Source organism: Micromys minutus, assembly GCF_963924665.1.
Source record: "Micromys minutus genome assembly, chromosome: 2".
NCBI lineage: Eukaryota > Metazoa > Chordata > Mammalia > Rodentia > Muridae > Micromys > Micromys minutus.
Window position 1 is genome coordinate 46,794,148 of NC_137971.1, and position 72,089 is coordinate 46,866,236.

The following is a 72,089-nucleotide window of genomic DNA, read 5'->3' on the forward strand; positions in this document are numbered from 1 at the left end:
GTTTAGATTTCACAGACTCTATGTAGAGAAGGATCACAAGGAAGAAGAAGGTGCAGGAAGAAGGAAAGAGAAGCTCCCATGGGTTAAGGGGTAAGAGAGCATGGTCTTGAGAGCTGTCCAATTGGGGCTAAGAACAGCCCTGATGAAACATAATAAATAGTAAGTAATAACTCAGGGTTATCAATAGGAAAGTAGATTCTAATAACATGGAAGGTATGCAGCTGCCCGGCTCTTGTGCTGTTTAGGGCTTATTGTAAGTATAAAGGCTGTGAGTGATCTTTCATCTGGGAACTCGATAACCAAAGGTGGGTTAAAAACCCTATGTTGGGATTTAAATATTTTCTACAAGTGTGCACAGGCTTACATCATGTGTTTAGAATGATGATCTGAGCTAACAAGTAACATTCAAGCTGAACGTTGCCAACCACTGACCTAAGGAACCCTTTCTCGTTCCTGATGCTTTTCTCTGTGAAAATCCTAGCATTTGGTGCTTCTGGGGTTTTCTCCTCCTCTATCAAGGATCCTTGTCCACAGCCCTTCCATTCTATAAGCTGTGATGCTGAAATTGGTCAAATTCAAACTTTCATCTTTTATAGGTCCTGAGAAGCCACACTCAGGTCCCCTTGTATGGCGAACATCTTACTGGTGGAGTCATCTCAATAGCCATATCTTTTTTATTTTAGACAAAGTCCTATTTGTCACATGTGGGCTTTCAACTAACAAGATAGTCAAGAATCACATTGAATCTCTAATTCACCTTGGCATCTATGTGCCAACATATTCATTTAATGTGGTGCTGGGAATCAAACTCAGGCCTTTGGGTATGCCAGTTAAGCAGTATCCAACTTAGTTACATCTCCAGCCCTAAGTATTTCTTCTTCAAGGTTAAAACACCAGCTCTCTAACCTCAGGACTTTGTCTTCTTTTGTGCAGGAAGCTTGTGTATGGCTGGAGGAAGAAACAGCACAGCTGTGACCAGATTCATCCTCCTTGGATTTTCAGATCAGCCTCAGATGAAGGTCTTTCTTTTCGTGATCTTTCTGGGGATTTATCTTCTGACCTTAGCCTGGAACCTGAGCCTCATCACCCTCATCAGGATGGACAGTCACCTCCACACACCCATGTACTTCTTCCTCAGTAATCTTTCCTTCCTGGACATCTGTTATTCATCCTCCACTGCCCCCAAGATGCTTTCTGACATTGTCACAGATCAGAACACCATTTCATTTCTTGGCTGTGCCACACAATACTTTGTCTTCTGTGGAATGGGGCTGACTGAATGCTTGCTCCTGGCAGCTATGGCCTATGACCGGTACACTGCCGTCTGCAACCCACTGCTCTACATGGCTCTCATGTCCCATACTCTGTGTTTAAAGTTGGTGGCTGGTGCCTATATGGGTGGTTTCCTTAGTTCTTTGATTGAAACATGCTCTATCTATCAGCATGATTTCTGTGGGCCCAACATAATCAACCACTTCTTCTGTGACCTTCCTCCAGTCCTGGCTCTGGCCTGCTCTGATATCTTCACCAGCCAAGTGGTGACCTTTATTTTAGGTGTCATTGTGGGGGTGATGTCTGTCCTAGTAGTCCTCATTTCTTATGGATACATTGTTGCTGCTGTCCTTAGGATCAACTCAGCTAAAGGTAGGACCAAGGCCTTTAGCACCAGTGCTTCCCACCTGACAGCTGTGACCCTCTTCTATGGCTCTGGTCTCTTCATGTACATGAGACCCAGTTCAAGCTATTCCCTCAGTCACAACAAGGTGGTATCTGTATTCTATGCTGTGGTGATCCCCCTGATGAACCCCATCATCTACAGCCTCAGAAATAAGGACATTAAAAATGCCATGAGGAAAGTTGTGGAAAGGGACTATATGCTTTCTCATGGTCATTCAGTCTTTTAACACCGGGTGGTGTTTGCATGACAGTCTGGGTGGCCAAACAGTGCAGAAATTCGTGTACGTTTGACAACTTGAACTTCAAGACAATTTGAATGGACCAAGCATATTCTTCCCTCTGTTATACTAAGTTTATTAGAGATGGTTTGGCCGTTACTTGTTCCTAAAATATTTAGCATGAATACATGTCAGTTTCAATGCTCTCTTTGGTGAAAAAAAACCTCACCATGACAAAATAACACTCTGCAATATCAAATTACCTCTTTTCTGTACTTGGAATATGGAGCACAGAGAAACTAAACTGGAGCTCGGAGGCTTCCTTCCTGCTTGCTAACATTAATAGCACCACTAGGCTGTTAGAAGAGAAGTCATCAACAATATCACATAGCTGTGGACCTTGCCAATTACAATACCAAACTGACTGATAGTGAAGAACCACAGGTAACCTGCCCTGTCTCTGCATGTCAGATCCTGCGCTCTCCTGTCCCTGTGCTGAGCCAGAACAGAAAGTATCAGCTTCCCCCAGCACAGATGTCTCTGGTCTTTGAAGAGGGCAGACAAAAGGGGGTCCAACCTGGCTGAACACTGCAATCCCTTATTTTGTGCCAGCACTCTCCTGGTCCACATTGTTCCAACCTTTGAAGAAGGCAGGAGTTAGTAACCTTGAAGTGATAATGACCACTCTTGTGCTATGGAAAGAAGCAATTATGTATTCCCAGGGGGCTGTAACCATGTTATAAAAACATACTGGTTTCCAATAGTGGAATAAATTATTTCTTCCCATGTCAAAAAGGACTTTCTCCAGCTGAGTGATTCTGCCTCCCTGTCTGAACTAATGCTATTGGGTTTGAAGGAAGGCACTCTCCCCTGCCCAATTATGTAACATCAGGGGTGGAAAGCCCCAGCTTATGCATCTTCCTATATCTATCTCAAATCCCTAGAATTGAGGGTCACTCTCCTAACCTGCACAGTAGGAGGGACAGTAATACAGGTCCTGGCTTTCTTTGTTTATTAAATCTGTATTGCAATTTCTGGTGGACTCCTCAGGTTCCCTGGAACTTGGCATAACACTATTGTATGCTCATTGGACTGGTAGTGACATGAACATTCATGACCAGTCACTTTGTGATTGGATCTGAAGCCTGTTCTATTAGAGGGAATTCATGTACCTGGTGCTATAAACATGATCTAAAGCCTGTGACTAAAGAGACCACAGCCACTTTCTGGGAGCCTACTGATAACTTACTGTTGATAAATGAATATGTTTCTGGGCATGGTGGTTTATGCCTTTAATCCCAACATTGGACACAGAAGCTGACATCTTATGGTGAATTCAAAACCATCCTACTCTATAAAACGGGTTCCAGGACAGCCAGGGCTACAAAGTAAGAACCATTTTTAATAAAACAAACAAATAAATTGATGTGTATGAAAACGTATAAGTAATTATGTTTATATCTTTAAGTAATACAACTCTCAGCCTTGGTCAAGAAGACTCTTGTCAGTGGGACATGGTCAAACAGATTTATGACTGGTCAAGGAGCTGAGAAAAAGTGACTTTCAAGTACTCAATTTTAAATGGATTTTACATATAAACATATAACCTTCTTTATCCCCAAGGGTAAGGTAATAACATGGACAAGGAGGGGAGATAATATAAGGGCATGAGGGTGGGATTTATATTATGATGTTTTCTCTTCTAGGAATGGCATGAATATTGAACCCCTGAACTCACAGAATCTTTGTTTACCAGCACAAAACTTGTAGAAGACCAAGTTCTTCAGTGATCCACCCACCCCTATCTGGGAACCTATTGAAAGTTAAGGTTCCTGAGAGAGTGGGGGTCACAGTGCTTCATTTCATCATTTTTTAAATGTTCCTCTGGTAAGCGTCAATGATCCAGCAACAGACTTTACAGTCATCCACATGCAATAACCCCAGTTAAACTCAGTGGGTTTTTACAAGGGGATAGGAAAATAGCAGCAAGAGGTGCTGGGAAGAATGATAGGTCCAAAAGAAATACAAGGGATGAGAGGAAAATGAGAATTGAATATGATCAAGGCACATTATATACACATAGGAAATCTTAAAGAATGCATTTTAAGTTCTTTTTTAAAAGAAAAGTAGTATCTTATCTAAAGCATGCATATTTATGATCCTTCATAATTCATATTTCGCCTAAGAACAATGAAAAGTTCCTGTGATGGTTAGGGTTTGATTTTTTCTAAAGTTCTATTATTTTACTATTTTAAAAAGAATTTTTAAATTATTTTTATTTCTTAATCTGTGTATGTGTGTGTGTTGATTAGTATTAAATATTCATTTGTTACAGCCTAGAATCATGTAGTAAGAGAGGCTGAAGGAAGAATTGCCTAGATCTAGATATCATCTGGGCATGTGTCTTGCTTCCCTGAAGTGAGGTCGAATGTGGAGAGCAACATTACATCCCCTGTTCTCTGTATGTGAGTGAAGAAAGCAGGAAGCCAGCAAGCAGATACGCAGAATTTAATCTTTCTGTGCTCCTGATTGTGGATGTGGTGTGAGTACCTGCTTGCTTGCCTGTATTAAATTCCCCTCAAGGATGTAATCAAATAAACCTTTCCATCCCTGTTTTTTTTTTTGTTTTTTTTTTTTTTGTTTTTTTTTGTTTTTGTTTTTTTTTTTTCTGGCATCTTTTATCCCAAGAACAGAAGAACAGAACCTAAATTCACACACAAACTGGCACTGAGGAAATGGGACTGTTCCTGTGATAACCCTGACCCTGTTTCAGGGGCCATAGGAATTAAAGACTTTGACACTTTGGATTGGAAAAGCTATTGAATGCTGCTGGAAAGATTAAGCTGTTTAAGTGAAATCTCGGAAGATAGTAATATTGAAAGAAATAAGGACAGTGGAGACTTTTTTGATTATTCAGGTGCTGTAGACTTTACTATAAACTGGCCAGAAGACACTTTTGAGAAATTTTAGTTAAGAATATGTGTATGCTGGTCAGACTGGGGCTGAAGAATCTGCTGTGATTAATAAGAAATCTGCACCACTGTAGTAAAACTTGTGCTTCATGAGAACAACAGAAAAGTATTTCATCAGGATTAGAACATAGAAACTCACACAACTGTGGCTCAAATGGGCCAGGTGACATGTGGACCTTACTGCAAAACTTGGCAATAAAGGAAAAAAATTGTCTACATGTTACTGGAGCCAAAGGATAAAAGAGCTTGTGGAGAGAAGTTGAGGCCCAGCACTATGCTGAAGGTCTGAAGACCCTATGGAGAGATAGTTGGTGAAAGTAGACACTCAGTCCTGTGGACACTAGGACACTGAGATGCCATTACCATTGGACATCTCCCAAGGACAGCTGTGGGTATACACTAGAGCTCGAATGGAAAATCTGTGTGCTGGGAGGACAGAGTTGGAAAATAGTCCTACCAAAGCCCTTTTGATGGCAAACAATCACAAAGCACAGATAGTCAGACAGTGGGCAACTGGCCTTGATATTTACACCACTGGATTTTGGTTTTCCTTAAGTGTTATTGTTCACTTACTGTGAAATAAGAATGTTTAAGTGGTATCTTTTTAAATAAGAACTCATAGAGACTTTCAGTTTTTTAATATTTTGAACTCTTGAAGTAGTAAAAGTGCTTAAGACATTGAGAGCTCATTAGAATGAGATTTTTCTTTGTATGATATTAACATGAGTCAGTGGGAACAAGGAGTTAAAAAGTAATGTGTTAAAGTGATATGTTTATGTGTCAAGTTAACAAAGGATAAGTTATGAGGAATATTTTTAAATCTCAACTTGCTACAAACTATCATCATCTGGGAAGAAAGCCCGAGTGAAGGGTTGCCTAGATGAAGTGGATCCATGCAGGGATTCCTTTGCTGCCTTCCTTGGGATGAAAAGGAAGGCATTTCATACACTGGGCCTCAGTATATGTAACAGGAAGGAACACAGGGAGAGAGAAGACAAGGAAATCTTAGTTCCCTTTCTCACTCTTGAATGCAGACATGACATGACTTAACCCAACTGTCGCTCTCTGGATTTCTCTTCAGTTATAGACAGAACTTGAGACTGTATCTAAATAAACCCTTTCTTCCCCTTTATTTTTGCTGTCAGGATATTTTCCTAAAACAGCAATAGTGAAACTAGAAAAGTACATGTTTTATATCATTCTAATGAACTGTCTCTCTGTGAACAGAAAGCCATGAAAGCAAACAATACAGACACAAAATAGAAATTTTTAATCATTAATTAATAATGAAAATTTTTACACTTGAAAAAATTTCAACATATTCCAGGTTCTGTGCAATACTCAATGCACTACACTGAATTATATTTAAAATTTCCATTTTGACATGATATTTGATAGACTATTTTATTGTACTAATACAGTAAAGGGGTCATAGACATAAAGACTTGTGTTATAAATTACCTCCATAGAAAAACTGTATTATTCTCAGTTATATACTTATTTGTCTTCATATTTTCTTGCTGTAAGAGTACAGAATTTTTACAAATTGCAGAATATATATATATATATATATATATATATATATATATATGTATATTTACACTTTTGAAACTTATTTGGAGATGCATAGATAAAGTTTATTTGGAAATTTGCCTGATATGTAAATGAGAGTCTGAGTTTAAGCTCCAGAACTCAAATAAAAATCCAGGATTATACAGCATTCTAAATGGTGAAAAACAAAACATCGCCTTAAAAGGCAATAACAAGACAAGGTGCCTATTCTCTCTTACTAGATGTATTCCTAGCATCCTAGACAGAGCAATAAGGGAACAAAAGGAAATTAAAGGGAAACATATAGAAAAGAGAAAAGTCAGAGTATCCCTCTTTGTACATGACATGACCATATACCTAGAGACCCTAAAACACCACCAAAATATTTATACCTGATAAACACTTGCAGCAAAATGACAGGATACAAAATTATTCTACAAAAATCACTGGTCATCCTATATATCAATTATTAAAACACACTGAGAAAGAAATCAGGGAAGCAATCCCATTTACAATAACCACCCCAACACACAAAAGCCCACCTTGGTTCTTGGTTACCATTAGAATAAAATAATAAGGCCCTATTTTTAAAGATACCCATACATCTGGATCACAGCATATGGAGAGATACTGCCCTGGAAGCTTTCTCCTACTCGCAAGCTTTCATAATGCCAAATGGTGCTGTACAGGCAGCTGAGTGATAAATGTTATCAATGGTTTTATTCAAATGTGAACCTTGTGAGTAACAATGACAGAAAAATATGTCCTCTTCACAAATGTAGCATAAATAACCACATTTCTGGTTTAACCAATTTCTGCTTAGATTTAAGGCACTCAAGGGTGGTACTCAAGCTTGTTACTGTAAAGCTGGCCAAGAATGAAAAGGTAGAGGAGTCTTTTCCCTAGGGAAGAATCTACTGCTGGTATCTTGCTATAAGGACAGTATCATGCTACCTTCTACATACTTACCTGTTTACCTATAGATTAGTACCACAATCAGCCCTCATCAAACAACCTTAATTTTTTTCAGTTGTCAGCAGTCAATACAGAGACTCACTGCTGGTTAGAGTGCAGAGAATATGTAACTGTTGAGTGATAACCCCTAAATGGTATATCTACATCACACACACACACACACACACACACACACACACACATACACCATTGAAAAAGGAAGAGCAGAAAGACTGTAAAAAGCAGCAGTTGTGAAGGACTGCTACAAAACAGTCTTTTCTGGACATGACAGTTCATGCCTTTATGAACTCATAATAGTTGTGGTTGACTACACAGACCAACTGGTCTCATTTAAGCATTGATGGAGAGGCTCAAAAGATCCCACCACCAGTTAAAGGTCTTTGTTTTCTGAAGGCTGATTGGGTAGCAAGATTTGATTTTTCTCAAGGAAGTTTCCCCCAAGAGGTTGCCCACACTCTAGTGAATAGCCTACCCTGCAGGCATGTGTCTGCCTCTCTCTTGGCCTAGTCAAGACTATTGCACATTGGGCTAAACTAGAGGGAGGAAAGCATAGCTGGGCAGGTAGGTGTAGACATATTTTGGACGGCAGTGAGCTCTTGGGGGAATAAATACATACTTGGAAACAGCTTCAGAGAACTGGTTCATTTATTGAGGAGGGGGATTAAAGGGATATACATGTCACTGAGCAGGTGGCCTGGGTCCTTGAGGTACTGCACACATATGCACATACATACACGTACACACACACATATACATATATATATATACATATATATACATATACAGACACATACACCCAGATACACACTACAAATACATACAAGAAAAAAAACTTCCTTAGTGGCTGTACCAAGTCAGACAGACTCTGTGAGATCTAATTCTCCTGTCATACAATTTACACTGCTATAGAAAACTGCTATCAACAACTATGAAAATTCCAACTTTGAAAAATAAGAAAGAAATGAAAAACTTTCATTTCCTCCAAGGAAAAAAGAGCTATAAAGCACTGCATAATAACCATTATAAAAGGAAGCTATCAATTTGAGAGTAGGAGGACATGGGAGGGCTTAAGGGAGGATAGCTTGGCAGTGCATGGGGGAGATAAGAGGGAAAATGATAAAAATTCTTAAATTTATAATAAATGAGTAAACTTATTTATTTATTTATTCATTCATCATGAAAACAAGGGTCTCTAAATCAATAGGACTGATGTTCATATGAACTCTTGGGGACTAAGGTATTATGAACAGGGCCTGAATGTGTCTGCACCAATTAGAGTTCTAGAGCTGACAAATTAGACACGTGCCCCATCTTTAACCAAGAAGCTATCTCCAACTGATAACCATTAGCAATTGAAAATTTCATCTTCTCCAAGGACAAACTACGCTTACGGGTTGGCTGCATGCCCAGCAGTAACTGGTCAACAAAAGAGAATCAGTGGCATCATTGGAGGTTTTTTTTTGTCTCATAGTGTTGTATCAGACCTTTCTTAATCTTATTTTTTAAATTTTACCCTTTATATATTTGTTCTATTTTTCTCTGTTTTTACCCTATAGATTCATTGTATATTCATTATAGATTCCAGTATACTATTTTTATGAGATTCCTCAGTGTGCAGACAAGTGTGTTTCTGTTCTTTGTACTATCTCTTGGGCTCTTTTCCTTGTTCGTTTGTTTGGTCTTATTCTCATGTGTCTTATTCTCATTCATGACCTCTTTTTTCTTATGTTACATGTATATACATGTGTGAATGCACAAGAGTCTGTGGAGTGCCCAACCCTAATGAATACATCAGCAATGCAAACCACAAACCTAAGGCTTCAAGAAAAATTAAAGAAAACAGGGCAGAAAAGATTGTAAGAACCAGACACCAAGGACACATGTTAGTAGATTCTATTCCCAAAACATGACAGGGGAAGATAGACTGATGAACTCTCAACAATTTGCTTACGAAAGCAAGGCCAGCAATTTGCCAATACAATTAGATATACCAATGTGTACAGAGTAAATTCCAATGCCTAGATGAAGAAGAAGACATTTATAATGGATGGACTGTTTTTTATGAAGAATTAGAAGTGCAGAATAATATATTGGAAAGAGTTGTGAAACAGAATGTATAACCTTCATGCTACATAGAAAATGATGTGGTTCCTACAAACTGCTTATGTGGCTTTAGACTCTGTGAGAGCGCGCTTATGAACTAGACACTAGTGTGCAACAGGAGGGAGGCATGAGGAGCCTAATTTACACAAAGTTGCACAAGCTGTAATCTAAAAAGCCATAACTCTATCAGAGTTTTGTGGAAGCAACATTCAAAGTCATAATCATATTTAAGTCCCCAATGTGATGACAGAAAGCTAGTGAATGTCTCCCATCTGGAATTTCCTCTCATGTGCATGGAAATAATATTACTGTCAGGATGATTGGTTTAGGTTAGGAGTTAGTAGGGAAAAAAAATGTCTGTACCTTTAAAAGTGTGTTATTAATAGGGTAGCGTATGTAACTGAAGCAGACTGTTATTAAGCTATGTAAATAACCAACTAGAGGTAAATTCTTTAACATTTTTCATCTCATGATTGCACCCTAAAAGTTGAGAGTTTGAGGACCAGAAGATTTTCTATGTCATTTCTATAAATAGCTCTTAGGTCCGTAGAGTAATAACCCTGAGATCATTATAGGACCAGTGGAAAGTTGAGAATTGATACACATGGCAAAGTGGGCCCAAAATCATTAGGGAAATCTCCACAGCAACCATTACACTTGAGAACTAATGTCTGTAGTGCATTTGCTTTAATTGGTTTCTCCTTCCACCAGAGCTCTCAACAGGATACCAAGTGTGGCTGGTTCACTCCTTGTAAGTGCACAGCCATGTCACTGGCCAAAACCATCCACTTATGAGAGCAATAATGTGCAACTACAAAATACAGAAGGATAAATGGGCTGTTTGTATTGTCCACAAGAACCAAACCTCCTTCCTGGATTGAGGTTAGGGCTAAAGGTAAAGACTTTGAAGCTGGAATCTGTTATCTGAAGACCCATGCAACATTCACAATAGAACATATGAGACAAGGGTTTTAAAAATTGAACTCCATCCATCTCACACACACCTCTCCTTCATTTCCTTAATCTGAGTGTCATTTTTCTCATTTTTTACCTAGTTGTATGACCTTTAGGGAGTGTATTTATCTCAAATATAAAAATCTGTCGTTAACCTGGGGCATGAACTGAGTATTGGACTTTTAAGTGTCTGAGAGTAGAATCCATTACCTTGTTTTGGTCGCTTGTGTATTGAGGGGATAAGGAGATCTTCAACCTAAAGAAACAGTGCATATAAATCCAGAGTTGTGTAAGGCTGCCAGAGAGACCAGACTCAAAACAAACTTAACTTTGTTTCAGAAAGAAAAATGGCTGAGATAAAAATATGCTTGTTTATGCAGTATTTTTCATCAATGTGATAATAACATTTGTTTTTTTCTTCAGAATTCTGCTTTAAAAGTAATAATGATATTTGTAGAAATACACAGCTTGATCAATAATTTTCGCTTAGCTAATGTTAAGGTAAGTATTAAAGAAATGACACAGCACTCATGGCATTTCCTCTGCCCTTTTGGAAGGCTTAAAACAGCTTTTTGTTCTGTTTAGTTGTGCTGGCAAGTCTGATGACAAAGCAGATATCTGAACTCACACAACAGGGGCAGATAGCATGGGTCTGAACATCAGACTTCTGGATTCTTTAACTTGAATCATTTGCTACTCAGCAACATTCTCTGCTTCGCCTGGTTTTGTGCCTCACACACCACAAAGTGATCACATCTTTGTCAGGTCAGCACTGGGAAACATCTCCATTAGCTACCTGTGCATAATGAAGTTCCCACTTAAGGTTTACATCAGAAAAATTCTTTTTCTCTACCTGTCCAGAGAGATGCTGAACACAAGGAACATGCTTACCAAAGACAGTGAGGATGTTCTAAATTATTACTTTACCAAAATTACTTTACTTTGAAAAGTAATCAAAATATTTATTATTGGGAATAAAAATAAAAATCTATATTTCCACAGTGTCTTCTGGAAGTGATGAGTAACTTATGATACCAGAGTGCAATTTGAAACAGTGATGAAGTCTATTGCATATGGTGGATCAAGAGCTTCCCTGAACTAAAGACTTTAAGTCAATGTCTCTGGGATTCTCATAATCCTCCCAGGAAACGTGCAGTTCAATATCACTGGTGCTCAGTTTGTTAGGAAAAGAGAAACTTTAGTTATCTTAAGCAGCTTAAACAAATTCATAGTGTACGGAGCATCACACCTAAACCATTTGTTCTGAACCTTTGACCATATTACTGCTATTTTGTTGTCCAACTAACAAAAATGCCCTGAAATGGAGATAAGCTTTTCTTCAAGACAAATATGGACTACCCCCTTCCACATTCGATGTTTCATAGGAAGAATTCCCAAGATTTCTTCCATGACTTTATTGGGCACATATAAATAATTCTATCACAAATTATATAAAGCAAATCATACTCCAGGCTATTTTCAAAATGCTGTTTAAATATTATTAGCAAAGGATTTGAGGAATTGTGGTGAATGAGTAACTTTTTCTAAATGAAAAAGATAATAAAGATTACTAAGATAATAATCTTGGATACAAAGTTATTTTAAATTAATTTTGAAAGAACAATACAGTCATGAATCTAAAGCAGGAATTACACTAAAAACTGTTACTAAAGCATGAAAGTTACTTACTTCAACCAATCACACATGCCTTCTAGCTCATAAACTCGACAATTTCATAAGTACATTAATAAATATTTCCAGTCAATTTTTTAAATATCTCTTTAAGTCTTCATGACATTTTATTAATCAGATACAATCTAAAAAATGATCAAATTTTTTTTCATACAGAAGAAACACTTTTTCTCCCCACCCCATGGAAACAGAATGGAGTGTTTCTCCCTCTCCATGTTCAGAATAAGAGACAGAAAATGTTAGCATTCCACTTGAGTCAATGGTGTGTTCTTTTTCTCCTCCCCAATACTAACTAGAACCACAGAGACAATGATCAGAGGAAGAAACATTACTGAGATCACACAGTTCATCCTCCTGGGATTCTCCGATTTCCCCCAAGTCACAGCATTGCTCTTCATCACATTCCTCACCCTCTACATTACAGCACTGACCTGGAACCTGTCCCTTGTTGTCTTAATAAGGATGGACTCCTGCCTCCACACACCTATGTACTTCTTCCTCAGCAATCTGTCCTTTATAGACTTCTGCTACATCACCTCTACAGTCCCAAAGATGCTTTCCAACTTCTTCCAGGAAAAGCAAACTATCAGCTTTGTGGGCTGCATAGTTCAATACTTTATCTTTTCCACTATGGGACTGACTGAATCTTGCCTCATGACAGCCATGGCCTATGACAGGTATGCTGCCATTTGTAACCCTCTTCTCTACTCATCCATCATGTCTCCCAGCCTCTGTGCTCGGATGGTGATGGGAAGCTATACAGCAGGACTTATAGGTTCTGTATCTCAGGTATGTGCCTTACTGCAGCTCCATTTCTGTGGCTCTAATGTCATCAGACATTTCTTCTGTGACATGCCCCAGCTGTTAAATCTATCCTGCACAGATACTTTCTTTGCACAGGTCCTACTTGCTATATTAACAATGTTGTTTGGTTTTTCAAATGCCTTAGCCATCATGGTATCCTACGGCTATATTATCTTGTCCATCATGAAGATTGCTTCAGCGAAGGGCAGGTCCAAGGCTTTCAACACTTGTGCATCTCATGTGACAGCTGTTTCCCTATTCTACACCTCTGGTGCTTTTGTCTATTTGAGTTCCAGTTCTGGTGGCTCCTCCAGCTTTGACAGATTTGCATCTGTCTTCTACACTGTGATGATTCCAATGTTGAATCCTTTGGTTTACAGTCTGAGGAACAAGGACATCAGAGATGCTTTAAAGAGGATACAGAAGAAGATGAGTTGATGCTAATAAAAGATTCTGAAACTTCTGGTAGATTTGCCCTACAAAATACACAATTACAATTAACAATTGTATTTTTCCATTAATTAACAAGGATGGGGTTTGCCTAATAAAAATAACAATTACAATTGCTATAGACTATGTATCAATATGGACCATAACTGATTCAATGCTACTCAACTGTGATCATTGTAAGTCCTGCAAGTTTTTTATCTTTATCTTATATCAAAAATAGCCTCTTCTTTTATTATTAATGTACAGTATTTGTGAAACTTCCAAATTTATAAGTTTTTGCTTCTACAGCTGGAGGCTTTTTATTCCTGGACCTTTTTCCTAAGAAGATACATAGCTGAGTCTCTGAAACTTGTCTCACAAATGGCCCTGTATGAGTAAAGAACTATTGAAGAGCAGAGTTATTCTTTGTTTCTGAACAAAGAACTTATGTTTGAAGGAATAAAATGGTTATTGGCTTGGCTGTGCCTCCTGGAAAAGAAATACTTCTGATAGTTAAAGTGTTTCTAAGGCAAATCGGTGCTAACCATCTATCAAGTTTTAGGTCATGCTCCTGTGTCCGCCAGCTATTAGTAGGTGAAAACATGTGGACTAAGACTTCAGTAATGATTAGTTAAATGGTTCGTCTAGAGCTGTTTACCATGAGTGTGATTATTTATTTGATTCTTAAAACCAGAGTCCTGATAAGATTTCATATTTAAATTCCAAATGACAAAAAGCAGAATCTGATACTGTGGTACTTCCTCTCTGCATCCCGTTATATTATGGTTATCTATCCATGTTACATAGATAATGAGATATTACAATCAAATTTCTTCTATTATTACAAATATCAGTGCTATATCTTACAGCAGTACACATATGAATTTGCTGTAGTAAGTTACTGAACACTCAATTTTCTAAAGACTAACAGAAAATGTGGGAAATACTATAAAGATCTCTAAAATTAAAGGACAATCTAATCAAGAGCCTACTAAGTATCCCTCAAAGATCCTGAACACATTTACTGAGAGGGGCTTTCATGGCCTCATTTTTAAAGTCTGGCTGCTTCTTTGTTTTGGCAGGTGAAAACAAGTTTGTGATTAGGACACAGTGGCATCAGCTTGTTCCAAATTTACTTTCCTCTAATTTCTTTGTCACTTAGGATTATACAAGACAATGCCCCAAATCACCTTAACTATGATGGTGTTTGCCTAATAAAAGAGAAACAGAGGTGATTCAAAGATTTGTGGGCAGAAATCTTCAGGGATACTTCACCCTTTGTGCTTTCTCTCTTTGCCACCGAGATGGGCAGTGCTGTGGACTTTGCTCTATCAGTAGATATGGGATACAGATCAAGTTGGCTGACCTTAGCTGATTGTGAAATAGTAAATGAAGTAAAGCTTTGCTATTAAGCTCTTGAGTTTTTTGGTTCTGTTCAACAGAACAGAACCTTGTGCTGTTAACATCTAACTTAGTATGATCAGAAGCTCCAGACACTCAACAAGGCCCAAATTTCCGACTGTAGTCATTCACATCATTTCACCCTCTACAAATGATTTTGTGTCCTCTCACTTGTTTTTACTATAAACATGCTTATAGGGGACTTACAGACAACTAGAACTTCATAGACTCTCCAATATCTCCAAGCCTGAATTTATCAAAGAATGAAAGATAAATATATTCCAAAAAAATTAAGGGAGCTGTATCACCAATAAAACTAGTTATCTGGAATATAGTTAACTATGTATTATGTATTCTCACTTGAAATCATTCAAATTCTTAAGTTCAAAAAGTATTTACTGCATTTCTGGCCCAGAGAGAGGGCCGTGACTGCCATTAAGACTCAGGACCCACCTACAGAGGGCTCAGCCCCCAGAATGCCTTGCAAGCGCTCTTCTGACTGAGCCCACAGGGAGCTTGCCAAACACCCTACGGGCTATCGCCAGAGGTATAGCGTGAGGAGAGATAGGGTGGTGCACTCTGGGATCAGGTCCTTTCTGGCTCAGGGAGAGAGCCTGGTGACCACCATCATAACTCAGGACCCACCCGCAGACACAGAACCCCCAGAGAAGTCTTGCAAGAGCTCTACCACCTGAGCCTATGGTAAGCCCTAAGCCTGCCACATAACATCACCAGCTGTCCGGGCAGGGAATGCCTGGGGATCTCATGAGCAGATAGGGTGGTGTACTCTGGGATTGTTAAATTCTTAAAAATCCTTAATATCTTTCTTTATTTCTTCCTTGACCATGTTATCATTGAGCAGAGTTCAGCTTCCATGTGTATGTGGGTTTTCTGTTGTTTTCGTTATTAAAAAACAAGCCTTACTTAGTTCATGGTGATCTGATAGGATGCATGGGAGTATTCCTATCTTCTTGTATCTGTTGAGGCCTGTGTGTGACTGACTATATGGTCAGTTTTGGAGAAGGTGCCATGAGGTACTGAGAATAGAGTACATTCTTTTGTTTTATGATGAAATGTCCTATAGATGTCTGTTAATTCCAATTGCTTTAAACCTCTGCTAGTTTTGCTGTGTCTCTGTTCAGTTTCTGTCTCCATGATCTGTCCATTGATGAGAGTGTGGTGTTGAAGTCTTACTATTATTGTGTGTGGTGCAATATATGCTTTGAACTTTAGTAGGATTTCTTTTATGAATGTGCATTCCCTTGTATTTGGAGCAGAGATGTTCAAGATTGAGAGTTCATCTTGATAAATTTTTTTTCTGTGATGAGTAAAAAGTGTCCTTCCTTATCTTTTTTGATAACTTTTAGACGAAAATCTATTTTATTTGATATTAGGATGGCTACTCCACCTTGTTTCCGGGGATCATTTGCTTGGAAGTTTTCTTCCCATCCTTTTCCTCTGAGGTAGTGTCTGTCTTTGTCTCTAAGATGGGTTTCCTGTATGCAGCAAAATGCTGGATCCTGTTTACATATTCAATCTGATAGTCTATGTCTTCATTAGGCAATTGAGTCCATTGATGTTACGAGATATTAAGAAATAGTGATTGCTGTTCCCTGCTATTTTTGTTGTTAGAGGTAGAATTATGTTTGTGTGCTTTTCTTCTTTTGGTTTCCTTGCACGATTTTTTTTTTTTTTTTTTTTTTTTTTTTGCTTCTCCATGGGTGTAGTTTCCTTCCATGTGTTTGATTTATCCATCTGCTATTCTTTGTAGGGTCTGATTTGGAGAGATATTTTGTAAATTTGCTTTTGTCCTGGAATATCTTGGTTTCTCCGTCAATGGTAATTGAGAGTTTTGCTGGATATAGTAACCTGGACTGACATTTCTGTTCTCTTAGGGTCTGTATGTCATCTGTCCATAATCTTCTAGTTTTCATAGTCTCTGTTGAGAAGTCTGGTGTAATTCTGATTGGTCTGCCTTTATATGTTACTTGTCCTTTTTTTCTTAAAGCTTTTAGTATTCTTTCTTTCTTTTGAATATTTGGTGTTTTGACTGTTATGTGTAGGGAGGAGTTTCTTTTCTAATTCAATCTATTTGGAGTTCATTAGGCTTCTTGTATGTTTATGGTCAGCTCGTTCTTAATGGTAGGGAAGTTTTCTTCTATGATTTTGTTGAAGATATTTACTGTGCCTCTTAGTTGGGAGGCTTTGCTCTCTTCTACTCCTATTACCCTTAGGTTTGGTCTTCTCATTGTGTCCTGGATCTCCTAGATGTTTTGGGTTAGGAGCTTTTTGGTTTTTGCATTTTCTCTGACTGTTGTGTCAATGTTTTGTATGTTGTCTTCTGCCCCTGAGATCCTCTCTTCCATCTCTTGTAGTCTGTTGGTGATGATTTCATGTATGACCCCTGATTTCTTTCTTAGGTTTTCTATCTCCAGGGTTGTCTCTTTTTGTGTTTTCTTTATTGTCTTCAATGCCTTCATTTGTTTGGTTGTGTTCTTATAGTGATTTTTGTGTTTCCTCTTAAATGGCTTCTATTTGTTTATGTGTATTCTCCTGTCACTATTTAAGGGAGTTATCCACGTGCTTCCTAAAGAGCTCCATCATCATTATGAAGTATGATTTCAATTCTAAGTCTAGTTTTTCATGTGTGTTTAGCAATTCACTGTTTACTGTGGTGGGACAGCTGGGTTTTGATGTTGCCAGATTGTCTTGGTTTCCATTGCTTATGTTCTTGCATTTTTCTCTTGCCATCTTGTTATCTGTGATTATAGGTGATCTTGTTGTCTCTGTCTGAAGCCTGTCTCTCCTGTGAGTCTGAGAGCCTATGGGCTCAGGAAGGAGATTGCTTCTGGGTATTTGGCTCTTAGCAGCCAGGCATTGAGTTCTGATGGCAGTGACTCTGTTCTGTCTCCATGGGCTAGGTTGGAAGAGCACTTGCAAGGCTATTCTGTGGTCTCATCCATCTGGAGGTGGGTCCTGAGTCTTGATGGCAGTCACACAGCCCTCTCACTGGCCCAGAAAGGACCTAATTCCAGAGTGCACCAAGCTATCTGTCCTCCAGGAGCTCCAGGCAATCCCTCCTGGGACATCCTGTAGGGTGGCAAGCTCCTTGTGGGCTCAGTCGGAAGAGCGCTTGCGAGGCTGTTCTGTTAGCTCAGCTATTTGCGGGCAGGTCCCGAGTCTTGAAGGCAGTCACCTGGCACTCTCGCTGGGCTGGAAAGCAAAATCTCAAATTTAAATAAATAAGAAATTATACAAATGAAAACATTAAATATGTATCAGATAAATTCTTTACCACTGTAGAGACCATTACCTTAACTTTGCATCAATTAGAAAGATTTTTACCAATGTAAGATATGACTTTAACTTAGTTACCAAATGAAGATTATGGCTGTACAAATTAATCTGGTTAATACTCCCTGTTAAATTATGACCATTTCTAAATTCCTCATAAAAACAACCTTAGAATATCCATCTTCAACCCCCCAAAGTCCAGGGAATCAGGATGACAACTTTTCATAGGCTTCTTCAAGCTGTATATGGGTGTTGAGATATCTGGAAGAAGGGAGGGAATGAGGAAGCTGGCCAGGCCTCAAGAAGGAAGGCCACAACAAGAATTGCTGTAGTCTCTGATGTCTGTCCTCGCTGGATGTAGATGAAAGTCCCTGAGATCAGGAATCTAAGCAGGCCAGTTCAGCATTCTTATGATAAACATTACCAAAGCTGCACATTCTACAATATGTAAATCTCAAAAGAAACATATTAGCATCAAGCATCTTTTTGTTTGATCTTTTTTAATCTAGTTCTTTAGACTGTCTCCCTCTGTCAAATCTGATCCATATAACTCTGGAAGGCACACAGAGAATATGCACCCTTTTTTAAAACACAAAGACAAACCATTCTCCCAAAATAGAGTGTCCTTTAGTCAACAACTTGTATCTTGTATTCTCTCCCAGAGAAATAATATAACCACAAACTCCAACATCACACCCGCTTTGAAATTTAAAACAATATCAATCTATCCAGCTTTCAGTCTGGAGCATCAGCTCTTCATATTCATAACTTCCCTAATATTTGTATTCTTTCTGCCTTGTGTATAAACTTCTGTTTTAATAACCCTGATAACTTTTAAATATCACCACTCTCTACTTGGAGTCAGTGACTAATTATCCCATTGCCTTGACATCAACATACACCTGTTTAACTGTGTTGTCCTGTATTTATTTAAGAGAGGTATTCATGACCTTCATAGCGTCTTCTAACATCATCTTGAGTTGTGGTTTTAAACTAGGATCCTGCTTTTCCAGTGTGTTGGGGTATTCAGGACTTGTTGTGGTGGGAGAATTGGGTTCGGATGATGCCAAATGCCCTTGGTTTCTGTTGCTTAGGTTCTTGGACTTGCTTCTTGCAATCTGCTTATCTCTGATGTTAGCTGGTCTTCTTGATTCTGACTTGACCCTTCTGTGCTCTCAGGTGTTTCAGCACTTCTGGGGGAACAATTCTCTCCCAGTGGATTCTGGTTATAGAGAGCTGTGGCATAGACTAAGCTCCAGCGGCAGGCAGAAAGGAAAGGATACTGTTCCAGACTGTTCCTCAGTTCCTGAGTCCTGAGGAATCCATGCAGGTCCCTCAGAGCAGAAGTGCTGATCTTACCCGTGGTCTCAGGTGTTTCAGCACTTGCAGGGGACCAGCTCTCTCCCAGCAGGGTCTGGGTACAGAGTGCTCTGGCACAGGGCCAGTTCCGAGCACAGGTGGAAACCAGAATACTAGTGGAAGTGCTTAAGACATTAGGAGCTTGTCAGAGTGAGAATTTCTTTTGTATGGTTATATTAACACAGGACTCTGGGAACAAAGGGTAAAAAAGTTATTTAATTATGGTGATATGTTTGTGCATCAAGTTGACAAGAGGTGAGTGATGAAGAATAATTTTAAAAGTATATAATTATAAATGATTATAGATTGCCACAATCTATAATCTTACTGTAAGGAAGTCTGAATGAAGGGTTGCCTAGATCAAGTGGAACCATGCAGGGATTGCCTTAATTGCCTTACTTGGCATTTTTAAAAAAGCCCCTTGATATGGGCAGCACCATTTTATGTGCTGGGCCATTGAATATAGAAGTGTAAATACAGCAGGGAGTGAGCACACAAGGAAACCTGTGTTTTCTGTGTGGATGTGATGTGAATCATTCCTCTCAGCATGTTCCTTCAATAATAGACTGTAATTTGGCATTGTAAACTAAATAAATCTGTTCTTCTCCTTCATTTTGTTAAAAAAAATAGTAAAATTTAAAAATTACTTCTTTTATGTCATTCTAACAAATTAGTCTATCTGTGAACAGAAGGTCAGCCATGAAAACAAATAAAAAACATACAAAAAAGAAACTTCTAATCATTAATTAATTAATAGAGTTTTCACAGTTTTACATGCACTTCATGCTCATTGTAACTAGTAAGATCTTAATGCACACTATCAAACCTTTAAAAAAAAAAACAAGTACTGACAAAAATGTATTTGTATACTTTTATGCAAAAATGCTTAAAATCTGTACATTTATCTTTGTTTTTTAAAATAAAGTTGTTCAATTAAAAAAATCGAACTTATTCCAGGTTCTGTTGAGTATGCAATGGACTACAATAAATTGTATTTAAATTTTACAGTTTCCATTTTTAAGTTGGTATTTGATAACCATGAAAACATGATAAAATGGTCGGAGACATATGTTGTGTTATAAATTATCTTCATAGAAAGTTTGTATTATTCTCATTTATACACTCTTTTGTCTTCAAATTTTTGCTGTAAATAAGAGTACAGATGACTTTACAAATTGCAGAAGATGTATATTTACACTTTTGAAACTTATCTGCAGATCCAGAGATAGAGTTCATTTGAAAAATTGCCTGATATGTAAGTATGAGGGCAAAATCACAGGATCCAAAGTTAATCTACAAAAAAATAACACAACCCACTTGGATCTTACATACCATGAGTTCTTTACATACTTTTTTGTACTGCCATGGTGTCACTGTGCTCTAAAGATCAGAACAAAAGATTCAGAGAGAGAAGGTTATTTGTCAAGTTGACTATGGGACTGAACCTCCAGCACATCTGGTTTGAATCACTATTTATTACAGTGTCACTGATGTTCTTGAGGGAATGAGTTCTCACATCTGTACTTTCAAAGTGTCAGCCACAGTGCTTAATAGATGCTAGACAAAGGTTAAATATCTGAGCGTTGGGCTTTGAAGCTGAACAGCTGAAGTATCCATCAGCTAAAAAATAAATAATGTAAATTATGTTCATGTGATAGCATTTTACTTAGCTGTAAAGAAAATAAAATTATCAACTTGGCAATTAAATTAATAAAACTTGAAAAGAAATCAAACTGGCTGAGATAACCCAGGCATGTGAAAACAAAAGCCACACACCTTCTCACATGAGTCCTGGTTTCAAACATTTAAATTTGTGATTTACTTGGGTAAACTTTAGAAACCAGAAAACTAGAACTAGGCCAATGGGATAGGATTTTAAAGACAGATTTTAAGACAAGGGGATTGCAGAATACAGGTGCCATGAAAGAGAAGATGGAAAATTAGGTGGAGAAGATTTAAATGAAGAAGTTGGGAGGGCAGGACAGAGGAAGGGATGAGATAACCAACACTAAAGATGCTTGGAAAAGCCTATACAAACCTGCTGTGATTTTAGAATTCTCTCTTTCCCACCCCCCTCTGTGTGTGTGTGTGTGTGTGTGTGTGTGTGTGAGAGAGAGAGAGAGAGAGAGAGAGAGAGAGAGAGAGAGAGAGAGAGAGAGAGAGAGAGAGAGAAGGGAAGGGAAGGATAGTGCTTCTCCTATACATTATCAAACAAAAGCCCAGTGCCAGGTATGAGATATTTCCCTTTTACAGTATGGACTCTCCCAGTAAAACAGGCTGTTGCTACTACTCTTGGTTATCTTTAGAATTAAATAGTAAGATCCTATTGTTGATGATACCATAAATCTGGATCACAGCATATGGAGAGATACTAACCTGGAAGCTTTCTCCTACTGGAAAGCTTTCAGAGTGCCAAAAGTTGCTGTACAGGCTGCTGAGGGATAAAAATTATCGACGGTTGAATCCAGATGAGAACCTTGTGAGCTACAATGACATAAAAATATGTCCTTCCATGCAATTCGTGGCACGGATGCTTTAGGGTTAACCACTTTTTGATTAGCTTTAACCTCTTAAGCCTGATGGTTATCTATCTGTCTTCACTCCTTGTGTATCTTTATAAGGTATACACACACACACACACACACACACACACACACACACACACACACACACACAAACCCTGAATATGAAGTAGAAGTATCTTCTACTCAAGTGGTACTCAAGTTTGGTACCATAAGCCTGGCCAAGAACTAAAAGGTAAGGAAGTCTTAGACCCTAGGGAAGAATCTACTGCTATTAACCTGTTATATGGACATATGTTACTATGAATGGACATAGACACTGCTTTCTAGACACTTGCCCATTCACCAATAGATTACTGTCACACTCAGCCCTCATCAAAGGAGCTTCTTTGTTTTGAGTGGATGGCAGTCAATACAGAGACTCACGCAGCTGGTTAGAGTTCAGAGAATAAGTAACTGTGCAGTGTTCACTACTAAATAGTCTCTCTCTCTCTCTCTCTCTCTCTCTCTCTCTCACACACACACACACACACACACACACACACACACACATACACACACACACACACACTATTGAAAAAAGAAAGACAGAAAGATTGTAAAAGGCAGCAGTTGGGAAGGACTGTTAAGAAACAGTGTTTCTGGACATGACAGGGTTGTTGCATTTGTGAACACATACCAGCTCCAGTTGCCCTCACAGAACAACCAATCTAATTCCAGCATTGATGGAAAGGCTCAAAAGAGCCACCTACTAACTGAAGAGTATTGGTTGCTTGAACCCTAAGGAATAATTTACTGCTACTATCTTGCTATATGGACATAGTATCACACAATGGTGACTGTGTGCCCTGAGAGGTTGCCCATTCTCTAGTGAATAGTCCTACACCATGAGTCTGTGCATGGTTTTCCCTTAAGATAGTCAGTCCCACTGCATAACAGGCTAGACTGGGAATCTTAGCCAGGGGAGTGGGTGCAAGCAATATTTTGGTCATTGGTGAGTGTGTGGGCAAAGAATACACACTCAGGAACATATTTGAAGAACTGGTTAGTTCATTAGGGTAGAAAATGAATTATTATTCCCCTGGGCAGATGGCCAGAATCTCTGGAGCAAGGATTATATGACCATGCACCACTGGCCATAACATGTGTGCTGGAAGGTTCTTCTACTGTATACTCAGGGTCTGGGTGGGTGGGGGTGGGAGGAACCATAGGTGGTCCAACAAGGAGTGAAGCCTGATAATTGTCAGGGTAATAAATTCTTACTAGGGGCATGCCCAGCTGTCCTGAGGTAGCTGAAGGCTGTTTTTGGAACTACATTGTCTGACCACTGCTCTGCTGGCTTCCATTAGGCCTGCTGAACAAGGAATAACCAAGTAACATCCATTCACCTTAATTTACTGATTGTCTCCTGGGGCACACCCAGCTGTCCTGAGCTAGATGCAGGCTGTCTTCAGAGATCCATCACCTGGCCAGTGCTCTGGTAGGCTCCATCAAGCCTGCTGAATAAGGAACAACCAGGATAGTTACCTTTACCTCAGTCCCCCCTGCCTGTCCCCTGGTGCACACTCAGCTGCCCAGAGCTCACTGAAGGCTGCTCCCAGAGCTTCATTGTCTGGTTACTACTATGCTTGCTTCCATCAAGTTCATCAAACAAAGAACATCCAAACCTGCAACACCAAGAATATCAGTACAAGTCCACTCACGGAAGGCCTGCTGCACTGGGAACATACAGATTACATCTGCCTCCACAGTCCCTGATGCACCAGAAACATGCAAGGACAAACAGATGGATAAGGGCCAGAGTAAGAACACAAATAACAAGAACCAGGACAATAAAGCACCTTCGAAGCAAAGCTATCTCACTCCAGCAAGACCTAGATATCCTAAAACAACAGAAACATAAGGAAATGACCATAAATGCAACTGTAAAAAGGTTGTAGGTGTCTTTAAAGAAGAAATTAATAAAGTTCTCAAAAAAATACATGAAAATACAGTTAAACAGGTAGAGGTCTTTAAAGAAGAAATGAATTCATTTCGTTTTTTTATAATGAGACACACTCTTTTTTAATTAATTAGTTTATTTTTTATATAAGCACACTGTTGCTGTCTTCAGACACACCAGAAGATCTCATTATAGATGGTTGTGAGCCACAATGTGGTTGCTAGGATTTGAACTCAGGACCTCTGGAAGAGCAGTCGGTGCTCTTAACTGCTGAGCCATCTCTCCAGCCCATGAATTCATTTCTTAAAGAAATACAGGAAAATACAATTAAACAGGCGAAGGAAATAAAATTGTTTGAGACCTGAAATTTAAAATGGAAGCAATAAAACAACCAAACAAAAACACATACAATGTCGGGACTCCTGGAGATAGAAAACCTAGAAATGAGAACAGGAACAACAGACACAAGAATCATCAACATAATATAAAAGATAAAAGAGCAAATATTAGGCATAGAAGATATAATAGAAAAAATTGATACATCAGTAAAAAGAAAATGTTAAATCTAAAAAATTCCTGAAATCAAACATTCATGAAATCTGAAATACTTGGAAAGACCTTACCTAAAAATAATAAGCTAGAAGACGGGTGAAGAGTCTCAACTCCAAGAACACACACACACACACACACACACACACACACATATATATATATGTGTGTGTGTGTGTGTGTGTGTGTGTGTATTTATTTATTTATTTATTTATTTCAACAAAATAACAGAAGAAAATCTCTAAAGCCTAAAGAAAGACATGTCTATAAATGCACAAGAAGCTTACAGAATGCCAGTTAGATTGGACCAGAAAAGAAAATCCTCCCACCACATAATAATCAAAATACAAAATCTACAGAACAAAGAAAGAATATTAAAAATTGCTAGGGGAAAAAGCCAAGTAACATACAAAGGCAGACCTATCAGAATTGTATTGGGCTTCTCAACAGAGACTCTAAAAGCTATAAGGGCCTGGACAGAGGTCTTATAGCCTCTTATAAGCCACAGACGCCATCCTAGATTATTGTACACACCAAAACTCTCAATTTCTACAGATGGATAAAACAAGATGTTCCAAGAAAAAAATTTAAACAATATCTATTCACAAATCTAACCCTACAAAACAAGAATAATTAAAGGAAAATTGCGACCCAAGGGTTAACTATACACTAGAAAAAACAGGAAAGAAATAATTCCACACTAATGAAGACAAAATTAAGGAAGCATACACAACAACAGCAACACACACACACACACACACACACACACACACACCACCACCACCACCACCACCACCACTACCACCAACAAAAACAACATCAAAATAACTAACACTCATTAGTCATTGTATCTCTCAACATCAGTAGACTCAGTTCCCCCAATGAAAAGACACAGGCTAGTAGAATGGATGTGAAAACAGGATTCAGCATTAAGCTACACATAAGAAACATACCCCATTAACAAATGCAAATTACTACCTCAGAGTAAAGACCTGGGGGGTGTAGCCATTCAAATATCTAATAAAATTGACTTTCAACCAAAATTAATCAAAAGAGGCGGCGAAGGATACTTTAAACTTGTCCAAGGAAAAATTCATCAAGATAACATCTCAATTCTGAACACATATGACCCAAACCCAAGGAAACCCACATTTGTGAAAGAAACATGAATAAAACTTAAAGTACACATTGAATCCCACACATTAATAGTGGGAGACTTCAATACTCCACTCTCACCAAAGGAAAGGTCATCAAAACAAAAACTAAACAGAGAAATGACAAAACTAACTGAGGTTGTAAATCAAATGGATGTAACAGATATCTACAGAACCTTTCACCCAAACACAAAAAAATATAATTTCTCCAAAAAAAAAAAAAAAAAAAAAAAAAAGAATATAACTTCTCAGCACTTCATGGACCCTTGTCAAAAACTGTGTACTAAGTCACAAAGCTAGCCTCAAAAGATATAAGAAAATTAAAATAATTCCTCGTATCTTATCAGATTACCAAGGATTAAAGCTGGATTTCAACAACAACAAAAGAAACAACAGAAAGCTTACAAACTCATGGAAAGTGAACAACCCTCTACTCAATAATCACTGGGTCAGGAAAAAATAAAGAAATTAAAGACATTCTAGAATTCAGTGAAAATAAAGGCACAACAAGCTCAGACTTATGGGACACAATGAAATCCATGGTAAGAGGGAATTCATAGCACTAAGTATTATCACAAAGAAATTAGAGAGTTTTCATACTAGCCATTTAAAAGTACACCCGAAAGCTCTAGAAAAGAAAAAAAAAAAGAAGCAAACACACCCAAGAGGTGTAGAACACAAGAAATAATCAAACACGGGGCTAAAGTCAATCAATTAGAAACAAAGAAAACAATAAAAAGAATCCAGTAAAACAAGTGCTAGTTAATTGAGAAAATAATATAGACAAACCCCTAGCCAAACTAACCAAATGGCAGAGACTGTGTGCACATAAGCGAATAAAAGGCAAAGGGGAATAATGAGAGACACTGAGGAAATTCCAAGAATCATGAGGTCTTACTCTACAAAACTGAAAAATCTAAAGGAAATGGATGATTTTCTAGATAGACAGCACTTACCAAAGTTAAATCAAGATTGGGTAAACCATCTAAACAGTTGTATAACCCCTCAGAAAATAGAAACAGTCATCAAAATTCTCCCAACCAAAAGAATTCCAGGCCCAGATGGTCTTAGCACAGAATTCTACCAGACCTTCAAAAAAGACTTAATAACAATGCTCCTCAAAGTATTCCACAAAATAGAAAAACAGAAGGAACATTGCAAAACTAATTCTGTGAAGCCACTATCCCCCTGATATCTAAATGATACAAAGACTCAGTAAAGAGAACTTCAACCAATTTCCCTTATGAACATTAATGCAAAAATACTCAATATCATATATATGATAATTAAATAATCAAATTAAAGAATGTGGTAGAGATAATTCTTTATAAAGGAATCTCAAATGGCCAAGAAACACTTAAAGGAATGTTCAGAGTTTTTAGTCCAGAGAAATACAAATCAAAATGCCTATAAGATTCCATTTTATACCTGCTTACAAGTGACATGGTTTTTGAGAGTGTGGAGAAAGAAGGACACTACTCCATTGCTGATGGGTCTGAAAACTTATATACAACTATATGACTTCTGGGCATATACTCAAATGACACACTACTGTATCTCATAAACACTTGTTTAACTATGTTTATTGCAGCTTTATTCATAATAGCCAGAGACCAGAAACAACCTAGAAGCTTTTTAACTGAAGGATGGTAAAGAAAATGTGTTGTGTCTGCACTATGCGGTACTATTCAGCTATTAAAAGCAAAGGCATTTTGCAATTTGCAGGCAAATTGATGGAACTTGAGAATATTATCTTGAGTGAGATAATGCAGTACAAGAAAGACAAGGATAGTGCGTACTCGGTTATAAGTGGACATTAACCATAAAGCACAGACCCAAAGAAACAAGGTAATAAGGAGGGCTCATGGGAGGCTGCATGAATCTCACTCAGAAGGGGAAACAAAATAAGTCATCAGAGGAGGATGGAGAGAGGGAACTGTGTGGGAGAAAGGTGAGGAGGGATATGGAGATGGTGATAAGTTGTTGAGGAAAGAGAAGAGCGCAGGGATTGGGGATGGAAATCAGTGGGGGTCATCTGTGGAATTAGCTGGAGACCTGAAATGGAGGAGGTTATGGGGAGTCTATGAGGGTAACCCTATCTGAGATTCCTACCAGCCAGAAATTTGAAGAGGTCACATTCTTAGCTAAGCAGGACCTCTAGTAGAAGGAGTAAAAAATCAGCCTACCTACAAAACCTTCAACCCAAAATTTTTTCCTACCTACAAGATGCAAAGGGATAAAAAACGGAGCAGAAACTGAAGAAACAGCCAACCAATGACTGGCCTTACTTGAGACACATCCTATGGGAGAAAGCCAATGCCTGACACTACTAAGGATATGCTGCTGTGCTTACAGACAGGCACTTAGCATAACTGTCTCCTGAGAGGCTTCACCCAGCAGCAGATGGAAACAGATGCAAACATCAGGTAAAGTTCAGGGAGTTTTATGGAAGAGTCGGGGGGATAAAATTGAGCAAGCTGGAGAGGTTAAGGAAACCACAAGAAGATAGATAAAGAGTCAACTAACCTGGACCCATAGGAGTGCACAGAGACTGAACCAGCAATCAAGAGCATGCAGGGACTGGACCTAGGGTCCCCACACACATTTGTAGAAGATGTGCAGCTTGGTCTTCATGTGGGTCCCTTAATACTTAGAGTAGAGGATGTCTGTCTCTGTTGCTTGGCATTAGATTCCCTCCCCCTAACTGGGCTGCCTGGGTGGGCCTCAATTGGAGAGGAGATGTTTAATCTTGCTAGGACTAGGTGTTCCAGGGTGGGATGATACGCAAAGGAGTTCTTCTCTGAGAAGGGCAGGGGTAATGGGGTGAGAGATTATTGAGGGATTGATTTGTAAGGAATTTGTAACTGAGAGAAGGGGGGCTGTGATTGGGTTGTAATAGGAATAAAACACATAAATTATGAAAAAAATGCACTAGGGTTGATGGTGGGGCATCAGACTTTATGTCCTCAGACAGCATGGAGGATAGAACTAACTCCTGCTGTGCTTGTCTGAAGTAAAGAGGACTGAAGCTCCCCTTAATCTTTCCTCCACAATCCGGAACCATATGGACCTAAACTACACCAATACACATACATATAAATAGTACTGAATGGACTCAGTGGGGAATACAGAAAGACAATAAAGAGAGACACATTTCATAGGGCAAGCTCTGACAGGAATTAGAGGAAGAACCAGTGATTGATATGATTGAAATTTATTATATGCATAAATGAAACACTCAAGTAATGGTATAAATTTGTTGCATGTTTGTGGGAAACTCTCTAATAATGATAAGGAAGGACATATGGAGGGAAGAAACACAGGGAGAAATTATGTAGTTATATAATAATCTCAAAAATAAAGTGTCTAAGGAATATCTGAAGATAACATGAAAATATAATGACAGTTACTAACAATTGTGTCAAATCTAAGCAGCGCGGGAACCAGTGGCCACTGTCTGCACATCACGGTGCTGTTCTAAACCAGAGACATGGAACCACAAACTTACACCTCAATTGAGACTACTGGACAGAAATGACAACTTGGTTTGCATAATTCTCTACAGTCTCTCCTGGTCCTTTGAGCTTCCTGAATGTTGCAGGACTTTTCTTGGGGATATATAAATAAAACACAATGATCCAAATACAGATGGAACAAACAGATGAAAGAAAAAAATGATTACATCCAAGCCCTGCTCTGTGAAACAATGACTTTATTGAGTTATTTGCCAAACCAAGAATGACAGTATCAACAATGATTCTCTCTATGCAGCATATTTGACTAATGAGCAGCTGCCCTCCTGGGGAGCTCTAGCCCCTAGCCAATCATGCACATCCTATGTACTCTGGTGAAAAATAAACAACCACATGTGATCATATACGAAACTGAAGGGGGCAGAGCGAGGAATAGTGAATATAACCTCAGGCAAGGGTGTCCTGATGCCATGTTTTAAGAAGAGAGTTTGTTTGCATGTGTTTTTTTTTTTTTTTTTTTTTTTTTTTTTTTTTTTTTTTTGCTTGTGACATAGTCTCACTCTGTAACCCAAGTTGGAATGACACTTTGTAGCCCAGGTTGCCCTAAAGCCTATGGAAATCCCCTGCCTTATTAAAGCTGGAATTATAGGTGTAAATCACTACTGTTGGCTCTACAGACAATGTTAACATTCTATAATTTTCATTTCCATGGACATACTTATCTCTGTACTAGTATAAATACTTAGTTCTGGTGGCTGAGAACCAAGGCATTCTGTAAGGCATTTCTGCTTGATGATGGTGAAGCTCATGTCTACCTGGAGAAAAGAGTTGCACTGCTATACTGAGAAATGTCATCTTAAAGTTTTACTTATTCTACCATGATCACGTCACTCTTAAAACCACATAATACTAAAACACAAAATACTGAACATGCATAGACAATGACAAAGAACATGCCAGTCCGTCATGGGTTGGTTGTTATCATGTGTTGTTACTCTCCACCTACAATAAATTCACACAAGTCTTCTCAGACCATACTCTTGGAGTGTTCTGATTGGATCTATCAATCCAGGGTAAACTTTCTGGTTGTGATGTAGAAAAGGAAGAGAAATCAGGTCTGGCCATCTCATAAATTCCTTCTGGCCCATAAGATACTGCTAAAGGTCATAACTTCAAGATTCAAAAGATCAAACGATCAGAACAAGGAAATGATGCTGAAGAAGCTATAACTTTCTTACATTTTTAATTCATTATTCAAGTTCTCATGTTTGTGTCTGACCTACATGTTATTAAATGACTAAGTAGTGAGTTTTTGACATAATCAAGCTGTTTCTGATTAGTCCTCCTAAAAGGCACAAGAAGCCAATGTATGGCTTTGTTTCTTTCAAAAGGAGACTTTCCATATGATCATCCTCACCTGCTCAGGATCACAGAATAATCGATGGTGATGGCCCAGGTTGTGCACTACATCTCCATACTGATGTCACAGAACTCGTAGAATCTGAGATCAGAAATTTGATCAAGAATTTTCTCTGAAGGCCTTTCTTGTAATTTAACAGTTTTCAGGCATCCACAAATTTCTCAATGTGAGATTTCTAAAACACCTATAAGTAGAGTATTTAATTAGGAAATAGCTCATTTATAACATGGAAATTATGCTGCTAGTACTAAAAATGATGTATTTCAAATGTCCCAAATCAATTGTTCATTTATATTGGCATATTGTCTGCTTCAAAATCATTTTTATCTGGCATACCAGACTTTGTAGCATTCCAGCCATGTACACATGATTGTAATTCTGACATGGGATCGTGGTGAAACCTCATCTTTAACCTTATCTGCACATTGTCTTTTTCTGCAACCTATTCAAGGCATCTTTGATTTCCCTGTTCCTCAGACTATATATCAAAGGGTTCAACATGGGAATCACCACAGTGTAAAAGACAGATGCAAATCTGTCAAAGCTGGAGGAGCCACCAGAGCTGGAGCTCAAATAGACAAAGATGCCAGAACTATAGAAAAGAGAAACAGCTGTCACGTGAGATGCACAAGTGTTGAAGGCCTTGGACCTGCCCTTCGCTGAAGTGATCTTCATAATGGATGAGGCAATATAGCCGTAGGATACCATGATGGCTAAGGCATTTGAGAAACCAAACAACATTGTTAATATGACAAGTAGGACATGCGCAAAGAAAGTGTCTGTGCATGATAGATTTAACAGCTGGGGCATGTCACAGAAGAAGTGTCTGATGACATTAGAGCCACAGAAATGAAGCTGCAGCAAAACCCATATCTGAGATAAAGAACTTACAAGTCCCGCTGTATAGCTTCCCATCACCATCCGAGCACAGAGGCTGGGAGACATGATGGATGAGTAGAGAAGAGGGTTACAAATGGCAGCATACCTGTCATAGGCCATGGCTGTCATGAGGCAAGATTCAGTCAGCCCCATAGTAGAAAAGATAAAGTATTGAACTATGCAGCCCACAAAGCTGATAGTTTGCTTTTCCTGGAAGAAGTTGGAAAGCATCTTTGGGACTGTAGAGGTGATGTAGCAGAAGTCTATAAAGGACAGATTGCTGAGGAAGAAGTACATAGGTGTGTGGAGGCAGGAGTCCATCCTTATTAAGACAACAAGGGACAGGTTCCAGGTCAGTGCTGTAATGTAGAGGGTGAGGAATGTGATGAAGAGCAGTGCTGTGACTTGGGGGAAATCGGAGAATCCCAGAAGGATGAACTGTGTGATCTTGGTAATATTTCTTTCCCCAATCATTACTTCTGTGCTTGTGCTGCTAAAATCAAAAGGGAAATAAGACGATGCATTGCTGACTCAAGTGACATTGGAGTATTACATTAAAGACAGACATATAAACTTTAATGACTCCTTTCTTACTACAATGCCTAAGAAATAATGTGATCACACACAAGAACGTGTACAAACACAAATAAGCGCGCACACACACACACACACACACACACACACACACAGACTGACCTAGATTATACAGTTGTGATTTGCAATTCTGACACAATGTTCTGTAACAGAAGCTTATGTTGCTATGGCGTATGGTAAAAAGAATCATTCTTTCTGTGAAAGTATTATGTATAGGGCCCAAAATAAATTCTACATTTTCTTTTCCTGATATTGCTGTAAAATACTTTAACTGGTAATAATTATCAGCATGATTTATAATAATTTCTTTAATCTTTCACAAATTTGTTTAACACAACAACATCCCCAAACTGGCCCGGATGAAAGTATCATGATTTGTAATTCTCACGTATTTTGAGGTGCAAACGAGTCTCAGAATATACTGACACTCAGCGGGAAAGCAAGTGCACTGTTAACATTGATAGCTCATTATTCTCACAATGACAAGACATGCACCAAAGGAATAAATAGACATTTCAAAGACAAATGTGTTGATAAGAATTTTCAAATGACAAGTTTAGTAATTTAGATTACTGTGGAATGAGTAAACCTCCACCAATAGAATCTAAGATCTAACTCACTATAGGGAAATTATTATGTTGATATTCTCTTGGGATAAAGTGTAACTTCTAAACAGAAATTATAAATTAAAGTCATGAAAATGAATGATAAACCTAGTTAAGACAAAAATAATAAAATGAAATTAACTGTGTGTGTTAATAGTCCCAAAATATACAAAGACAGTACTGCAGCACCTTCTGTGTGAACTATATTTTCTACATCAGCAAGGGACAAGCACCACAGCTCTGATGAGTACAAAGAAACACTCTCCTAATCTTGTATAAGTTTGTGTGTATAATTGCTCTTACATATGTAGTCAATGTCTCTGTTTGTCTCTTTCTCTATTTTTTTCTATTTCACACACATATTCAGAGATTAACAGAGAGCCTTACATGTGCATACATACACACATAAACATACAATCGTACACATTATATGAAGCATTTTTAAAGTTCCTCTAGAAATGCTCAAGAGACTGAATGACATGAAGGACACAACATGGCAAAGCTCTAATAATGTTAGCGATTATTCTTGTTGCCATCACCTCCCGATGTAAAATGCAGTTAATGAAACAAAGGTGACATATCAACGACCCCTTGAGGAACTAGGCCCTACAAACATTATTTGTAGGTCTCAATAACTATTGTAGATAGTTATTGGAATATTAATTTCTATCTCATATAATTTTTCTAACTGCCAGAGTGCCCAATGGTGCTCCTGCATTTGTTTTTATCCACCAAGTGCCATATAGAAGACAGTGCTGAAAATAGGGGACTGAGGGAGGAGTTCTCCTTAGTGTTAAGTCTTATGTTCACTTACATGTGCATCCACCACGAGTATATGTTGAGTGTATTATCAACCTGTATTGTTCAACTTTGAACATGAAACTCAAAATCTTAGTTTTGCTGAATTTTCAATATCGTCTTACGAACTTACTCATCTTTCTATATACTATACACTGAACAATGTGGTTTCTCAGGTCATCCAAGATGAGTTAACTTTAATGGAAACGTTTTGGAATTATAAACTCTCATGGGTGACATTTTTAACATAAGTTTACTTGGTCAGTTTAATAAACATAAGTGAATCACCCAAGATGGTTGAAATTTATGTCACTCTCTCACAACATTCTGGTGAGATGGGCAGGCACACTCACATATATTCTATGTAACCCATGATTTCCAGGAAAGAATAAAAACTTATGAACTACTATTTTTACTCTTAGTATTTTTTCAGAGTAATTTATTGAAATGTTGGAAAATGGGGAGAAGACTGTACTCACTTTTTTTATTAGTGTTCTGGGTGTTTAGCAACTCTCAAAACAATTTAAAGTAGAAAGGCTATTAAAAAATTGGCTGAGTATGTACAGCTTATCAATGATGATATAATAATAACATGCCGAGTTCAGTGAAATGTGCTGGGAATAGTAAGTCAAATGTGGGTGCTAAGTAAGGAAAACGTGAGTAAGAGAAACTTAATGCATACATAAACCAGAACTACCTGTGCTTGGGGTGGACACTTAGACCAGCACTACCTGAGCCTGGAGTGGTCACCTAGACCAGTACTACCTGTGACTAGAGTTGGCATCTCTCACATCCTCACTGCTAAAGCTGGTGTCTCTGGGGCCACCAAAAGTGACAATGGAGAACTATTTGGAGTTGAACAGTCTACTGGAACTGTGCATGAGTACTCTGCCATATCATAAGACTTGGTTTGTCTCTTACAACTGAAAGTCATGAACCAAAGCTATGCATCTGGATAGAATATAATTTCTATTGTTTCAGAAACATCACCCTGGTGAGAAAAATGCCATAGTGAGTTTCAGGGACTGAAAAAGTTGTGATATATGGAGAATCAGGCTTTGGTCTTCGAAAATCTAAAACAGCCAATTCTTATTATTAACCCAGATATCCACTTTTAGCTTTTAACATCACCTAGGTTTTACAGATAACCTCTTAGCCCAAGCTGACCTGATTACCCCCATTTTAATACATAGAAAATGGAAAGTAACAGAATCCATGTATAATACATAGTTAAGAATTCATCAAGAACCTCTCACCCCAGACACTGACCTGAAATTTTAAACACAGGATATATTTTTCTCTAAACAACAGATTATTTGAGTAAGTACAAAAAGAAACTGAGGGAAAATATGCAAAATATGGAGGTTAGAAGAGGGGCTAGGAGAAAAATGGGAGAGGCTACTCCCCATAAAATAGTCCTCCTGTAAAAATGAAGGAACTAGAGATAGCTGATTCTAACTGCAAGTCTTACCCTCTGACCGTCTCCAGAAACTGCAGGAAGATGGAGTTCTTGCAAAATGTTGAAACTGCCAATATTTCAAGTAGTTTTCCAGGAGGGACACTTGTATATTTCTAACAGATACTTTTGGCCATTAACCTAGCTGGCTGCTCACACAAAGTAAGACAGCAACACTGGGGAATCCTCTTAAATATGCTGTGGAGAACCAAAGTGTAAAGGAAAGGCCAATTAGAGAAAACACACCATAGACTCTTGTTCTCTGGCATCATGGTTGTCATGGAGATCTTTCTAATAATTAAAGGCCCAGTTTTCCATGTGCATCAATTCCTAACTTCCCCTGTGATGACACCATATCATAACATGCCTGACCTTGAATGCATTTGTCTGCAAAGGACATAGGTTTCTTCCAGTCCCCAAAACTCAATTTTAGGTGATAAACTTGAAATCAAAGATGTCAAAGGATTTTTGCAAGACAGAATGGCTAGCTGGTAATATCACTTGACATCAGTAAATGTATATGTATACATAGAAATCAGTTTATATGCATACACAGTCTCTCAAATATCTATTGTGAATAAATAATTCAGCAGCTCTAACAGACCTGCAGTGTATAGTATCTGTAAGTGAATTAGTCAGAGCACCAAGTTATCTGCCAGTTTATGATAAGAAACTGAAATTCAAGAAAAGAATTACTTATCCTTATTATAACCTTGGTGTTGGTATCATAAAATAAAATTTAGTTTGAGATTTCAAAGTTTCATCATTCAATGGACTACTTTTATCAAGTTTATGTCCTTATCTTCTGGTCCCACATGGTGGAAAGAAAGAGTTGACTCCCAAAGGTAGTCCTCTGTCCTACACACACACACACACACACACACACACACACACACACACACACACACACACGTTTTTAAAAGTTGGGTGGCAGAATTCTGGCATTGTCACTTACTAGTTTGTGTCTTTGTGTACATTACTCTCAACCTCAGTATTTCCATCTCTTAAATGTCATTAATAATGATGCTTGTGACATTTCAGTACTCTGAAGATAATTAGGTTAGATGTAGATTATAAAATCTTTATATTTCATAGTATTATTATACCTTCTGTTTATTAATGGAATGTACACATGCAATTTAGACTTCTAACATTTCCTATATGACAAATCCATCAGAGAAATTCTTTTATTAAATAAATTGTACAGACCAGGGGCAATGAATAATTATAGCAAAATAGTGTCATCCAGACATAGCACAGCAATTGCATATAAGAACTCACAGGAAGCTATGGCTTTAGGCTCAATACCTATACCAGGCAATCACTATCATGTACTGGGAGGCAGTAATGAGTTTCTGAAGTGGAACTTTCTCAAAATTTCTGGTTTCATTGGAGACTCAGCTGTGTCATATGATGTTTTACTGGAAACTGTCTTATAAGAGGATGTTTTTGCTGAGAACAGACACATGATGTTTTTCTGGAAGTCGCATGGATAAAGATTCTGTGATGTTTTTCTAGAGTGCCCACTTGAGAGAACACATGATGCTTGAGAAGGATATCAATATAACCCAACAGAAAGTGAACAATGCTGTGTGGTATTGGTTCACCTGCCACTCTTTGCTGGTCTTTGTTGGGCTTTGCTGATACTGATCTTTGCTGACGATACTGTGTGATATTGGTTTGCCTTGCCACCTTTGCTGGTTATTCTTTGTCATTACTTTGTAGAAATAAATATCCCAAATATCTCAAGGTGGTATTCTGGTAGCTTCTTGCTACTTCTACACACTCAGGCTGATTGGCAGTGCCTGATTCATGAATGATGTTTTCGAGTCAATAGAACCACTGCTGCAGATTCATGTGATTTGAACTAACAAAACAAATTGGATTCACCTCAAAGAACTATTTCTAAACACGTCAACATCCTCATTTGCTTTAATAATTTTTCCTTTCCACTACCTCTGGTAGGTGGTAGGCTAGAATAAAGTTTAAATATTTAAGTGCTCTTATTAAACAAGGTCTTAAAAAATATAAGTCTACAAGTTTCCACCTTTAGATGAGGACCTCATGCCAACTGATTCTCCCTAAAGAGGGAGAATTATTTGACATTTCATGTATGTAGTTCCTGATCAATACTGACATCACAATGTGGACTCAGCAGGTTTCAAATGGAATACATGAAATGAGAGGAGGGAGGGTGGTAAAGGGGTAAGGAGGAAATTGGAAGTGAAAGAAGAAAGAGTGATCCTGATCAAAATACATTATATTCATTATAAAATTTTCAAACAATAGACTTAAGAACCTGAGGACCATAGAAAAACATGTGCCTCCCTCAGGTAGCATCACACACACCCATAGGCCCCAGACACCCAAAAACCTCATGGTGGATGCAATGTGCATCTCCCATGGGTTTCTAAGGATTTGCTTCAAAAAATCCTGCTAATTCTAGGAAGAATTTGTCACTATGTGCAAGGACCAATTTTGATACCCCAAATTTAGCACCAACACATTTTTGGTTTATTTTAACAAAACATAATATAATAAAATAAAACAAAAATCAGACACATCAACATTGGACAAGCCAAACCAAGAGAAGGAAAACAGGCCAAGATGAGACATAAGAATTGAAAGCCCACTCATTCACAATCTTGGGAGTCTTGTCAAAACCCTAAGCTGTAAGCTTTAATCTATATGCAGAGGACCTGGTACAAAAACCCATTGTTACTGCTTCAGTCTCTGTTCAAAATGACTCTGCGTTCCAAAAAGCTATGCTCAGTTGACTTATAGGGCCTGTTCTACTGCTGTCCTACACACTCTCTGGCTATTATACTCTTTGCTTCTACTTCTGTCATGCTCCCTGAGCTCCGATGGGAAGAATTTGAAGGAGAAATCCCATTTGGGGCTAAGTGTTCCAAGTTCTCTTGCTTATTCTCTGTGTAATGTTTGTATTTTTTTTCCATCTGCTGCAAGAAGAAATGTCTCTGATGATAGATGAATAAGGCACTGATCTTATTGCAATTGTGATAAGGTATATTATATCATTAGAAGTCACATTTTTGTTGCTTTTTTTAAAAGAACAGCAGCATTTGGTGTAACTCGAGGTTTTGGGGCTATCTAATTTCTGGTTCTATACCCAAGCAGTATAAGTTGCATCTCACGGAGTGAGACTTAAGTCAAATTAGATATTGCTGTTTACTCTCACAAGTATTATGAGGCCTCTATTGCCCTAACATATTTTGTAGGCAGGACAGCCTTGTAGATTAAAGAGTTTGTGGCTCAGTTGGTATTTACATTTCTCTTTTGATAACCTACAACCTTTGTGCTTAGGTCAAGAACCCTTTTGGAGGTAAACTGGTAGTGTTACTGGTACCTGTGTTTGGTTACAAGAGATGACATGTAAAACTTTGTTTCTTGTTATCTGGAGACTTCAGTAGGATCCTCTTCATACATTTTAGGAGATTTTCACAGCACTGGTTTTCATACTACGCCCTCAAATCCCCCTCTCCATTATAGCTATCTTGCCCTGAATTCCCTGATTCAACATCATTTTCCCTTTCACCTTCTCACCTAATCCTCCTGATCCTATCACTTCTCCCAGTCTATCATAAAATCTGTTCTATTTCTTCTTAGGGGGATCTATATGTCTTCCCCTATATTTTTCCTCTAAACATAAACTCTCTGGATCTATGGTGTGTACCTTCATTATTATTTAGTTAATGGCTAGTATCTACATATAAGCAAATACATACCATACTCATCTTGATCTATGTTACTTCAATCAGCATAAATACTTTGTTGTTGTTTCATCCATGTGACAGCTGGAGGTGTTTGTATTGTTTTGTTATATAATAATTTAATTGATATTTTGGAAATTTCACATCATGAATACAGATCATACTCACTTTCCAGTACTTCAAGTTCTTCATTACTCTTCCCCTACAAAATAGTAAAAGGGGAGAATGAGGAGGAAAAGGAGCAATTACAAAAATGTTGAAGGAACTCAAAAATTCATAAAAATAAATGCCATAATGAAGACCACAAAGACACAAATACCTGTATGAAATAAGAAAAATAATTCAAGATGTACAAATATAATGCAACAAAGAGATAGAGCTTCTGAAGAAGAAACCAACATAAAAGAAAAGAAATTGCCTCAGATTTAAAGTACAGACAGAGGTATCCCTGCAAAGAAAACTAAAACACAAATAGAAATGGCTATTCTGGTATCCAACAAAATAAACTTCAAACAAAAATGATCATAAAAGATAAAGATGATAACTTGATACCAATCAAGGAAAGGAAAGAATTCATCAAGTGGACAATATACTATTCAACAATTTCTGCTGTGCCCAAATTTATAAAGCAACTACTATTAAACATAAAGCAAGTTTGTTCTTTGCATCTTGATGGTAGATGATTTTCTTCATACCCCATTTTCACCAATAGATAAATTTTGCAGACAAAACAAAATAAACAGAGAAATAATAGAGTTAAATAACATCATAAATAAAACAGACATGACCAGATATCTAAGGAAAATACTATCTAAACACTAAAGTATATATAGATTTATTCTCTGAAGTCCACAGAACTTTTTCCAAAATAATTCATGTATTAGGCCATAAAGAAAATCTCAACAAATACAAGACAATTGAAATACCATAATTAATTCTTTGGACCACAGTGAGATAAAACCTTATATCAACAGAATTAGAAACTACAAAAAAAAAAAAAAAAAAAAAAAAAAAAAAAAGAGCTACGGGAACTAAGAAACTAAATTCATAATTGTGAAAAGGAAAACATTTTAATTTCTACAATTAAATGAAAATGAAAATGAAAACAACATATAAAACTCTATGGGACACAATGAAGACAGTCCTACGAGGAAAGCTTACAGCAGTAACTGCCTATATTTTTAAACTCTAGAAATATTATATTAATAACTTGATATATTTGAAAGATTTGGAAAACAAGAACAAACAATATTTAAAAACAAGACATGGGAAGGGATAACAAAAATAAGGACTGAAATTCATGAAAAAGGGATTGAAGAAAAATTAAATAAAAAGAATCGATGAAACCAAGATTTTTTTAAAGATTAACAACATTAACAAACTCTATCCAATTTAACCAAAAGGGAGAGAAGATACAATTTAATAAAATGAAAGATAGAAAAAAAATTATGACATAACAATGAGAAAATTTATATATATATATATATATTCAACTAAACTTGAAATTCTAAAAAAAATGGATAACACTCTAGATTTATATAATCTAATGAACTTAAATAAAAATAGAGTAAATAACTTAAACTGACTCATAACAATCAGTGAGATAAAGTCGGTAGTTTAAAATTTCCTAACTTAAAAATACTCAGGGTAGTACAAAGTTCTGCCAGACCTTCAAAGAACTAACACCAATATACCTCAAATTATTCTGTAAGATATAAAGTAAGAAATACTTCCAAATTCTTTTTACAAATTTAGGATTACCCTGGTAACAAAATCAGATAAAAACCCAAACAAAAATGAAAATTATAGTAAATGTTGCTGGACACAGGCTAAAAAATTAGTAGTAAAATATTTGTAAAATTAATTCAAAAACATTAAAAAGATCATGCACCATGATCAAGATATATTAAAATAGTCCAACATATGTAAATCAGTAAAGGTTATCCAACACATGAATAGACTCAAGGATAGAAACCACGTGATTTTCTCAATAGATGCAATAAGTGCCTTAACAAAACATAACATCACTTCATCCTAAAACTTCTATACAATATAGAGATAGATGACATATTTCAACATAATAAACCCAACATACAACATATCCAAAGCCAAGATAGAGCAAAAACTCAAATCATTCCCACTAAAATTAGAACAAAGCAATGATGTCTACACTCTGCACTCATGTTCATTTGAGTACACTACATCTTAGCTAGGCAGTAAGGCAAATGAAAGTGATAGAGAAGTTACAAATAGAAAAGGATGAAGTAAAAGCACTCTCATCAGAAAATGATATGATTTTTCATATTAAGGATTCTAAAACAAGGTTTTCCTCCAGAAAACTCCTATAACTTTGTCTTAGTTAATGTTCTATTGCTGTAAGGAAACAACATGACCAAGGCAATGTATAAAAGAAAGCATTTAATTGAGGATGTGTTGACAGTTTATAGAGTGTTATTCCATTATCATCATAGTGGGGGGTGTGGAATTTGTGGGAGTCTACTGATAATTTTCTGTTGATAGATAACTGTGCAGTAATGGGCAGGTGGCTCATGACTTTAATCCCAGCACTGGACACAAATTGACCTATATGAGCTCAATATCAGCCTGGTTTACAAAGTAAAATTCTGTTCAAACAGATGAACAAATGGATATATGTTGAAACTGTCTTTTAAGAACTTATATTTTATATTTTTAGATAGTACAATTCTCAGCCTTGGTCAAAGAAGCCTCTTGTCAGTGGGACATGGACAAGACAAAGATTCATGACTGGTCAAGGTGCTAAGAATAAGTAATTTTAAGTACTCAACTTTAGATGGACATCTATATGATTTCTCTATCCCCCAAGAATAAGCTAATTACATGGACAAGGAGGAGAGAGGATGTAAGAGGATGAGGGTGATGTGAATGCTATGATGTTTTATATTCAAAGAATGGCATGGCTATTGAAACCATGAATTCACAGATACTTTGTTTACCAGAAGAAGAGCTGCAGAAGATGAAACATTCTAGTGGTCCATCCAACTCTAACTGAGGAATCATTGGAACTTAATGGTTTTTAACAGAGTGGCAGACTGCTTTATTCCTTCATTTTCCTGTGGTAAGCTGCCCAATACACAGTAACTGCCATCACAGCCATTCACATGCAAGAATCTTAATTCAACTCAGTGGGTTATTTTAAAATGATGTGAAAATAGCAGCAAGTTATGTTAGGAAGAAAGATTGTTCCAGAAGAAATACAAGGGAAATGAGATTTGAATATGATCAAGGCAGTATATATATTTATTTTTCAAAGAATAAATATTTTTAAATGTAGTTTTATCTAAACATTTATAATTATATTCCTTCATAATTGGTAGTTTGTCAAAGAATGATGTATAGTTACTAGTGATGATTATTTTTTTAAGTTTTATCTTTTTGGTTTATAAATTATTATTTAGATTATTTATTATTTTATTCTGTGTGTGCATGTGAGTTTGTGTGTGAATATGTGTGTGTGTGCATGCATGCACGTGTGTGTGTGTGTGTGTGTGTGTGTGTGTGTGTGTGTGTTAACTGTATATTTGCCACAACCTAAAATCATGTAGGAAGAGCCTAAAATGATTGCCTAGATCTGGATAGCCTCTGGGCATGCCTTGGGAAACTGTCTTGCTTCCCTCAAGTGAGGTAGAATGGAAGACCTACCAGGAATGTGGAGAGCAACATTACATCCCCTGTTCTCTGTATGTGAGTGAAGAAAGCAGGAAGCCAGCAAGCAGATAAGCAGAATTTAATCTCTCTGTGCTCCAAAATGTGGATGTGGTGTGAGTACCTGCTTGCTTGCCTGTGTTAAATTCCCCTCAAGGATGTAATCAGAAACTGTAAACCAAATAAACATTTCCCTCCCTGTAGTTTTGTTTCTTTGTTTTGCTTTTTGTTGGTTTCTTTGCTGGGATCTTTTATCCCAAGAACAGAACCTAAATTCAAACATAAATTGGCACTGAGGAAAATGGGAATGTTCCTATTATAATCCTGACTCTGTTTTGAGGGGCAGAGGAATTAGAGAATTTGCACCTTTGGAGTTGGAAAAGATACTGGGAGAGCTTATTAAGCCATTTAAATGAAAGCCTGGAAGACAGTAATACTAAAGGAAATATAGGCAGTGGTAATCCTGCTCATGAGGTCTCAAGGTGACATGGAGATCAAGGGGATGCAAATTAGAAAAGAAGAAGTCAAAATACTGCTATTTGTAGACAATATGAAAGTTTACATAAGTGACGTGAAAAATTCTACCAGAGAACTGCTACAATTGATAAACACCTTCAGAAAATTTGCTGGAGATAAAATTAACTCAAACAAATCAGTAGCCTTTTTTTATGCAATGATTAATGAGCCAAGAAAAAAACTAGGATAACAACATCCTTTAAAACAGCCCAAAATAATATAAATAACTTGGTATAACTTTTTTTTTCAAATACATTTTTTAAGGTTGTAATTAAGTATTTGTGGGTACATATACATACACATATGTATATATGCAACAATAATATAGGAAAAGAAGCTATTGATTAATGTTCATAAGTGAGATTGGTCTGAAGTTTTCTATCCTTGTAGAGTCTTTGTGAGGTTTAGGAACACAGGTTATTGTAGCCTCAAAAAATGAGTCAGGTAGTATTCCATCGGATTCTATTTTGTGGAATAGTTTGGAGAGTATTGGTGTTATATCCTCAATAAATGTCTGATAAAACTCTGCACTGAACCCATCTGGACCTGGACTTTTTTTGGTTGTGAGGCTTTTGATGACTGCTTCTATTTCTTTTGGTGTTATGGGATTATTTAGATGATTTACATGGTACTGGTTTAACTTTGATATCTTGTATCTGTCTAGGAATTCATCCATTTCCTCCAGATTTTCCCGCTTTGTTGAGTATAGGCTTTTGTAGTAGGATCTGATGATTTCATGAATTTCCTCAGTTTCGGTCGTTATTTTTCCACTTTCCTTTCTGATTTTGTTAATTTGTATACTCTCTCTTTGCCCTCTAGTTAGTCTGGCTAACTAGACTTATCAATCTTGTTAATTTTCTCAAAGAATCAGTTCTTGGTTTTCTTGATTCTTTCAATGGTTCTTTTTGTTTCTATTTGGTCTATTACTGCCTTAAGTTTGATTATTTCTTGCCATCTACTCCTCTTGGGTGTATCTGCTTCCTTTTGTTCTAGAGCTTTCAACTTTGCTGTCAGGTTGCTAGTGTATGCTCTCTCCAGTTTCTTTTTGGAAGCACTCAGAGATATGACTTTTCCTCTCAGTACTGCTTTCCTTGCATCACATAGGTTTGGGTACACTGTGTTTTCATTTAAATTGAATTCTAGAAAATCCTTAATTTCTTTCTTTATTTCTTCTTTGACCGTGCTATCATTTAATAGAGTATTGTTTAGTTTCCATGTGTATATGGGCTTTTTGTTGTCTTTGTTGTTATTAAAAACCAACCTTATACCATGGTGATCTGAAAGTATGCATGGGAGGATTTCAATCTTCCTGTATCGATTGAGGCTCGATTTGTGTCCAATTATGTGGTCAATTTTTGAGAAGGTGCCATGAGGTGCTAAGAAGAAGGTGTAATCTTTTGTTTTAGGATGATATGTTCTATAGATATCTATTAATTCCAGTTGGTTCATAGTCTCTGCTAGTTTTACAGTGTTCTTGTTCCGTTTCTGTTTCCATGATCTGAAAGTGGGGTATTAAAGTCTCCCACTATTATTGTGTGGGCTAAAATGTATTTTTGAGCTTTAGTAGGGATTCTTTTATGAATATGGGTGCTTTTGTATTTGGAGCATATATGTTAAAGATTGAGAGGTTCTCCTGACAGATTTCCCTGGTAATGAGTAAAAAGTGTCCTTCCTTATCTTTTTTGATAACTTTTGGTTGAAAATCTACTTTATTTGATATTAGAATGGCCACTCCAGCTTGCTTCTTGTGGCCATTTGTTTGGAAGGTTTTTTCCCAACCTTTTATTCTGAGATAGTATCTGTCTTTGTCTCTGAGATGAGTTTCCTGTATGCAGCAAAATGCTGGGTTTTGTTTAGGTATCCAGTATGATAGCCTATATCTTTTTATTGGGGAGTCAAGTCCATTTATGTTAAGAGAAATCAAGGAAGAGTGGTTGCTGTTTCCTGCTATTGTTGCTTTGGTAGGTTGAATTGTGCCTGTGCCTGTGTGTCTTTTTTCTTTTGGTTTTCTTGCTTAGAAGTTTTCTTGTTTTTACTATGAGGTGGTTCCCCTCATTGTATTGGATTTTCCACCTATAATTCCTTGTAGTGCTGGGATTGTTGTCATATATTGTGTGAATTTAGGTTTGTCTTGGAATATCTTTGTCTCCCCATCTCTGATGATTGATAGTTTTGCTGGGTATAGCAGCTTGGGCTGGCACTTGTGCTCTCTCAGGGTCTGCATGATGTTTGTCCAGGCTCTTCTAGCTTTCATAGTCTCTGTTGAGAAATCAGATGCTATTCTGATTGGTCTGCCTTTATATGTTACCTGACCTTTTTCCCTTACTGATTTTAGTATTCTTTCCTTTTGGGGGGCACTTGGTATTTTGACTATTATGTGTCGGGAGGATTTTCCTTTCTGGTCCAACCTATTTGGAGTTCTGTAGGCTTCTTTTATGCTCGTGGTCATCTCATTTTTAAGGGTAGGGAAGTTTTCTTCCAGGATTTTGTTGATGATATCTACTGTACCTCTTAGTTGATATTCTTTGCCCTCTTCTATTCCTATTATCCTTAGATTTGATCTTCTCATTGTGCCCTGGATCTCCTGGACATTTTGGGTAGAAGCTTTTTGGTTTCTGCATCTTCTCTGACTGTTTTGTCTATGTTTTCAATGTTGTCTTTGGCCCCTAAGATTCTCTTTTCCATCTCTTGTTGTCTGTTGGAAATGCTTGCATCTGTAACTCCTGATTTCTTTTTTAGGATTTCTACCTCTAAGGTTGTCTCTTTTAGTGTTTTCTTTATTGTGCCTATTTCTGTTTTAAATTTCTTCTTCCATTCCTTCATCTCTTTGGTTCTGTTTTCTTCTAGTTCTCTTTTCTTCTAGTTCTAGTTCTTCCGTGTGCTCATCTTGGTGTAACTTAACCAGGCAAGTGAAAAATCTGTATGAAAAGAACTTCAAGTCCTTGAAGAAAGAATTTGAAGAAGATATCAGAAGATAGAAGAATCTCCTATGCTCACGGATAGGTAGGATTAACGTAGAGAAAATGGCCATCCCATCAAAAGAAATCTATGGATTCAATACAATCCACATCAAAATTTCCAAACAAGTTTTATAGTCTTTGAAAGAACAATTCTCAACTTCATATGGAAAAAGAAACCCATGATATCCAAAATAATTCTAAACAATTAAAGAACTTCAAGAGGTATCACCATTCCTGACTGCAAGATGTACTACAGAAAAATAAAGATTAAAAACTGCAAGGTATTGGTACATAAATACACACACTGATGAACGGAACCATATCAAAGACCCAAATGTAAACCTACCCACCATGGACACTTGATTTTTGACAAAGAAACCAAAACAGTGGCAGGAGCCTAATATTGACATAGATTGTCCTGAAGCTGTTTGTATTTTAATGTTAATTCCACTTCTCCAAGAAGAGCTGCCTAGTCACATGACTCCAACTGAACCTTCCCATTTTAATTAGTAAAATAAAGAAAAGCCAGTAAATGGGTAGGGTGAGGTAGGTGGAGAGGGCTGTGAGGTCAGAGTAGGTCAGAGGATGGAGGGTGAAGTTCATAGCAACATGGAGTTTCCCAAAGACCAGCTAGACCCAGGTGATATTAATTGCCATTAAATAGCTATGAATATTAAGAATTTTATAGGTCTTGTATCTCACATAGAAGGACAGTTTGTATCTTTGTCTATTTCATTGTTGTATAGAGGGCTTATGGATTGAAAGTTGAACATATAAACCTGTATGAAAAGCTATCAGGCTGTAGAGATGTATAGATGTGGGATTATGGGGTAGAGAAACATTCTGGGATGGAGGCAGAGAACAGGCGGTAGATGCCAGGGAAGGGAGTTTCATGGACAAGTTGGGCCTTAGTGGCAGCTCGAACAGGGTGCCAGAGGTTCGTGCAGCTTCTTATTAGGGTCAAGCCTGAGGAGTGAGACCTCAGGACCGATAAAAAAAATAAAAGATTTTATTTTTTAATATTTACTGCAACAGGTAGAACACCAACGTGTTAGGAAGAATCCACTAAAAGGTTTACAGCTATGCCTAAGAGTTAGTTCAAAGGTGTTTGTTCTTGGGGGGGGGGGCGTGGCAAGCACCATTCTGAGTCATGTGGTGTCTCAGTGTGAGAACCTTAAATTAACAGCCTTTGCTGACAGGCTGTAGTGTTCTGTGGCAAAAAAGCAGGAGATCCAGGTACACACAGAGATAGAGGAAAAAAGAGAGAGAAAGAGAGAAAGAGAGATAGAAAAAAGGTTTACAGATATCAGCCTAAGAGTTAGTTTAAAAGTATTTGTTTTCTGAATAAGAGGGCCCAGAGCCATTTTGAGTCACGTGTCTTTAGCGCAGGAACCTTAAAGAGACAGCCTTTGCTGACAGGCTGTAATGTCCTGCGCCTAAAAAGGCAGGTGACCCAGGTACATAGAGAGAGAGAGAATAAAAGAAAGAGAGAGAAAGAGAAAAAGAGAGAGAGATGGGGAAAGAAAGTGAGATAGAGAAAAGGAGATAGAGAAAGACAGAAAGATAGAGAGAAAAAGGAAGATTAGTAACTATTTGATTCTTTTAAAAAATTGTTTTCAAAAATTAAAAAGGTTATTTATTTTAAGATGGTATAAAGAATTGAGATACAAGTCATTTGTTTTTCTAGTTAGTAGAAAAGAGTATAGAATTTACCCGAATCACATGGGAATTTTCACCAACGGTTCAGAACTAAGATAAGTCTGTATGCCAGAAGAGTGAATACAGACAGATATTAAGTTAGGTATTAATGAAGATCTGATTTTCCAGACTGAGAGAAAGACAGATCAAAACCCTTTGAGCTAAGGTCCTAGATTTATAGAATTGTTTAGTAAATGTATGAAAAGTTGATTCAAAATTAAATTAAATAGAAAAAAATTGGTCACTGACTCCTAGAGAGAGAGTGGTGATTTGTAAAGGTTAAAAGTTTCTCATTGATAAAGATCTATGCCACAGAGAGTATATGCAGGTATATATTAGGGAAGTTATACATAATTAAAGATCTGGTGCTACAAACTGAGAGGTAGGTCAAAATACATAAGCTAAGGTCTTGGTTTTACAAATTGCTTACTTATTGATTTGTAAGTGATAGTAGTTTGTTTTGTGAATTATCCTGCTAAGGCCATGTGGCTTGTCAGATGCTGGCTAGCAAAACTTTATAATAATTATCTTAATTGTTTACATTGTTTCAAAATAAATATGATGCTGAGTTTTGTGTTTATTTTATTTTTGTAGGAGAGAATACAAAAGACAAGATACTCTAGTTGCCAACGAAAGGACACTATTTTGGGAGAAAGGTTTTGTCTTTGCGTTTTTAAAAGGTGTGATTCAGCTCTGTGTGCCTGCCACAGTTATTTGGATTAGAGTTGATAGAGGTAGACCACCTGAAAAACTGAATTTAAAAAGATCAAACAAAATACTTCTTGATACTAAAATGTTTTCTGTTGAGTTTTATATGTTTCAGAATGTACAACTATCATCAGAATGCTGAACTGGCCTGATTCTAGTCATCAGAGACTACAACAACTGTCAGTGTGGCTTTTCCTCTTGAGGCCTGTCCACCTTCTTCATTCCCCTCTCCCATTATAAATTCTCAACGCCCATATATTCAGCTTGAAGAAGCTTAAGATGAGTCATCACCCAATTCCCTGGACTTGGGGAAGGGGGGTGAAAGTGGGTGTTGTAAGGTTGTTTTTATAAAGAATTTAGAAATGGTCATAATCATACAGGGAAGAATTAGCCAGATTTGATTATCCAGTCATAATTTTATTTTGGAAACTAAGCTAAAGTCATATCTTCATTGGTGAGAATCTTTCTGATTGATGCAAAGTCAAAGTTATAATCTTTACGGTACTAAAAGTTGATTTGATACAAATTTAAAGTAGAAACATTGTGTTTAGCTGGTTAAACAATCTAGTTGAGGGCTAGATAACAAGCTCATGGTTCTGAGTCATTAAAGGTGCCTTTTTAAAAAGACAATTTTAATTTAAGATAGCCAAGAATATTCAAAGCTTAATAGTTCAGAGTTGCTTTATGTAGATAGATAATCTTCAAAAGCATCAGAAGTCACCAGAATATGATATTTATAGGCATTTTCAAAATTAAAGATCATTTGACTAGAGACCTGTCTGCTCCTGACAGCACCCCTTCTTAGATTCTTTATATATATATATATATATATATATATGCTGTAGCTGTCTTCAGACACACCAGAAGAGGGCACTAGATCTCACTACAGATGGTTGTGAGCCACCATGTGGTTGCTGGGATTTAAACTCAGGACCTCTGGAAGAGCAGTCAGTGCTCTTAACCACTAAGCCAATTCTCCAGCCCCCTTTTAAAAATTTGTTTATTTTAGATATGAGCACACTGTAGCTGTCTTCAGACACACCAGAAGAGGGCATCAGATCTTATTACAGATGGTTGTGAGCCACCATGTGGTTGCTGGGAATTGAACTCAGGGCCTCTGGAAGAGCAGTCAGTGCTCTTAACCACTGAGCCATCTCTCCAGCTTCTTAGATTCTAAGAAGTTGAGCATCAATAGAGTTATTCAAGTTGTAGCTACACAGCCACTAGGCAAGAATTGCTTCATTCATCTACAGACAATACTGTCTAGAAAGGGACACGTTTGCAGAATAGTCAACTGATAATTTATCAGCCCTTCAGATTTCTGCATTTAAAAGGTCTGTCAGATATGATCCTGGGCCAGATGCTGAAGACTGATGATCGAACATTTTGAGAGACGTGGGACTGTCCAAGTTATCAGCAACAGTCTCTATTTATTGGCTAGTTTTGTAAGGTGTGTTTTATGCTTCTCGTTATCAGGTAATAATCATTCTGAGATTTCTGACATGGTTGAAGACTGGTAGCCTCATAGTCTAACCAGCTGTTTGGTATTAAGAAAGTTAATATAGATCTAAAATGATACTTTTCAGATGACATACGATCTATGACTGAAATATAAGTCAGGTATGGAATTGTGGTCTTTTAAGATAGATAAATGGGTGCTTTATTTAATAGACAAAATTGATAGACTAGATGTTAAGGCTCTCTTATACTTTATAAATTGTAAAATGGTAATAGTTATATTTATCTTATAGTTGAAAAAAAGGCTTTTTAACTGGACAAAAAGGAGGAAATGTATATTGTCCTGAAGCTTTTTCTATTTTAATGTTAATTCCACTTCCCCAAGAAGGGCTGCCTAATCACATAACTCCAACAGAACCTTCCCATTTTAATTAGTAAAATAAAGGAAAGCTAGTGACTGGGTGGGGTGAGGGAGGTGGAGAGGGCTTAGAGGTCAGAGGAGGTCAGAGGATGGAGGGTGAAAGTCATGGCAACATGGAGTTTCCCAAAGACCAGCTAGACCCAGGTGATATTAATTGGTGTTAAATAGCTATGAACATTAAGAATTGTATAAGTCTAGTATCTCATATAGAAGGGCAGTTTGTATCTTTGTCTATTTGATGTAATCTTATTGTGTAGGTTTGTGGATTGAGATTTGAACAGATAAACCTGTATGAAAAGCTGTCAGGCTGTAGAGTTGTATTTATGTTCAATTTTGGGGTAGAGAAACAACCCAGAATGGAGGCACAGAAACAAGTGGTAGAAAACCACCAGCGAAGGGAGTTTTGTGGACAAGTTAGGCTGTGGTGGCAGCTCAGACTGGGCTCCAGAGGTGCGCACAACTCCGTATTAGGGTTGGGCCTGAGAAGTGAGTGAGACCTCAGGGCCAGTAAAGACATAACCCAATTTTTTATTTTTTAATATTTACTGCAACATATTGATGTCTCCTCAGAGGCTCTGCCAGAGCCATTCTAGTACAGATGAGAATGCTTGCAGGTATTGGACTGAACACGGGAACCCCAATGAAGATGCTAGAGAAAGGATTGAAGGAGTGAAAAGGCTCTGCAACCCCATGGGAAGAACAACATCATCAACCAAACAAACCCTCCAGAACTCCCAGGGACTAAAGAGCAACCAGTGAGTGCACGTGAAGAGACCCGTGGCTCCAGTTGCATATGTGGCAGAGGATAGCATTGTCTAGCATCAATGAGAAGGGAGGCTTTTTGTCCAGTGAAGACATGCTTTCCAAGTGTAGGGGAATGCCAAGGTGCTAAGGTAGAAGAGGGTAGTTGGGAAAGGGAGCACCTTCATGGAAGCAAGGGGAGGGGTAAGAGTGGGAGAGAAAGAGGTTAACATTTGAAATGTAAATACAGAGAGTATTCAATAAATAAAGAAAATAAAAGAAAGCATCTTTAACAACTAGTGCTGGTCTAACTGAATGTCGACATGTAGAAGAATGCAAACTCGCTTATATCTATCACCCTGTGCCAAACAGAAGTCTGAGTAGATCAATGACCTCAGCATAAAACCAGATGCATTAAATCTCATAGAAGAGAAAATGGGAAATAGCCTTGAACACATTGGTACAGAAGACAATTTCCTGAACAGAATACCAGTGACTCAGACTCTAAGAACATCAATTGATAAATGGGACCTCATGAAACTGAAAAGCTTCTGTAAGGCTAAAAACACTGTCAATAGGACAAAACAGAAGGCTATAGATTGGAAACGGATCTTCACCAACCCTCTATCTGATAGAGGGCTAGTATTCAAAACTGATAAAGAACTCAAGGTAGATACTGTGGGATAGAGAAACATGCCAGGAAACTTTATAAGGTTGAATGGGTTCAGAGTTTCTGGCAACTGGGCATCTACCTGAGATGGTAGACAGCTCCCTGCTTCCTGCCAGATTCCTAGTCTGGAAGATATGCAACACTTCCCACATAAAATAAAACCCAAGAAACAACTCACAGACCATATGAAGCTCAAAAAAAAAAAAAAATGCCAAAAAGTGGAAGCCTCAGTCCTTCTTAGAAAAAAATAAAGTGTACAGACTGGGGTACACCTAGACCTTAAATCATTAATAATTCAAGAGCTAAGAAGAGAGCCTTGTGGCAATTGTTTGTAGTTCAAAGTCATTATATTTAATCTTTATACACCAAAAAAACTTTGACTATTTCCATGTTACATTTTGTTTTTCATATACTTTATGATCATTGTAAATAGTAAGATTTCAATGCATACTATCAAACCTTTAAAAAATCAAATACTGACAAAAATATATTCATATGGTTTTCTGTTAAAATGCTTTTAATAATCTGTACATGTATCTCTGTTTTTTTTTAATAAAATTGCAAGGGAAAAAAAGAAATGTACTGACAAAATATAGTCATATGGTTTTCTACTAAAATGCTTTTAATAATCTGTACATGTATCTCTGTTTTTTAAAAAATAAAATTGCAAGGAAAAAAACAAGAAATGTGACCTGTGGTAAAGTAGCTCCAGCACAGCATTCTTCATGCTGATGAAGTATCTAGAGGTCCTGTAGGGTTTAGCCAATAAGCTTCCCTTACCAGACATTACATTCTGAAAAAAAGTACTTAACCCCTGGTCCACCCCGAGGAGTTGGTATGTATCCATTTTCCATGATGAACAGTCATAGATAAACATAAACTATATTTTCCATCAAAACCACTGTGAAGAGCATGGAGAAGGCCTTTACCTACAGAGCCCAAACCTAAATCTCCCATAGAAGGCCTCTCTGCACTACCATACCCACTGCCAAGCTAAGGGCAATCATTGTTGAGCTAAGCCAAAGTTCCCCATTTCCTATAGCCCTAGGCTTAGTTGCTGTCCTTAGCCTGCAGGCCCTTTGCTCCCAACTCCTGGAGACTCAGCAGTGCCTGAATATCCAGGAGTTTGGGAGCACCATGTCACAGCCTCACTGCAGGTCCATCGACCCCCATTCCTTGGCTCCCAACATTTCTGTGCAGCAGCCCAGCAGTGACTGGATGTCCAGGAGTCAGGGAACCCCAGCTTTGGCCTCCCATACTTTAGACTGTGTCTTCACACCCCCTGAGCAGTCTCAGCACTTCCCTAAAGCCCAGCACTGTCCCGCGCAACCGTCTCGCCTGCAAGAACGACGCGGCACACGAAATAGAATCCTTCTGCGGTAAACTTTATTGCTCTCAAAAACTAGAACTTGCTTCACGTGACGAAAAGACAAAGAAGACGGAGAAAACCAAAAGACGAACAAGACGAACAAGACGGACGAGCCCACGAACCAGACCACGAACGGGAACACCGGGAGAGGGACCAACGAGAGGGGAAGAGAGGGGAAGAAGAGGGGAAGAAGAGAGAGAGCTATCTAGCCCGTCCCCTTATAAAGGGATCAGTCCTTGCCTTGGACGCGGAGCCCCCTGATTGGTTGAAACTCACCAGGCCCTATGACGCCACGGAAGAGGCGGAACTTATGAAGCGGAAAAGTTACCCAGCGTGTGCGCACATGGCTTGTTTACTGCTAACTCTAGCGGGATATCAGCGCCATCTTGTAATGGCGAATGCGTGGGAATGTGTGGGCGGCGCCCCACACAGCACCAGTGACAGCAGTACATGGGGATGATGTCAAGCAGTCCCAGCATTTCACATCCCAGTGGCATGTCCCACACCCCAGTGGCACAGTAGAATTTGGACCCACAAGACACCAACAAACCAAATAGCTCAATTTTAAAAGTACAAAAATAAACAGAGATTGTAACAGAGGAATTCTGAATGGTTGAGAAGCACTTAAAGAAATATTCAAAGTCCTTAGTCACTAGAGAAATGTAAATCAAAACAATTTTGGGGTTCCATCTAATACCCATTAGAATGGTTAAGATAAAATACTAAAGAGACAGCACATGCTGGTGAGGATACAGAGCAGAGGGAGAAAGACGAACAATCCTCCATTGTTGGTGGGAGTGCAAAATGTACAACCACTTTGTAAATAGATTTGGCAGTTTCTCAGAAAACCGGGAATAATTCTATAAGACCCAGATGTACCACTCTTGGACACTGACCCAAAGGATGCCCTATCACCTGACAAAAAGCTATGTCCATGGCTGCTTTATTCATAATAGCCAGGAACTAGAAATAACTTTGATGTCCCTTGACCTAAGAATGGAATATATATACATATATATATGGTACATTTACACAATGGAATATTTTGTATAGCTGTTAAAAACAATTACATCATGAAATTTTCTGACAAATGAATAAAACTAAAAAATATCATCCTGCAAATCAAAATAACCCTGAGATTCCACCTCACACCAGTCAGAATGGCTAAGATCAAAAACTCAGATGGCTGCAGATGCTGGTGAGGATGCAGAGAAAGAGGAACATTCCTCCACTGTTGGTGGGGTTGTAAGCTGGTACAACCACTCTGGAACTCAGTCTGGTGATTCCTCAGAAAACTGTACATAGTACTACCTAAAGACCCAGTTATGCCACTTCTGGGTATATACCCCAAAGATGCTCCAACATATAATAAGGACACATGCTCAGCCATGTTCATAGCAGCCTTATTTATAATAGCCAGAAGCTGGAAAGAACCCAGATGTCCTTCAACAGAAGAATGGATATAGAACATGTGGTACATTTACACAATGGAATACTACTCAGCTATTAGAAACAACGACTTTACAAAATTCCTAGGAAAATGGATGCATCTAGAGAATATCATCCTGAGTGAGGTAACCCAGTCACAAAAGAACAGATATAATATGCAGTCACTGATAATTGGATGTTAGCCCCAGGAAGCTCTGAATGCTCAAAAAACAACTCACAGACCATATAAAGCTCAGAAAAAAAAAAAAAAAAGAAAAAAAAAAGGAAGGACAAAATGTGGAAGCCTCAGTCCTTCTTAGAAAAAAAAAATTAGTGTATAGTACCCTCTCAGATTATGGTACACCTAGACCTTAAATTAATAATTCAAGAGCTAATAATGCAGCCTGTGGCAATCCTTGGTATTTAAAAAATCATTATGTTTAATATTTACACACCAAGAAAACTTTGACTATTTCCATGTTGCATTTTGTTTTATGCTCATTGTAACTAGTAAGTTTTCAAAGCATACTATCAAATCTTTAAAAAAAATCAAGTACTATATATTCATATAGTTTTATGCAAAAATGCTTTTAAAATCTGTACATTTATCTCTGTTTTTAAAAATAAAGTTGTTTAATAAAAAATAAACTCAATAGTAAGAGCAAAATATAATATCCTAAGTGAGGTACCAGACCAAAAAAGACAAACATTACCATGTACTCATTTGTAAGTAAATATTAACTTTGATGTAAAGGCTAATTATGCTGCAAGCCACAGAATCAGAGAGGTTAAGTAACAAGAGGGACTTAAGATGGAATACATAGATCTCCCTAGAATGGAAAAATAGAATAGGTATTGTGGGTGAACTGGGGTTGAGTGGGGATAGGAATGGAAGTGATCAGTTGGGAAGAGGATTGAGGGAGACAGTACTGGGAGAGACAATTGGTAATTAAGGACAAGGTAGAAACCTATTGCAAAGGAAACTCCCAAAAATCTATTAGAGTGACCCTAGCTAAGACTCTAGTAATGAGGAATACAGAGCTTGAGCCAACCATGTCCTATAACCAGTCAAGATTTCCAGTGGAGGGCTTAGAACACCAACCCAGCCACACAACCTCTGACCAACAACTAGTCCTTCCATCGTGGTGTAAAAGTGGCACGGAAATTCTGGGAGTGGCTAACCAAAGACTAGTCAAATTTGAGACCCATGCCACAAAAGGGAGCCCACCACTGACACTACCTGGAAGAGCAGAAACCAGGGGCCGAATAGGGTAGATACCTAAGATATAACCAACTACAACTAGAAAAAAGAAGTCAATGAAAGGATTCCTAATGATATCCTTCTACATTCATAGGTTGATGCCTAACTCATTTGTCATCATGAAGGTTTATCCAACAACTAATGGAAACAGATGCAGAGACTCACAGTCAAACATGAGGCAGCATCTGGGCAATGCTGCAGAAGAGGAAAAAAGGGAGGGTGTTGTAGGCCAGAGGGGTTGAGGACACCACAAGAAAATCCATAGACTCAACAAATCTGGACTCATAGGGACTCACTGAGATTTAGCACAGTCAGGGAGCCTGTATGGATCTAACTTAGACTCTCTGCATGCATGATACAGTTGTGTATCTTGGTGTTTTGTGAGACTCCTAACAGAAGGAGCAGGGGCTGTTTCTAGTGTTTCTGCCTGCTTTGAGCACCCTTGTCATCCTAATAGGTTGCCTTATCTAGCTGTATGTAACATGAAGGAAGGTGCCTGTCCTTATTGCAACTTGATATGTTTGGTTGATGTCTCTTGGAGGTCTGCACTTTTAGAAGGGAAACAGAGAAGGGGTGGATATAGGAAGAGTGGAGGTGGAAGTGTTCAGAGGAGGCAGGAACAGAGGGAGAGTGGGAGGGGGAACTGCTGTAGGGGTGTAATTTTGGAAGATTAATTAATTGTTTAAAAGATAACATGGGGATATAATGACACAGTTACCAAAACATTTTGTCAAATCTAGGAAGCATGCTAAACCAATGACAATTGTTCACACACCATGGTCCTGCTTTAAACCAGAAACATAGTACCACAAAATTATGTCTGACTTGAGATTACAGGCCAGAAATGAAAACTCAATTTGCATAATTATATATAGCCTCTCCTGGTTCTTTCAGCTCCTCAAATGTTGCAAAAATTTTCTTAGGAACATATAAGTAACACAAAATGACCCAAATAGAGAAGGGACTAACAGACTAAAGAAATAATTCCATCAAGTCCAGCTTTATGAACCAATGGCTTTATTAGAGTTACTTACCAAAGAATGAATAACTCTTCCCCAAAAATGTAAACAATGATTTCCCCTCTCCAACATACCTGACTAACAAGCAACTGCCTTCCTGGGGAGCCCCAGCTACTAGTCAACCATGCACACCTTTTCTATGCCAAGAAAAAACAAACAAAAAACAAAAGCAAAACAACCACATGTACTATTACATGAAAAACTGTGGGGAAAGAACTTGTGACTATCATCTCAGGTCAAGGTCATAGGAAGCCCTGTTTCAAGAAGAAGAGAGTAAATCAACTTGGCATTTTGCTGAAATAATCTTATCTGTGGCCTTAGCTGCAGATTTTCTTTTTCTGTAACCTCTTTGTGGCATCTTTGATTTCCCTGTTCCTCAGACTATATATCAAAGGGTTCAACATGGGAATCACCACAGTTTAAAAGACAGGTGAAAATCTGTCAAAGCTGGAGGAGCCACCAGAGCTGGAGCTCAAATAGACAAAGATTCCAGAACTATAGAAAAGAGAAACAGCTGTCACGTGAGATACACAAGTGTTGAAAGCCTTGGACCTGCCTTTAGCTGAAGTGATCTTTAAGATGGACAAAAAATAAAGCCATAGGACAGCATGGTAGCTAAGGCGTTTGCTATTTCAAAACCCATTGTTAATATAGCAAGAAGGGCCTGTGCGAAAAAAGTGTCCATGCAGGATAGATTTAACAGCTGGGGCATGTCACAGAAGAAGTGTCTGATGACATTAGAGCCACAGAAATGGAGCTGCAGTAAGGCACATACCTGAGATACAGAACCTATAAGTCCTGCTGTATAGCTTCCCATCACCATCCGAGCACAGAGGCTGAGAGACATAATGGATGAGTAGAGAAGAGGGTTACAAATGGCAGCATACCTGTCATAGGCCATGGCTGTTATGAGGCAACATTCAGTCAGCCCCACAGTAGAAAGGATAAAATATTGAAATATCCAGCCCACAAAACTGATAGTTTGCTTTTCCTGGAAGAAGTTGGAAAGCATCCTTGGGTCTGTGAAGTAACTAAGCAGAGGTCAATAAAAGATACCTTCTGAGGAAGAAATACATGGTGTGTGAAGGTAGGAGTCCATCCTTATTAAAGTAATAAGGGAAAAGTTCAAGGTTACACTCATAATGTAGATCATCAAAAATATGACAAAAAGCAGTACAGTGATTCTGGGAAAATCTGAGAATCCCAGGAGGATGAACTGGGTGATATTGGTAATATTTCTTTCCCCAATCATCACTTCAGTGCTCGTGCCCCTAACATCAGAAAGTAAATGAGACTATGCATTGCTGACTCCAGTGACATTGGATCTTTATTTTAATAATAGATGGACATTTTAAACTTTAATGACTTCTTAAAACAATATCAAAGAACTCATGGGATCACACACACACACATGTATAAACACAAATAAGTGTACACACAAATCCAAATACATACACACACTCACAAGCCTGTATCACTGTCACATTTGTAATTCATACATTTGTGGAGCAGAATATTAAGGTTCTAAAAAAGTTTAAATTAGTCTTCTTATGGAAAGGTTATATGAGGTATTTCAGAAAGAGGTACAAAGTGCCCTCTTTTGATCCCAAAGGGTCTGTCTCATTTGTGAGTATGTTTCTTCTAGTAAACAGACAGAAGGATTTTAGTGATTTGGCAATTCTGATTCTCCTTGCTCTATATTAAGCTATTTCAGCAGCTTGAACACAATGACCTTGAACACTGACTGTAAACAGAGGACAGCAGAAGTCCTTGAATAGAAAGTTACTGAGATGATAGAACCAGTGATTAATGCATAGACTCAGTCAGCATTTGGGTACATAGTGGGAAATTCCAAAGACTAAGCAAACCAATCAAGGATCATGCATGGGCTAGACTTTGGCCCCAGCACATATGTAGCAGAGGTCTTGTCTGGCTTCAGTGGGAAAGGTTGTGCTTAATACTTTGGGGACTTGATGTCCCAGGAAAGGAAATGAATAAATGCCTTAAAGAAATGCAGGAAAATATAATCAAACAGGTAAAGAACCTTAAAGGGAAAATAAATAAATATTAAAAAGTGCATTAAAATGCAATCAAACAGGTGAAAGAAATTAAGAAAACTGTTTATGAAAACAAAAATAGAATCAACAAAGAAAACATAATTTGAGGAAATCCTGGAGATGGAAAACCTAGAAAAGAGAACAAGAACAAGAACTTCTACATACAGAATTATCACAAACAAAATACAGGAGAGAGAAGACAGAATCTCAAGAATAGAAGATGCAATAAATGAAAATGATAATTTGATCAAAGAAAATGCTAAAGCTAAAAGGTTTCTAACACAAAACATTGAGGAAATTTGAGACACTGTGAAAAACCAAGCCTAAGAACAATAGAAATAGAAGAAGAGTCTCAACTCAAAGACTCCCAACTCAAAAATATCATAGAACATTTTCTTAACCTAAAGAAACAAATGTTTAAAAACATACAAAAAGCTTAAAGATCACCAAATAGAGTGGCACAAAACAGAAAACTTCCTCCAAATAATAATCAAAACACTGAACATATAGGACAAAGAAAGGAATTAAAATCTGTAAGCTACAAGGACTTGGGCAGATGTCTTGCAGTCTCTAAGAGATCATGGATGCCAGCCAAGACTTCTTTTATTAAAAATTGAATATTCTATGTATTTACATTTCAGGTGTTATCCCCTTTCCACCAATTCCATCCTCCCTCCCCTTCCCATTGCCTCCATGTACGTGCTCCCTTTCTCAACTTCTCTTTCCCACAGCAGCGTCTAGGCATTTCACTACACTGGGGGAAAAGCCTTCAATTGACCAAAGTCCTCTTCTTTCAGTGATGCCAGAGAATGATATCCTCTGCTGTATATGCACCTAGAACCATGTGTCTCTTCATACAAACTCATAGGTTGGTATTTTAGTCCCTGGGAGCTGTGATGGGTTTAGCTAGTTAATAATTTTGTTCTTCCCATGGGGTTACAGACACTTTCAGCTCTCTCAGTCCTTTCCCTTCATTGGGGTCCCCATGTTCAATCTGATGGTTAGCTGCAAGCATTCTCTTCTGTATCAATATGGCTCTGGCAAAGCTTCTGAGGAGGCATTCATATCAGATTCCTGCCAGTAAGCACTACTTGTCCAGCCAAGATTTTTATACCCAGCAAAACTTTCAATCATCACAATCATCACACATGAAAAAAAGATATTCTATTTACAATCCAAATTTAAACATTATCTTTCCAAAAATCCAGGCCTGCAGAAGATATTAGTTACCCTCGAACACAAGGAGGGTAACTACACCCGAGAAAACAGAAGAAGTAAATAATTCCATACCAACAAATCTTTAAAAAAAAAAGAACAACTCACACACACACACACACACACACACACACACACACACACACACACACGGGGGGGGGGGAGAACATAACATCAAAATAACAGGAACTAACAATCATTAGTTATTAATATCCATCCACATCAATGGTCTTAATTTCCCAATAAAAAGACACGGGTTAACAGAGTGGATACTTAAACAAGATCCACCATTCTACTGCATACAAGAAACATACTACAGCAAAAAAAGATAGACACTACTTCAGAGTAAAGGGGCTTAAAGAGTAAAAGATTTTGTAAGCGAAAGGACCCATGAAACAAGCTGTACTTGTCATTCTAGTATCTGATAAATTAGACTTTCAAATAAAAAAAAATCAAAATGATGGGAAAGGACACTTCATACCCATCAAGTGAAAATGCAACAAGAGGACATATCAGTTCTGAACATCAGTGCCCCAAATGCAAAGGCACCCACATTCAAAAAAATTACTGAAGCTTAAATTACACATCAAACAACACAAACAGTGGGAGATTATAACACCCAACTATCACCAACTGACAGGTTATTGAGACAGAAACTATGCAGAAAAATAATGAGGCTAACAATGGCTCTGAATCAAATGAACCTAAAAGATAACTGCAGAACATTTCACCCAAATATGAAAGGTTATACTTTCTTTACAGCACCACATTGAAACTCCTCAAAAATTCACCACATACTCAGTCACAAAGCAATACTCAACAGATACAAGAAATTAGAAATGACCCCTTGCACCCTATCAGACCACCATGGATTAAAGCTGGATTTAAACAATGGAAACTACAAAAAACCCATATACTCATGGAAACAGAGCAAACCTCTACTCAATGATCATTTAGAAAAAAGAAAGGAAGGAAGAGAGAGAGAGAGAGAGAGAGAGAGAGAGAGAGAGAGAGAGAGAGAGAGAGAGTGAGAAGACGTTTTAGAATTCAGTGAAAATGAAGGCACAACATACTCAAATGTATGTGTCACAATGGAAGTAGGGCTAAGAGGAAAGTTCAAAGCAGTAAGTTCTTGAAAACAAAAAGAAATTGGAGCTCATAAAAGCAATATAAAAGTACATCTGAAAGCTCAAGTGAAAAAAGAAGAGAAAGAGGAAGAAGAAGAGGAAAAGAAAGAAGAGGAGGAGGAAGAGAAAGAACAAGAAGAAAAATAGGAAGAGGAAGCAAACACACTTAACAATCGTAAACTGCAGAAAATAAACTCAGGATTGAAATCAATCAGTTAGAAACAAAGAGAACAATACAAAGAATCAAAAACCAAAGCTGTTTTTTTGAGAAAAGAGACAAGATAGACTAATCCTTAGCTGAACTAACTAAAAGGCAGTGCCCAAATTTGTCCTGCTCCACTGTCTCGCCAGCAAGAATGGACGCAGTACACAAGGATCCTTCTGCAGCAAAACTTTAATGGAGGAAGACGCCTAAGGGCGGGAAAAGCACCCAGTTTTATACCCTTGAGGGAGGCAGGGGAAGCGTGTCTCTACCTGATTGGCTGCTCGATGGTGGTCTGATGATTACGCCCCGAGATGGGCGGTGACTTTTGCTTGCCTTGCTTTTCACACATGCGCTTTTAGGTTGTTTGTCAGTTTTAGCTGACTCACGGCCCCGGAAACCTGCGCCATCTCTGCAGGGCATTGGCTGCGGCCCCTTACACAAATTAACAAAATCAGACATGAAAAGAGGGACATAGCAGACATGGAGGAAATTTAAAGAATTATTGTGTCCTACTTTAAAAATCTGTACTCCACAAAATTGAAAAATCTTAACAAAATAGATAGTTTTCTAGACAGATACCACTTACCAAAGTTAATTTAAGATCAGGTGAATTATTTAAGCAGCTCTATAACCCCTAAAGATATAAAAAGCAGTCGCCAAAAGTCTCCCAGACAAAAAAAAAGCAAAGACCAGATGCAGAATTCTACTAGACTTTCAAAGAGATAATACCGATAACATTCAAACTATACCACAAAATAAAATAGAAGGAACACTGCAAAACTCATTTAAGGAAGCCACTGCAATGACACCTAAACCATACAAAGATCCAACAAATGAAAAGAACTTCAGACAGATTTTCTTATCAACATTGTTGCAAAAATACTCAAAATTCTTGCAAACCAAATCCAGGAACACATCAAAAGAACCATCCACTATTATCCCATGGTTGCAGGGATAGTTCAATGTGCAAAAAATTTCAAGAAGTTAGACTCCAGAGACTCAAACAATCCTATTCAAAAATGGGGTACAGAGCTAAATAAAGAACTCTCAACTAAAGAATATCAAATGGCTGAGAAGCACCTAAGGAAATCCTCAACATCCCTAGTCATCAGGGAAATGCAAATCAAAACAACCCTGAGATTTCACCTCACACCAGTCAGAATGGCTAAGATCAAACATTCAAATGACAGCAGATGCTGGTGAGGATGCAGAGAAAGAGGAACACTCCTCCACTGTTGGTAGGGTTGTAAGCTGGTACAACCACCCTATAAATCAGTCTAGTGGTTCCTCAGAAAATTGGACATAGTACTACCTGAAGACCCAGTTATTCCACTTCTAGGCATATACCCCAAAGATACTTCAACATATAATAAGGACACATGCTCCACCATGTTAACAGCAGCCCTATTTATAATAACCAGAAGTTGGAAAGAACCCAGATGTCCTTCAGTAGATGAATGGATGCAGAAATTGTGGTACAGTTACACAATGGAGTACTACTCAGCTATTAGAAACAATGACTTTACAAAATTCCTAGGCAAATGGATGGAACTAGAGACTATCATCCTGAGTGAGGTAACCCAGTCACAAAAGAACAGAAATAATATGCAGTCACTGATAATTGGATATTAACCCCAGAAAGCTCTGAATACTCAAAAAAACCACTCACAGACCATATGAAGCGGAAAAAAAAAAAAAAAAAAAAAAAAAACCAAAAGTATATAGCACCCTCTCAGAATGTGGTACACCTAGACCTTAAATAATTAATAAGTCAAGAGCTAAGAATATGGCCTTGAGGCAATTCTTGGTATTTTAAAATCATTATGTTTAATCTTTATATGCCAAGAACACTTTCACTATTTTCTTGTTATGTTTTGTTTTACATGTACTTTATGCTCATTGTAAATAATGAGATTTCAATGCACACTATCAAACCTCTGAAAAAATAAGTACCAACAAAAATATATTCATATAGTTTTATGCAAAAATGTTTTAAAATCTGTACATTTATCTCTGTTTTTTAAATAAAGTTGTTTAATTTTTAAAAATTGCAAAAATTTCATTAACTAATCCACCATATAAACCAACTGAAAAAAAAAGAATCACACAATCATCTCATTAAATGCTAAAAAATCATTTGACAAAAGTCAACATCTCTTCATGTCAAAGGTCTTGGAAAGATTAGGAATATAAGGAATACATGTAAACATAATCAAGTCAATATACAGCAAGGCAATAGCCAAAATCAAACTTAATAGAGATAAATGTAAGGCAGTTCCACTAAAATCCCAAAGCAAGGCATCCCACTCTTTCCCTATCTATTCAATATAGTACTTGAAGTTTGAGCCAGCGCAATAAGACAACTAAAGATCAAGTAGATACAAATTAGAAAGAAAAAAGTCAAAGTATTACTATTTGCCAATAATATGATACTATACATGAGTAACCCCAAAATTCTACCAAAGAACTTTGACAGTTGATAAACAACTTTAGCAAAGTAGCTGAATATAAAATTAACTCAAATATATATGTAGTTCTCATTTATACAAATGATGCACAGGTTGAGAAAGAAATTAGGGAAACAACACCCTTTACAATAGCCATGGATAATATAAAATATCTATGTGTAGATATATTCAAATAAGTGAAAGACCTATATGACAAAATCTTGAAGTCCCTGAAGAAAGAAATTGAATAAGATATCAGAAGATGAAAAATCTCCATGCTCATAGATAGATAAGCTTAACATAGTGAAATGGTCATCTTACAAAAATCAATTTAAAGATTAAATACAATCTCCATCAAAATTCCACAACAATTTTTTAGACCTTAAATGAGCAATTCTCAACTTTGTACAGAAAAACAAAAAACTCTGTATAGCCAAAACAATCCTGAAGAATAAAAGAACCTTGGGAAGAATTGCCATACCTTACCTCAATACAGAACAATGGTGATAAAACTATATGATACTAGTACAGAAACAGACACATTGATCACTGGAATTGAATCAAAGACCCAGAAATAAATTCACACTTGATCTTTGATAAAGAGTTCAAAATCATAAAATGGAAAAATAAAATCATCTTCAACAAATAATGCTGGTCTAACTGCATTTCTACATGTAGGAGAATGCAAATAAATCTATATTTATCACCTTGCACAAAACTCAAGTCCAAATGGATTATGGACCTCAACATAAAACAGAATACACTAAATCCTATAGAAGAGAGAGTAGAAAATTGCCTTGAACATATTGGTACAGGAGACTATTTTGTGAACAGAACACCAGTGGCTCAAGCTCTAAGATCAACAATTGATAATGGGGCCTCATGAAACTGAAAAGCTTCTGTAAGGCACAGGTCACTGTCAATAAGACAAAACAGAATCCTACAGATTAGGAAAGAATCTTCACAAACCCTCTATCTGTTAGGGGGCTAATATCCAAAACTTATAAAGACCTCAAGAAGATAGATACAGGCAACCCAAATAGCCCAATTTAAAAATGGAGTGCAGAGCTAAACGAAGAATTCTCTACTGAGGAATCTCAAATAGCAGAGAAGCACTTAAAGAAATGTTTAACATCCTTAGTCATCAGAGAAATGGAAGTCAAAATGACCCTGAGATTTCATCATACACAAATCAGAATTACGAAGATAAAAAACGAAGGTGGCAACACATGCTAGCAAGGATTTCTCCAGAGAAAGAACACTCCTTCATTTCTGGTAGGTCTGCATGCTGGTAAAACCACTTTGGAAATCAATCTTGTAATTCCTGAGAAAATTGGAAAGAGTTCTACCTGAAGATCCAGCTGTACCACTCCTGTACATATACCCAAAAGATGCTATAACATATAACAAGAACACATGCTCTACTATGTTTACAGCTGCCTTGTTTTTAAGACCCAGAAGCTAGAAACAACCCAGATATCCTTTAGCAGAGGAATGAATACAGAAAATGTTGTACATTTACACAATGAAGTACTACTCAAGCCATTAAAAACAATGACTTAATGAAATTTGCAGGCAAGTGGATAAAACTTGAAGCTATTATCCTGAGCGAGGTAACAGTCAGAAAAGAGCACACACAGTATGCACTCATTGATAAGTAGATATTAGCCCAAAAGCTCACAATGCCCATGACACAACCCACAAACACTGTGGAACTTAACAGGAAGAAACACCATGGTGTGGATGCCTCAATGCTTAATTGAAGGGTAACAGAATGATCATGGGAAGTAGAGAGAGGGGGTACCTGGAAGGGAGCAACAAGGGTAGAAAACAGGGGTGGGGTACATTATCAGGAATGAAAGGAATGAGAGAGAGGTACAAAGGGTCAGGAAATTGAATAAACATATGTAGCAGTAGGGGATGAGGAACTAGGGATAGTCACTGCAGGGTCCTAGACTTCAGGGACATGAGAGGCTCTCAGAACCCCCACAGGGCACAGAGAAGGGGAGATAGAACCTCTAGAGCCCACTTCCAGTAGGTAGGCACAGCCCCCAGTTGAGGGATGGGGCTACCCACCCATCTCAAAGTTTGTAGCCCAGAAATGTTCTTGTCCAAAGGAAGAACAAGGGCAAAAAAATGGAGCAAAGACTGAAGGAAGGGCCATCTGAAGACTGTCCCACCTGGAGATCTATCCTGTCTGCAGACACCAAATCCCTATACTGTTGCTGTTGCCTAGGGGTGTTTGCTGACTGGAATTTGGTGTAGCTGTTCCTTGAAAACTGAGCAATGCAGATGTGGATATTTGAAGCCTATCATCAAAATGAGCTGGGTACCCAGGTGAGGGAACTGGTGGAAAAACTGGAAGAGTGGAGAGAGATTGCAACCCCATAGAAAGAACAGTGTCAGCTGGTCAAACCACCAAGTGGTCCCAGGGACTTGATACCATGCTAAACAGAATTCTCAAGAGAGGAATCTATAATAAACAGGAAGCACATAATGAAGTGTTCAAGGTCCTTAGTCATTGAGGAAATGCAAATTAAAACAACTCTGAGTTCTATCTTAGATACATCAGAATGGCTAAGATTAAAAAAATATCTCAAGTGTTCAAGAATCTGAAGAAGGAAGATGAAGAAGATCTCAGAAGATGGACAGATCTCCCATGCTCATGCATTGGCAGGATCAACAGTCTGAACTCAGGGATCCCAGTGAGGTTGCTAAAGAAAGGGCCTAAGGAGATGAAAGGAGTTTCAACCACATGGGAAGATAACATTATTAACCAACTAATCCCTCCAAACTCCCATGGACTAAAACACCAACCTTTGTGCACACTTTGAGAGACCTATTAATCAAGTTGCATATGTAGCTGAAGATAGCGGGGTTTGTCATCAATATGAAAGGAGGCTTTTGTTCCAGAGAGGACATGTTTTCCCAATGTTAGGGAATGACAAGGCAATGAGGTGGAGAAGGGGATCACAAGGGAGTGTACCTTTGTGAAGGCAATTGGAACAGGTGGGGTAAAGTGATAACATCTCAAATGTAAATACAGAGTATCTAATTTAAAAAGAGGAAAAAAACACAAGTGACAGCACATGCTGGTGAGAATGTGAAGCAAGTGGAACACTCTTCCATTGATGGTGAGAGTGCAAACTGGCACAACCACTTTGGAAATCTCTTCATCAGTTTCTTAGAAAACTGGGAACAGTTCTACCTCAAAACCCAGCTATACAACACGTAAATATATACCCAAAAGATGCTCTACCATCTCACAAAGACACTTGCTCAACTATGATTATAGTAGCTTTATTCATTATAGTCAGGAACTGGAAACAACCTAGCTGTCCCTCAACTAAAGAATGGATAACGAATATGTGGTACATCTACACAGTAGTATACTATTCAGCTATTAAAACAAAGACATCATAACTTTGCAGGCAAACAGATGGAACTCGAGAATGTCATCCAGAGTGAGAAAACCCAAGCCCAAATGGACATACATGGTATGTAGTCCCTTATAGACAAATATTAGCCATAAAATACAAGATACTAATGCTTTACTCCACAGACCCAAAGAAGCTAAACCAGAAGGAAAGTGCAAGTGGGGATACTTGAATCTCACTTACAAGGGGAAATAAAATAGTCATAAGAGTCAAATGGAGGGAAGGAACTGGGTAGGAGAGGTGATGGGGAGTGAACTGGGAGGTTCAGGATCAGGTGTGTGGAAGAATAGGAGAGACAGTCAGATGACCATGAGAATTTATGGAAATTTTGACCCACTGAAGAGCATGGGAAGGTCGGGGGCATCTAGAGGCCATGACAGAGACGTCTGATAAAGGATGCTCCCAAGAATCAATGGGAGTGACCTTATCTCTGATTCATAACATTGGGGATATGGAATCTAAAAAGGATACCTCCTGTAGCCATGCAGGAACCCCAATGGAGTTATTGGGACACCAACCCACCCACAAAACTTTTGACCCAAAGTTACCTTGTCTAAAAGAAATTCAGGGACAGGGGATAGAGCAGAGACTGAGGGAATGGACAACCAATAACCAACCCAACTGGAGACCCATCAGATGGGAGAGTACCAATCCCTAACACAATTAATAATATCCTGTTCTGCTTACAGAAAGGACTCTAACATGGCTGTCCTCTGATAGGCTCTACCCAAGAGCTAACCCAGAATAGATGCAGGAATCGACATAGAACTTAGGCAGTCTAATGGAGGAGTTTGGGGAAGGACTGATGGACCTGAAACAGATAGGAATTCCACAGGAAAAGCAACAGAGTCAACTAATCTGGACCCTTGGGGGTTCCCAGAGACCAAACCACCAAACAAAGAGTAAGCGTGAACTGGACCTAAAGCCCTTGCACATGCATATCAGATGTGGATCTCGGTCTCCATGCGGGTCTCCCAATAACTGATCTGGGGGCTGGCCATGAGTTTGTTGCCTGCCTGTGGATATGTTCTCCTAATTGGGCTGCCTTGCCTGACCTCTGTGAGAGAGGATGTGCCTATGTGCCTCGTCCTGCAGTGACTGATTTGCAATGAGGGTAGTTGTTGATTCCCAGGGGAAATGGGAAAAGGAGAATCAAGAGGGGGACTGCGAGAAGGGGGAAGTGACTCTGGGGTGTACAGTGCTTTAGTTAATTAGTTTTTAATTATGAAAATAAATACAAATAAATGTTTGTAATGGCTATGTGTCTTACCTTTGATCCTACTGCTGCTACCAAAATATGGGGAAAATATAAAACATTTTAACTGTAAGAAAGAAAGAGGAGAGAGAGGAAGAAAGGAAAGAAAGAAAGTGTTAATAGTCACAAAACACACAAATGTAGTACAGCACTATCTTCTGTGAGATACAATGTCTTCCACATCAACAAGGAATGGGCACCCATTGCTCTTATGACTGAAAAAAAAATGCTCTCCTAATATGGTATAAGTTTGCCTTCAGTAATTACTCTCATGAACGTGCTCTGTATCTCTCTCTCCTTGTGTGTCTATATTTCACACTCAGATTCATAAATAAACACAGAGGCACACTTGAGCACACACACACACACATATACACACAAGTGTACAGACAAATATACACACTGTGTGAACCATTTCCAAATAAACACATTAAAACCAAATAAAAGATAAACTTTAAAAAAGTAATGGAGCTGTGACTTTTATTTTTATTTTCATACTTACCTGTGCTCACACAATATTGTATAGCTGCAATATTTAATAACAATTCAATGTAATATGTATGTTTATAATAACACAGATGGAGCGAGTGGGACTCTGACGTTCAATTCACTTGCTAGTTGTGTGTCTTCTCATCAGGCTAACATGGTTCAGCCTCAGTAGTCTTATGTATAAATGGAATGATGAAATGGCCCATCCTATAGAACTGCTCAAGATACTGAAAGATATAAAGGATATAACACAGCAGAGCTCTATTGATGTTAGCAGTTATTCTTGCTGTCATCACCTCCATGTGTAAAATGAAGTTAATTGTACAACAAAGATGAGCTATCTAGGAGCTTTTGATAAACTAGGTCTCACAAATATTGCCTGAACCAGGTTTCAATAATGCTATTTAGAAATAGTTATTAGAATGCCTATTTTCATCTTATATCATTTTTCTAACTCCAACTCACATTGCAGAATGATGTCTCTAAATTTGTTTTTCTCAACCTAGTACCACCTAGAAGACAGTGATGAGGATGTGAGATTGGAGGAGGCTTTCTCCTTAGTGTTAAATGATGTGTCCACTCATATGTGTCCACTCATATGTGCATCCACAAGTATATGCTGAGTATATTACCAAATGGTCCTGTTGAACTTTAAACTTAAAACTCAATATCTTACTTTTTCTAAATTTCCCTTATGGTTTTATGACCTTGGCAGTCTTTCTGTTTATTCTTAAAATAAACAATGTTAGCCCAGAAGGGGCGGGGCTTCAGGAGGTCCGTTTCTCTCTGCTACTTATTTCTATCCAGAGCAGTACCTGTGTGGAGCTTCCACATTGCCACTCACCTGACCTTCTTCCCAACACCTGCACGTTAGACTGATGGAGTCACTGGAAGGCTTGCTGAAGAGCCCATTGACTGGGGGCTCCTGGATCACAAGAGGTCAACTAGCCAACACACAGCCTCCCAAGGGCCTTCCAGACCATTCATCCAGAGGAGTGTAATAAAACCTCCCTTCAGGCATCAGCCATACTTTGACATACTAACTTCAGCATGTCCAACCACATGTTCCATTTCCCAAGAGGCAGCATCAAGTGTCTCCAAAGAACTTTTACTAGACCTGTCAGGGCATTTTTTTTTCAGCTGCTTCCTTACCCTAGAAAAGAGCTATTTACTGTAGAGGTGTGAGTGGGTTGTCTGTGGTTCTGATATGGAGGCGTACCAGTTTCAGCTGTTGGGAGAATATTTTTTGGTTTTGTTTCAGTCCTCTGTCCTAAAGGACTCCTTTGGACTGAAGTATTGTCTTTTGGTTTACTATTGAGTCTCTATGAGAGTTTCTTGGAGAGAGTCTCTATGAGTTTATTATGAGAGTTGTTTGGAGAGCATCTAAGGGGTTGTGGGTTGGCTATGAAGACAGAGGATGGACTATCCAGTGTCTAGGTCTGTGTTGTATATTAAGTTCTTTCTCCAGTGTAATGCACATGTGTTTGTATATAATGTCTAAAAGGCTATGGGATGATCAGGCCTGCTCATAGGCATTCCAGCCACTGTGTGGCTTACATGAATTTTTCTAATGCAATAAATGTGAATGTAATGGGGAAAAAAAGAAGAATAAACAATGTTGTTTCTCAGCTCATCCAAGCTGAGTTAGGATGAAAAAACTCACATGAGTAATATTGGTAAATATTGGTCAGTTCAATAACAGTAAGTGAAACACACAAGGTGGTTAAAATTCATGTCAATATCTCACCACATTCTGGTGATATAGGTAGGCATACTTAGGCATATTCTATGTAACACATTATTCCCAGGAAAGAATAAAAAATTATGAACTACTATTCTTACCCTTATTATTTTTCACACTAATTTGATTGAATATTGTACCAGAGAAAATATATAAATAAACACACACACACACCTAGTATTAATATTCTGTGTGTGTTCTATATCTCCCAAGACAGTTTAAATTAAAAAAAAAAAAAAAGGTTACAGATTCAGCTGAGTAGACAGAACTTGCCAATTCTGACATAATAAGAACATAAATGGTTTAATGAATATTCTGGGAATAATAAGTTAAATGCAGGTTGCTGAGTGAAGAGAGTGTGAGTAAGAGAAGCTTAAAGAACACATACACCAGCAATACCTATGTCTGGGATGGGCACTTAGACCAGTACTACCTGTGCCTGGAGTGGTCACCTAGAGCAGCAATACCTGTACCTGGAGTGGGCATTTCTCATATCTGTACTGTTAAAACTGGTGTCTCTGGGGCCATAAAAGCTGACACTGGAGAAGTATTTGAAGATGGTGAGCAGTCTAGTGGAACTGTGAATGAGTACTCTGCCATGTCATAAGACTTACTCTTACAACTGAGAGTCGTGAACCAAAGCTGTACATCTGGATAGAATATGATTCCTATTATGTCAGAGACATCACCCTGGTGAGAAAAATGCAATAGTGAGTTCCAGGGAAGGGAAAAGTTGAGATATGTAGACAATCAAGCTTTGATCTTAGGAAATCTGAAACAGCCAATTCTTATTGTTGACCCAGATATCAACTTTTACCTTTTAACATCACCTCGGTTTTACAGATAATCTCTTAGCCCAAGCTGACCTGATTACCCCCCATTTTAATACAAAGAAGATGAAAAGTAACAGAATCCAGGTATAATACATACTTAAGAATTCAACAAGAACCTCTCACCCCAGACACTAACCTGAAATTTTAAACACAGGATATATTTTTTCCCTGAACAGAAATCAAAAAAAAAATTGTTATTTGTGAGTAAGTACAAATAGAAACTGAGGGAAAATATGCAGAATATGAAAGTTAGGAGAGGTGCTAGGAGAAAAATGAGGGAAACTGCTCCCGATAAACCTTACTAAACTTTCAATCCTTCTGTACAAATGAAGGAACTGGAGATAGTTGATTCGAACTGAAAGTCTTACCCTCTGACCACTTCCAGACACTACAGAAAGACAGAGTTTTTGCCAAATGTTGAAACTGTCACTATTTCAAATAATTTTCTAGGAGGGGCACTGGTATATTCCTAAGGGATGCTTTTGGCTATTATCTTAACTATTCTATTACTCTGGTATCACCAAGTGAGACAGCAACACTGGGGAATCCTCTTAAATTTGCTGTTGAGAGGCAAAGTAGAAAGAAAAGGCCAATTAGAGAAATCACACCACAGACACTTGTTCTCTGAAATCATGGTTGTCATGGAAATTTTTCTAATAATTAAAGGCCTAGTTTTCCACGTACATCAATTCCTAACTTCCCCTGTGATCCTATTATGACATCAGGTCATAACATGCCTGACCTTGGAGGTATTGGTCTGCAAAAGACTGAGAAATATTTTAGTCCCCAAATCCTAAT

The 72,089-nt window shown here is 37.9% G+C and overlaps 3 protein-coding genes and 1 pseudogene across 4 annotated transcripts; 2 read left to right on the plus strand and 2 right to left on the minus strand.

Moving 5' to 3' along the window:
• Positions 1 to 944: 944 nt before the first annotated feature.
• LOC308417558 (olfactory receptor 5A2-like) lies at positions 945 to 1,904 on the plus strand (the record flags this gene model as incomplete). The annotated part of the gene is made up of 1 exon (XM_080912930.1): positions 945 to 1,904. One exon carries the CDS (start codon positions 945 to 947, stop codon positions 1,902 to 1,904), a length of 960 nt encoding a protein of 319 aa, XP_080769056.1.
• Positions 1,905 to 12,451: 10,547 nt separating this feature from the next.
• On the plus strand, positions 12,452 to 13,384 carry LOC308417559 (olfactory receptor 5AN1-like; the record flags this gene model as incomplete). The annotated part of the gene is made up of 1 exon (XM_080912931.1): positions 12,452 to 13,384. The coding sequence occupies one exon, from the start codon at positions 12,452 to 12,454 to the stop codon at positions 13,382 to 13,384; it is 933 nt and encodes a 310-aa protein (XP_080769057.1).
• A 17,519-nt stretch (positions 13,385 to 30,903) lies between these two features.
• On the minus strand, positions 30,904 to 31,842 carry LOC308417560 (olfactory receptor 5AN1-like; the record flags this gene model as incomplete). Its single annotated transcript, XM_080912932.1, has 1 exon — positions 30,904 to 31,842. The coding sequence occupies one exon, from the start codon at positions 31,840 to 31,842 to the stop codon at positions 30,904 to 30,906; it is 939 nt and encodes a 312-aa protein (XP_080769058.1).
• Positions 31,843 to 56,802: 24,960 nt separating this feature from the next.
• On the minus strand, positions 56,803 to 57,737 carry LOC308416836 (olfactory receptor 5AN1-like; annotated as a pseudogene). The gene has a single exon. The product of its transcript is annotated as an olfactory receptor 5AN1-like (transcript).
• Positions 57,738 to 72,089: the final 14,352 nt, after the last annotated feature.